Genomic DNA, 66,204 nt, shown 5'->3' on the forward strand with positions numbered 1-66,204 from the left:
GTTGAGCGATCAAGACAGAGAGATAGCAGTCATACCACATCCTTCCCATATATAATTAAGAAGGTCATCATGCATGCATGGTTACGAATAACGGCTTCTACCCAGCTCGAGCATTAACAGTAGTCCATGTGATTTAGTGTTGCACAATCCAAATTCAATTTGTAATATCCATTTTGGAGAGTAATCGAATCTCGAAAGATAGCGACTGGTCAGTCAAAGTAGTTGCTCTTCCGGCTGGTTGAATTTGGAGTCCCTCCCAACACTTGAGAACCTGATCATAAACTATGCAAATAGATATCGAGCTACTTGAAACAGCTCCACGTTGCATCTGGTTACGCTCATGCCAACGTGTATATATGATTTTAAACAACACTAGTTCCTGCTCGATACCATAGGAAAATTGGGAGTGCCCTATTAGTTAAAAAGCTTCAAAATAATAAAATATGACATCGCAACCGGCTTGGCTTAGGTTTATTTGATGAGAACCCCAATAACAATACAAGTCTCCTATATATGACCCCTCTAGAAATAATAAGAATTAATTTGAAACCCATAGCCACCACATCACAGAATGGTCCAGAACGGACCTATCAAACACGTCCTTGATATCTAATGGCTCCCATTTTGTAGCAATTCGGTCACTATTGCTCAATTTCGAAGTAGTAGCTAGAACAAAAAACAAATAGTAATTCACATAACATTTGGTTGGCATGGTAGAGAGGACAGATGGCAATATCGTAGAGAGATCGAATACACAGAAGAGAAAGCACCGGACCGTCTTCCTAACCCGGCCATATAAACCTAACCATATATAAAAGCCCCTCACACTCTTCGGACCCAATCCCCTCACACCGCCTCCGCCGAACTCTTCCATCGAAGCTCACCGAGCGTTTCAAGGTATACAACCGAAGCTTTCATCCATTCGATCGTCAGTTATACATATTATCATCATCTTCTAGGATTATAATCCAAAGCGTGCTCTTCGATCTGTTTTTCTTGAATTCTGTTTTGTTATCAGTAATTACTTTTTGATTTGTATATCTAGGTTCAGACTGTATTGAAGAGTGAACATGATGGCCACCACACCCAAAAACCTCGAGGAACTGAAGCAATCAACAGATCTCAAGCTTAAGAAGGCTTGCCTGAGAAATGTGTTTGAAAGCGTTGTTTGTAGAATGTCCGACCTAGGCATCGACAGTGGATCGTTGGATCCCAAACTCATCGAAATTGTGGACGGGAGAGCCTATCTGCCCGAGGACGTGGTTGAAGCAGGAGGCGCACTGCCACTCTACCTTCCCGCGCTGAAGAACCTTGTGATCGATGTGCACGCCCGAGACCATGAACTGATGAGTCCAAGGGAGCGGTTGCAGTACGATGATTTTAAGCTCTACTTGGGTAGACTCATCACTGTGTATGTGCCACTCAGCTCTCTTCTCTAACTTCTTTTTATTAGATTTATGATGGCCTATGGTTTTTGCTTTTATTATTGTTTTTCTCAGTTCCTTTTTGAGTCTTTTGACAGATGTTTTTTCCTGTTTCGATCTCTTTGTAATGAAGTAGAAATTGTACATGACAGATATATACAGATAAGACCAAGCTTGGACTAAAAGTGGCAACGTATATGTTCATATAAGAATTTATCCTATATAATTTTCGCTATGTTGGTTTTCTTTTGAAGTGTTTCTGCTTTTATCTTGTCTGATGCATGGATTCCTTAAATTAATGTACATGATGGATTCATGTAGATGTAGATTGAGGTTTTTTCCTCAATTTGTAGCAAATCTTTAGAGTTCTTGATGACAAGGGTTAGTAGTTTAAGTAAGAAGGAAGAGGTGATTTGGGATTTGCATATGTTGCTGTAAGATAACCCTTGCTTTCTTGAAGCTTCTTCTACATTGTGTTGACCAGAAATGGCACAAATGATTATTTAACGTGCGGCTTTCTTGAATATGAATATCAGGGCCGGTCCTGAAAATTAAGAGGCCTAGTGCGAAAATTTAAATGATGCCTTATTAATCACGATCTCAATTAGAAGAACTAAGAAAAAATGATTGGTATAAATAGAAGAAGAAAATAGTGGACACCTAAAAACATCAACAAGGAAAAATAGAGAAAAAAAGAGAGTCAAGAAACATAACAGAAGATCGAAGAAGAAAGTTGAGAGGCCTTAGGAATGAAAAGAAAAAAAATATGTATTAAAAGAAGAGAGAAGATCACAAAGTAGGCAAAGAAAAATTAAACAGAGCTAAGCACCCATGGGTTTTGAACCCAAGACCAATCAAGCCTAACAACTTAAGGTAAAGTGGCCAACTGAACTGAACAATAATTCAATAACTCTCAACATTCTTGACCTATATATTTATCTAAAGCCATTACAAAATTGAATTCAGAGGCCTTCGAAAACCGAAGGCCTTGTGCGGCTGCTCCATTTGAACACCCTCAGGGCCGCCCCTGATGAATATGCTATTAGCATATCGGCCCAAATGAGTAATTTACATCTAGGTAAGGTCTTAATATATAAACCCATGCTTGCCAGATTAGTTCAATTCTTGATGAAAACGTATCACAGTGACTTGTAGTGACAGCTCCCAAGTATTGGTATAGTGGGTTTGAGTGTATAAAACTATTATCTCAATTACTTTGATTATATGCAGTTTCTAATGGTAAATAGGTACATTTTTGGTTTTCATTGTCAGGCTGTTTCTCGTGTACTTATCTTGAAACTTGAAAGTGTGTGTTGATTAGTTGTAGAGAACCATGTATAGTAGCAGCACTATGTACGTATTAGTTCTCTGCATTTTCCCATTCTGGAAATATAATCTCTTCCATTTTGTCTTCGTTTTGGTTGCACATTCAGGAGACATCTGGAAATGATATGTGTACATCCACATTTTCATACAGCAGCAGAAGAACTATAGTTTATACCAAGAGCGCGCATGAGGTTATTCGCCATTCCTGAAAATCCGAATCACAAGCCCAAACATCCAAATGAAAATAGGAAGCGCCACTTCCCAAAAGTGATCGACGACCATCAAGTTAATCCATCTCAAGCAGCAACAGATCCAAATTTAATGAAATGGGAGAAAGCTTATGATGTGATGGTGAAGGAGACAAGGCAAGTGAACATTAAGCAATCCATTTCAGGACTTGCCACTGAGTTTCATCAAATTCACAAAGATGGAATGATGCGCAAAACAAAAACAGCTGAAGGATATCAAGATAAGGATGCTGCTGATGAGGTGCATTACTTTTGCAATACAATGAAGCACATTTGGAAAAAGTTTCCCCAGGGTTTAGTAAGTTACTAACTAAAGCTAAATTTTCTAAACATATATGTTGAAAACATTTGATAATTTTGTTTTTGTTTGTTTAAAAAGAAAACTTATGATAAAGCTAAACATAACCTTGAAGCTACACTTGCCGCATTGCATCGCATGTCGCCAACAATTCCGACATAAATGTTTTGATTTTTCTGGCGCTATGATGGATACGCTTCAGGAATCATTTCTCTTAACTTTTTCAAGGACAGCAGGTAGTAATAAAGTCTCTTCCCTTTCCTTGCATTTAATTTGAACTTCATAAATAATGGTGTACATATAGTCTCTACTGTTAAATGAACAGTATAATGATTCTGTTAAGTTTCACAGGATTTCTTTTGAGGAGGGCGACCTTGTGTTTGGGGAGACTAGTGAAGAAGACTAATGGTTATCAGTTTCAATAGAAGCTAAATGTTTGAATCATACGTAACTGTTATGATTCAGTTCATCTGTTATGACTTTCTCCTTCCGTTTATATTCCTGTTCCACTCTAAAAGTGTTGGTATTAATCGGAATGTGTTTCCTTAATCTGTTTGCCTGCCCAGTATATCAGACTACAGGCTTAGAGACAACTAGATTTATGTATCCGTATGGATTTTATATTGCAAGACTTTTATTTGGAGACTTTTATTTTTTATAATTTTGTATGACTAATTGGCATTGGTATTGTTCTATATTTTGTTTGCTAAAAATATCATTAGAGTTACTCAGAAGTTGAACCTAGATTTCTCCAATTTCTAGGAAGTAACAGACATTGAAACTATTTGAAGTTACCCACAATTCCCTGAGAAGTTGAGGCCACCTTCGGTCGAAACAAAGGGCAAGAGATCAACCTCTTGGCCCAGCAATAGAAGCTAATGAGTAGTAAAACAACACCCCATTGAGTCATTTGCAAACGGGAAATTTTGCAATACATTTAGGCTGCCCAACTTCTGCAACAATTGAATCGAGAATAGGATACTAAAAAAAAACTAATAGAAGAATCAAGCAGAATTTAGCCCCAAAAGAAAAACAATCAATCAAGCAAAAAAAATCTGATTGAAATTTACCTAAGCATATCTATTATGTTTAAGTTTAACGTGTTGAGTGTTAAGGAAACGATAGAAATATTAAAGGATTGGTCTGATGAACCGATATTTGAGAGTTTAGATAAAGAAAACAATACCTTGTAACTTATGTAAGCCAATTTGAATCGTAACAATCCGGTTAGTAGAGGATCTGAAACAGAAGGCAGACAGAAGATGCATATATTGGAAGAAAGGGTTTAGATACGATACACGTATTTATATGAACCATTGATCTGATTCAAGAGTAATGAATACCAATCGATTACATATTATACATGTATTTATATGAACCAATCAGGCACGTTACCTCTATTAGATATCTGGTTGCTGTGTCCGTCTCCATATCAATTCTCTTCAGCAGATTGGTTGAAGAAGAAGAGGAAAGAAGAAGAAGAAGAAGCCTCTTAAGTTTTTTGGTTGTGTTGGAGGCTTTAGCTGTTTTATGAAGCAGATAGGTAGATCTATGCGTTTTACAATGAGTCACTGACCAATTAACCCGCAATAGAAGTAGGAAAGTTAATAAATTACATTGATTTTTTCATTAATCAATTTCTATAAGATCTGAGGCATATGAGTCATGTTATGTACGTGGCCCTTATCAAAATCATGCATGATGCATGTGGACCACTGGGAAAACATGTGGTTTTGGAGCAGCTGCCGACTTTGAAAATCAATTTTCTCTGCCTTTCCAAAAACAAAGAAATAGAAGCACCGAATATTGAGAGCATCTTCTTCTTTACTTTTTTTGAAGGCCAATACTAAAGTCCGACTAAGGCTTAGTTTGGAATTGTTGTGCTGTGAGAGGAAGCACTTCCGAACTTGCTGTGAGAAGAAGCAGCTGAGGTGTTTGGTAAACTGTTTTTAAAAGTGCTGTGAGAACGAAAATCAATTTGTAGGTGTTTGGTAAGTTGCAAGACAAAAGTGCTTTGGCTGGGTATAATTACCAAAATAGGCATACATGCTAAGATATGCTACTAAAATACATAATTTTGTTTTTTTGATTATGTAACCATACCAAATAAAAAAATTTCTCATGTATTATTCTTGTACCCTTGGTTGGACCAAATAAAAGATTTACTTTAAACTCTTCAATATGCATATTATGTTTTACTATTACACAAAATAAGGATAGCATCCCTGAACTTCCGAACTTCAGAAACTCTAAGCTTCTTCTGACATAGTCTCTCCTCATTTTTGTTCTGCCGGAAATTCAACTGATATAAGCTGTTGGTCAAAAGATCACCGCACAAAACTTACCCAGTGGATTCTTTCTTTTGAATTACTGGATCTGCAAGTCATGATGGTCACCATGACAACTCGTACAAATATTTGAAAATAAAATCATCCTAGAAGTAAATACTAATCAAACGTTCTGATTGGGAAGCTAATGTGCAATAGCTTCTGAACAAAACCAAAGTCAAAAACAACAAAACTTGATTATTTGTTGTTTAACTTTTCGGCACCAAGTTTTTGTTAAGATCAGCATTCAATATTGAGATAATACTGTGATTCAAAACGTTCTGAATAACAATATTGTAATTGTCAATTACAAATCTACAATCATAAATCTGCTTCCATGAAAAGCCAACAATCTTTAGCAACGGTTGCAACATACTCTCCACATAAAGATTTTCACTTTATTTGGATGCTTTAATGAGTTTAATCCCCACAATGCTTTCCAGACCCCCCTTTGGGAAATCACCAATTTGTTTCCACCTCCACCTAAACAATTTCATATCAGATACAATTTCAATTTCCATCCAAATACCAAGACAGATGCAATTCAATTCCCATCAAAACTGGCAAAACTAATGCCAAATTTCAAAACAGATGCAATATAAATATACAATACAATTCAATTTCAATCAGTAACTAACGTCCAAAACAACTTGATCAATTCCATAACTCAGAAATCGAACCGGAAAGCAACCAAGAATTTCTGCTTTGCTGCTTAAGGAAGAGAGCAACCAAGAGTTCGAGGCTATTCGAACACTTGAGAGATTGATCGAAAACCCAGAAAGTAAAAACCCAGACAGATCGATCAACTATTCGACTGCAGTCCATCACCGAGTTACCGTCGATGAGAGCGAGGGCCGTCGAAGCCTCGACGGTCGAAGAGAGAGACTGAGAGGGAAAAAATGTCAGCGCCCTCTCTCGATTTCTTCCGATGAGTATGAATCATGCTCAAATATTTGACAGCAAAGGGAGGAGGAGGATGAGGAGAGTGCGATGGTTTTGCCTCGCACAAAATACAGATGAAGAAAAATGACTGGGTTCAGTGTAAATTTTAGAAAATGATGAGGACAAAATCGGGAATTTGATAAATTTCATTAAAGAAGCACTGTTCACTCCGTGTTTTCCAGAGAATCAGCTTTCAAAAGCTAGCACTTGGTTGCTTCTCACTTTCAGCTTCTGGGAAAATCTATTTGGACCAAAAGCAGCTTCTAGAGAGTTTACCAAACACCATATCTTAAGTCCAAAAGCAGAAACAGCCCCAAAAGCAGCTCCAAAAGCAATGCCAAACTAAGCCTAACTCATCGAAAGAAAAAAAGTAATAAAGCAGGAAAAATCCATGTAGTACTTGAACCAAACTAGTTTGATGATGAGGGTTCTCTTGTACATAGTTAACTATGAGGATTACATTTCAATTTAGTGGTTATGATATTTAGGGCTTCTGACTTGGATCCTCAAGTTGGGCTCCATTATATTCAGGGATTTTGGATCATATATGTGAGCCCCGGAAAAATTTATCGAGCTTAAGTGAAATAGTTCGATAATTTACCTATCGATTTCGATAAAAGTTAAAGTACTCGAGAATATTTTCAGAAAATTTTGTGAAGTGAAATCCTCAATTTAGAAGTTGGATAATGAAGTACACGTCACGACGAGTTCGTGGAAATTTTCGGAGAATTTTTCGGTGACCCGAACTATTTATAGAGAGTTTTCGAAGTTGTGGAATTTTATAAACTAATTAGAGAATTGAAAAATAAGAAAACAAGTGGAGAGATCCTAGCCCTCCACCGTCTCCACCGCTTAATCTGAGCCCTTGATTTCATTTTAAAGAAAGGAGGAACAGGTAATTTAGTCCAAAACAGTCGAGAGAGAGAGAGAGCTGAGCTCTCTGACCCGAAGCTGCAGCGGGACCCGAGGGAGAAATCCGGCCCGAACGCCATCCTCCGGCCACGACGCAGCGCCGGAACACCGGAAGGAGCTTCGTCTCCACGTCGTCTACCTCCCTACACCCTTAGATCATCCATGCAACAACGGTGAGCGGAGCAGCAACAACAGGAAGCCCCGAGCCTTCTCCGGCCATCTCTGCAACTTCCGGCGACCGATTAAGCCGCATTTGGTATGGAAATACCTCCTCACGCCATTCTCTATATGTTAGACTAATTGATTTCTAGAATTGATGGAGTTTGGTTGATTTCGTTTCTGGGTTCATCTCGGTCCTGCCGTGTTCTTCAGCGCCGGTGAATTCTCTGGTATTTCTGGTTTGGGTTCCGGCTTCGAGTGCAGCTCTAGGCGAGATATTGTGAAGCTTTCTAGGATATTAACACCAAGATCATCAGTTCATCAATAGTCCAGTGCAGCAAGGAATTTCTACAAACCGATTTGATTTTCGAAGGTAGATACCACCCCTGAATCAAGTAATTCTCTTTTGGGAATGATTGGGAGTTAGATACTATGATAGTTGGTTGAGATCATAACCTGATATTGTGATCTTGAATCGGAAATTTGGTTGAATTGTGTAGTTTTGGTGGTCTGACGATATGTTTGAACTAGAAGGACATGTTGGATGAGTTGGGGTGTTTTGATTTGCATGAATTATGATTATCATGTTTGATGCCTTGTTAGTGTTACTAAGGCAGGTTCTTTGAAATGTTTGTGGAATAATTAAACATGATCGAGTTATGAAGCATGGGTATCCTTAGTAAATTTGGGTACACCATGAATGAAAATCTACAAGTATGGGTGTCCACAGTAATTCTATCAGAATTGTTATCCAACGAAATTTGAATTAGAAATAAAATTGAATGTTGAAGTGATAACAATTAGAGAGAAAAGAAATTATATATATACATTGGGTGGCCTTAGTAATCGGGTGCACTCAATATATGTTTGGTCGATAACGTAACTTCAAGTCAATGTTCGATAATTTAGGTAATTATCGAGTCTACCTCGATTGGTCAAACATGGTCAAATGGTCAACCCTTGGTCAACTCCTGGTCAAACCAGGAAAAGTTGGTTTGGACGATATATTAATCGTCGAGATTTCATATAATTGTTCAATAGATAATTAACTATTGAAATGTCGGAATCTAGGACTCCAGTTACCCGAGGAACAGAAGGTTCGTAACTCTCGGAGTACGTGAGAGAAAGCATCTGAATCCAGGTAGGGATTCAGGACTCTCCTCGGTTAGTTGTTTTCTTATATATTGTTATTAAAGCGATGCATGTTAAGTGGTACGGTTTGGTTAAGTTCAAATGCAATGCATACTAACCAATCCGTGAGAAAATGTGTGATGACTTGAGAGCGAAGGGTGGCTCTAACTTCCTTGGGTTCGATCCCCAAAACCTCCGGAGGGTTAGTTACGCTGGTCGTCCGGGTTTTCCTATCGTAATGACGGGCTCGGTACGTGTGCGTAGCTAGGTAGCGGATGCTCTCGCTACGCTTACCTGGTGATGAAGTAAATTGAGGTAAGGTCGTGTAGTGGGTCTATGGGACCGGCCATCTGGTAAGATTCAGTGCGCGTATTCAATTTTGTATCATGCATCGATTTTCGAGTTAAAAAGCATTCTTATAAAGTTTGTCGTTCTTTTAAATATTTGGTTTAAGTATGTTTCATACTGGAGCGCTCCCAATACTGGTCTATTAATTTTCAAACCTAGTCGAGTTAAAGTTCCTGTTGAGCAGCGAGGACGAAAGTTCACCCCTACAACAGTGTGGATGCAGGTACTGTGCACTGGTGACCGGACAGTAGCGGATGGAGCTGGGTGTGCGGAACAAGTTCGGTAAATCTTTGTTTGGTTTCCAATCTGAATTATACTTCGCAATCTTCGTGTTCAAGACTTGTTGAAATCTAGTCTCGTGTTAAAATGAGTTGAATTCTTTTCATAGGGATTTGTACCCCATGCTAGCTTTTATCCAAGTTCTGGACGGATGAGATAGGTTTTAACAAATTCAAGTTTTTCACCTCAAAAGTATTTGTAGCTTCCGCTGTGTTTCTACAAAAAGTTTTTCAAATAAAATGCCTAGCGATCTTTAGAATGTAAATCAAGCGTTCGGTTTATGTTTTAGAGACTCGCGGCACTGTGACGTGCTTAAGCTGGTGAGGTGCAGTTTGGGGCGTTACAATATCGATTCAAATTTGAAGTGAGAATAAAAACGCAAATCACAACGGTATTCTAAATTACACCATGGTATGCAGCCCTTAGATTTGTAACAAGAACCAGGTTCCCCCTTCTTGCTGGCACGAGGAATGTTGGTGTTGGAAGTGTCCCTCTGGAACTTTTGGTTGGCCAAGGGGTCTTTGTTTATGAAATTAATGAATAGAAATGTGGTGAATTTGGTGAGGGTGTCAATTTTGAAACTTGAGAGAGGTCTAGGAGCAGACTTTATTATTTAAGAAGCAGATGTGAGTAATGGAGGTGGATAAATTGAGTGGCGATTTTGATTAAAAAAAATAGAACGTGGATAAATTGCCTAGTACCATTTGGTCTAGGTTAAACTGTGAAACTTAGAAAATATCTAAAAAAAGGTTACACTATGAAACTTAGAAAGTATTTAGTTAAACACAATAACCTAGATAGTCGTTGAGAAGTTTTATTTGAGAGATTGTTCTTAAGGAAAAAGAAGTAACCTAGATTGGATACAGAGGTATACTGACTCCATGTACAAGTAGACTGGTCTACCATTGTACCGAGCTATTTTACCTCTGTATTGAACTAGTCTACTTGATGTATCGATACACTAATGTACCGTCCTTTTTTTTTTTTTAGTGAAGAAATTTTCTTCATGGAAGTTGTAGAGGAAATTAAACGGAGTCTGTGAATATGTGACATTCTAAATCGGAGTTGTAACAAAGAAGTTATAAAAGACTTAAGTAAGTGATATTAACTTGGTAATTTTGGGAACTCGTGCTGAAAAGCAGCTCCAAACCTTAAAAATTTCTTTTCCAAAGCTAGAACTTTGTGGCGTCGCCGTCTTCTTGTCTGGCCACCTCCGACCATGAAATTTGTCCCATTCCCTTCTCTTCGAACCATCTTTCCAACCATATATATCTTGCACCATATTATTCACCATACGTAACGTATCGAAGAAAAGAAGCTTCAACCCTTTTCCAGCATCAATTTCAAATTTCCGCCAACTCTGGCCAAATTGGAAAGGGAGATCGATTGAGCTTTGTTCGTCTTGCAATTCTCTATAAACCTTCCAAGTATCACATGTCAATTCAATCTAAAGACGACGAACTTTAGATCTGGCCACAGGAATTTAGTGGCAGTGCGAGAGGGGGAGAGAGAGTTTATTGCCAGTGCGTAACTTTTGATTTTTCGGAGCCTAAAATGGACATTTTGCTCTTAAATGGAGTGAGTGAGAATTCTAATTTGTTGGTAGGGTAGTGAGTGATTTTTGGGTAAAATGTAGGCATTAGGTCAAGGCCTCTTTGAACAGAACTATTGTTCTTATAGTTCAATATATATATATATATATATATATATATATATATATTTATGTGTAAATAGTGGATAGAGAGAGAGAGAGAACGCGCTTGCACGCGCCTGAGAGAGAATAATTAGAGTTTTCCCCTGTCCGACGGCATGCCCTTACGCCGTCGTCGGACAGGCCATAGTCACCGCCGAGTGAGTTTGATGTGTGGCCGGATCCCTCAATCAACGTTGTCGTTCCGATTGGGGTGATTATGGTGGTTTCCTGTGAGATGAGGGAGAAGAAGGCCACGATTCTTGGCCGGCATGGGTTTGCTTTGCAATGGCCTAATCGACCGATCAAGTCAGCGATCTGGTGGCAGCCAGGTGGTGCGGCGTCTGGCGTGGCGTGGGCGGGGGCTAATCGGAGCTACCCGATCTGGATCGGATCTTCTGATCTCGATCTGGTTGGGCGACGAAGGTGGTTTCTCCATGATGCGACGGAGATGGCGTTGCTGCTAGGCTGTGATCACATGTTCCCTAGGTGCGTCAGAGATACCGGGTCGTCGACGATGTTTTGGCGAAGGCAGAGGGGCGGCGCTGTGCGGGTTCCGGCGACAGTGGCTGTGGTGAAGTTGGGCCCAACCTGGCTAGTAGTTTGTGGGCTCTTTTTTCCGCAGATTGTGGCTTGGGCTTGGGCCCCCTTGGGCCTGGCTTGGGCTTGCTATGTTTTTTCTGATTTTACTTTTATTTACTGCAGTTTTTTATTTTGGTCGCGTCTTTGGCGGGAAATAAGTGTCTACACTTGTTGTGTAGGACTACTAGGGCCTTGTGCCAGTGTATGCACTCAATGTGCCGTAGTTGCTCTAGGTTGGCAGCGAGTTATTGGCGTTGTCAAATGGTCGCTACCGCTTAGTGGCAAGATGAAACTAAGTGTCGTCGGATTTATCATCTGGCGGCAACATAGTAGGAAAGCTGTGCTAAAGCTGGCAATTATGCTACGTTGTAATCGTGTTACATATCGAGTTATCTTTCCGTTATGTCACTGCTATTTCAAAGCAAATGGAGCAGCCAGTAGTGCGCTCTTTGCTAGTTGGTGCTTGTTCGAATACAAGTATTGTGTAGAGATTCCTGATATTATTTCGGGACATACTCTAGTTGCTTATTGTAATCAGGGGTTAGGCTCAATGTCCCCCCCTTGTATTCAACAGTTTCATTAATCAAGGCTTGAGGGCAGCTGCACTAGCCCTTCTTTCAAAAAAAAAAAATAGTTCAATTGTTATAAAGTAGGGAGAAGATAGAGAGAGAATAGTAGGGAGGAAGTAGAAGTATATCATTCAGTCTCATTAGCCTCATTTATATAGAGGTAGGGTTTACATCAAAGTACAACTAATGAGTATTTACGTGGACAGCCATATAGATAATAATATTTACAACACTCCCCCTTGGATGTCCACCAATGAATGATGATATTGGACGCGCTTATTGTTGCCTCGTTAAAAACCTTGTCAGGTAACAAAAACCCAGTGGGACAAAAATAACCCTGGTCGAAGGACAAAAAGAGCACAACGCGCATATGTCCTAGGTAGCATGCTTCTGGATGCTCCCCCTGATGAGAATCTCCCCCTGAATGTTGCAAGCCTTAATTATGTGTGCGATAAGCTACATGTACTATGTATAGTGGTTTGATGTGTCTATCACTGATGTGAGACCACGTGTGCTTTGCATATAGGGGCTCATCACAAATTTTCATACCTGAAAAGGTTAAGCAATACCAACAAAGCTAGATGATTGTCAATAAGCCTTACCTCATATGATAAGGTTAGAAATAATCTCATATGCTCAAATTCATACACAAAGTAATAGCTAAACAATATAAAGAAATTGACACATTTAACTTTGTATAGTTTAAAACATTGAAAAAATCATCATGGCATACCTAGCCATACACATCAATATCTTTGTGTATTGATATGTCTCATATAAGCTTCTTCAAGAGCTTTAAGTTATTCATAACTTTGCGAAAGTTAGAATATGTTGCAACATTATAATCATAATTCGAATTTGATAGTAGTCTCGTCATAGTACTCATTAAGGCAATTTAGATCTCGTTGACTAGAACGAAATGTGTACATATGAGCTAGCTTTAGACTCTTTGATTCCATGAGTGAGCTTCAGGCTCTTTCAACCTTTCATGGACTTGCATTTGAATCATTCATGTATTTGAATCCCTTGAGAATTTGATAAGAAATACACTTATTATGACACTTTGCTTTTAGCAATGTGTCTTCACAATATACGATGACAAAGTGCCATAAATCTCTCGTCAATATAATAGTTATATGTAACACTGTACTTATAGAAAATTGTCATTCATATAAGGGAAGGTATTCATAATCTCATGTCTCTATAAATAGATATTGTGTCATAGTGATTTATCTTCACTTTTGATAAATACCCTTTTGTAACTTGTAGGGTTAGAGGTCCAAGTATGTCATCACATTTCAAATATTGAATTTCATTGGAATTGCCTCTTTCCAATTTTGCCAATAATATACTTTGTCGACATTTATGGTGAAACGTGGTATAGCGTCCATACAGCCCTTAAAGATTTTTGGTAGCTACCAAATGTAAATTATCATCGATGATCAACAATCATAGATCCCACACATTCTTATATGCATGCATTAGCTATAATAAGCTTATTGATATTGGGTACCCATGCCACTTCTGGGGCATACATTGTCGCTTCTAGGACAATCATCTCTCATAGATGAATTATGTAGCGAATGTGGATCTTTCATATAGAGCATTATAGGGCTTGTATAATCTTCCATGTTTTGGGAATTTAAAACTTTAGACCTGGTGGATACAATCCACATAAATTCACGCCGTTATTCAAATGACAGTAGTCTTTCCTCCCCCTAACGGCGGGAAGACTGTCTTATTATGACCATGCTTAAAACATGCATTCAAAAATCAATCACTTTCTTTGGAGTGAAGGTGTTCATTGGCTGGTGGCGAACCCAAACCAAGTTTTAGGTCAAAAATGTTTTGTCCATTAGCATCAACCATATTGATTTATTATTGTATCACTAAGACATCATTTCCGAATGACGTACTTACACCCTCTGTATGTGTAGCCATATTAGGAGCTGTGATATTGTTTAATGACATTCTCTTCAGGAGAACCATGTCAATTGGATACATTTGCATCCTACAAATCAAATGGAGTCTACATTGTTTGTATTAATATGGTTGGTCTCAAGGACTTTAACCTAAGCAGATGCCTTTGCATTTAGCATATAATTTTGTCACTTTCTTTTATCAATTCACTAGTTTTGATATTTCTCAAAGTCAAAATGAGACGGTGGATAAATATCTCACACCAATTCATATCGTTCTTCAGGAACAATATTTCTCCCCCTCATTGCAGGTGGATTGTCTCATTAAAGTGACAACTCGCAAATATGTAAATAAACAATTTGCTTGTGAGTAAGATTAGCAATCATCAAACTTGTAAGTGATTCCATGCAACATGGTAGACAAAAGATGAAGTAACCGGTCATGCCAAAATAGTGTATTTGGTTCAAGGAACTTCAGGTTCATGACATCATATGCCTTAATTTACTACAGAAAATTCGATACAGTATATATCCGATGACATAAAGTCTTCTCCAACCATATAATAAGCAAATAATGCAACAATATTTCAAATTCGGTAACATGATAGTAGCTCATTTGGAGCCATAGATCAAGATCTACAACTCTTGATATGGTTGTTACCTTAGATTCAGTAAACATTAATTGTGAAATACTGATAATTGGAATGGACTAACTTCATTTTGAACTACTGGCCAAAATGATATACTCGAAAATTTCGAGTTAAAGACTACAATCCATAATAAAAGAGTAACTTTATTACGTGGAGAACCTCAAGTTCACTGTCACGTATATATTTGTGTAGTCATAAAGAGGAGGGACTTCATGCCCTCATATAATTGGAGATCCAAGAAACTTCAGGTTTCAATTTTTTTTCAATTTATAACAACCTCTTAAGGAACATTAGATTCCTAGATAATCGGATTAAGAAACATTTTGTTTCAATGGGGACTTAGAGGTTACAATAAATCTGAGAAATAACACAATTGTGCTTTCAACTTTGCTTATTGTAAGCAAAAGACATCAGGCATGTGAGATGAATCTCAATGTTCTTACTAGTCAATGCAATTTAATTTGACCAGTGCCCTTTCGAAAGTGGCTTAATAATCATCCACCATATAGTGTACCATAGGCGACACACACCCAATTTACAATTTCCTCACATATGTGGATGTTAGGACAATATTTACATTGACTCCTGATTTTTCTCTTGCCATGATCCACTTCTGGTGGCATTTCATGGTATAGCCATGTCAATCGGCTTTCTTACTATACAATGAGATCTATGAGACGGGGAGATTATACATCTCTAGTAATATTAGAGGCACATAATGCAAAGGGACAATAATGTGTGCTCTTCTGGAGCCATCAATCAGATATGTAAGATCTGAGATGATTGTTATATTAGTCTCATAAGCATAACCATGCATAAAATTGCATTGCCTGAAAGTCACTCAAAACATAAGTTTGAAGATGACAGAAATCAAATTTGTAAAAATTGAACAGTGGATCTCATAGGATATACACGAAGCTTCTGGTCCGTGTTATACAGGTAAAACATGACGTTTAATTATTGTGTTGTTGTTTGATGTAGATTAACATCAAATGCATTTTGAACTTCTAGCCAAAATAATATACTCGAAATGTCGAGTTCAAACTTCATGACCTTAACTTATGAGTGAAGGAGTTTAGATGGTCATCTAGTTAGTTTGATCATTGAGGAACTTCAAGTCCTCATGTAATTAAGGATCAAGGAACTACAGGTTCTGATCTCTTTTAATTACAAAATCCACGATCACAAATTTGGGGTATACTCATACTCATTCGTCATAAACCAACAGTAAAATATCTGCTTACTTTTAAATTGGTGTCAATATAATTCCCTCAAAACTTCAGGTTTGAGGTTGACCGAGATTAAAACTCTTCGATAAATTGTCCATATATCCACTCGAAACTTAAGGCTCGAGTCTGCACAATTAGAACTTCAGGTTCTAAGGTGGAATGCTTTAAGCAGACATAAAGAAGAATGTATCAATCGACATATGAAAATTTACTCGAAACTTCTAGTTCGAGTTGACATAAAGTCAAATAAACTATGAATGAATTGTATGTGTAATCGAAGCTTCAGGTTCGAATATTTTTTTTTCTATGAACTGCAAGTTCTAAAATTTCGTAATTTGAACTTCGGGTTCAAATAAATTTGGTGCTCGAAACTTCTCGAAACTTCAGGCTCGAGGTGACTAAAGTGAATCTTCAAGTTCACTTTTAACTAATTTATATTTTATACTCAAAGCTTCGGGTTTGAGTTTTTACTGTTAGAACTTCGGGTTCTATCATGGTACTTTGAACTTTTGGTTCAAATAATGTACACTCGAAATTTAGAGGTTCGAGATATCAGACTGCTGGTCCGTATATAAAAAAAATTACTTTAATGAAAGAAAAGAAATTAATAGAATGCGAGCAAATAAATAAAATAATAATGGAAACTTCTGGTTCCATTAATGAAGAGAATACCACAGAACTTCTGGTCTGCTTAACTTCACAAATATGATAATTTTTTTTCTCTCCTCTAATCACACAAGAACATAATTTTATTTTGTGGAGAACGTAGCTTCTAGCTTTACATTCAAAATTGAACTCCAAATTCACATTGTCGTGCGGAGGAGGGAACCCCAATACCCAAACATTTTGAGGAACTTCCGGCCCTCTTATAATTATTGGGGATAAAAAAAATATGTGAGTTCATATACCCAATTATATAACTCGAAGGATCTTCTGGCCCTCGTAATTGTATAAATTTATGAGACTTCATATCGCAATTTTTCCACTTTGAGGAACTTCAGGCCCTCGTGTAATCATATAAAGAAAATATTTTGATCGCATTGAATTTACAATGGTCATTGAAATCCGTCTATGAGCAATAAAATCATATCATACGTCCTTACCTTTTTAGCATACTTATGCACATAATCGTAGGATTGAATAACCTGGATATCAAAAAAATATTGATCCGCCTTTGGGAGTTACTGATCCTGCCATAAATTGAACCAACATAGATAGTGGTCATCACTCTCATCACGTCAAGATTGCTTCTCATATTAATCAATTCATAAATACATGTGCAGATGACAACATAAGGCATATACTAATACTTGTAATCATGAAATATATGACGAATCAGGATTGATGCCTAACGACAATTGAGGGAAACACACAAAAAAATCTTATGAGTGTATACTGAAAAAAAAAACCCCCAGAAAATGCTATTAAATAGACAAGTAAAAACTAATGCCTCTATTGCACCTTATGGGATAATACGTTGGGTTTTGGTTGCAAAACCAAAAATAAAGGAGAGAGGCATGATTATTGACAACAAAAAAATTGAGATTGTTAGAAAGGAGAAGGGGTATGATTCTATTTGCGTGATCAACCAAAACTTTCAGCAATTATACTCATATATGAAAAAAAGAACATATGTATATCAGTATATAAAGCAGGAATTGATGGCACCGTAATGATTATATATAAGATTAAAGCATAGATCATAGATCATGAAATAAACTCATGAAATAAAGCAGGAATCGATGACACCTTAAGAAATAAACTGATATGCATAAATGACATAGATCATGAATAAACTCATAGATCATAAGTTATAGTTAATAGCAACAACGTTGCACCATAAACTCGTAGATCATCATAGAGTTTTCAAAAAATAATAACAGAGCGTGCTGATAACGTGTTATAAAGTAGGGAGAAAATAGAGAGAGAATAGTAGGGAGGAAGTAGAAGTATATCATTCAGTTTCATTAGCCTTATTTATATAGAGGTAGGGTTTACATCAAAGTACAACTAATGAGTATTTACGTGGACAGCCATATAGATAATAATATTTACAACATCAATATATTTTTGTTTTAGTCAAAATATAGGGAATAATTGGAGGTGTTCTTATTTCCCTTTAAAAAAATAAGGAATATTAAAAGATCTGGTTGAGTCGCACACTATTAATATTAATTACTACCTTTGGTTTCAACTTTCATCGTGGTTGATTAACGTTCAAATGTATTCCTAAATTATGTTAAGACTCCTAGACAAGACTCAACGGGCATTGAAAACGTTACTATGAATAGAAAACTCTAAATCTATTTGTTTGGTTTAGCGACCAAGACAGAGATACTACATCCTTCCCATATATAAGAAGGTCATCATGCATGCATGGTTACTTTAGCTGAGGCTGATCCTAGGAGAACAGAGATGGTCATATAAAAGAGTCTCTACTGTGAACTTGTCTACCTCCAAAAGTCGAGTTAAAAGTTGAGGAAACTGAATGCAGGGGCAAGGGAAACTAAAGCTAGTGGTAAAACTGACTAGGCTATCACTGACACTCCGATCAACAAAATGACCAACATAATTTCATGATACGATATAATTTCATTGTTATACAATGTGGCCCTAACATTTTATTTGTTATAGACTGTAGGTTCACAAGAAGATAACCTGATTCTCTTTCATGTGAGAAAACAAGGCGAGGACAATTTACAAGCTTACTTCTAGTTGTTGGTTTTTTTTTTTTTTCACAAGAATTCAGTTACAATACCAAGGGGTTCTATCAACTATATGTTTCGTGTGTGTGTGTATAATATTCAGCCTTTTACTTTTTGGCCTGAAGTGGTTTGGTAATCATCCTGTTTCCACTTCCTGATTTGTGGCTGCAGAGTTGATGAATTCTCGAGGTGCGTAGACTGACAACCTTAATTTTTTCTTCTTTTTGAGAACATGAACGTAGCATGTTAGATGCATCTGTTTGGTAAGCACATCCTCCAGAGTTTCAGGCACTGTGACTAAGAAAATTGTACCCTGACAAGTATGTACGTTATGCCCTGATAAGTGGTAGCTATATCAATTTTGATGGGAATAGTGATTATAATGATTTTAGTCTTGTAAAATTAAGCCAACACCAATAATAAAATTTAATCATAACCTATATATAAGGTAATAAGGACCGAGATTATAAGAAAGAGCTCTGGTTGCATGATTATTACCTTATTTAGTCTGACTCACTCTGACTTGGATTGTTTAATTTGCATTGCAGCCCCTATAGCGCAACAGTTCCCCTGCAAATCCCCAACAAGGAAAGCCGACTAGCTGCTAAGGCTAATCTTATATTTAAAGAATACAGTAAAGTCCCTGCCCTGATATTTCTAGTTTCCATCACTTTACAAGTTACAATTTGTTAAGATGAAGGTTAATGATGAGAGCAAAGGTGAAAGCAAGGGTCAAGGGATTGCTGCTTTACGCGCGACCTTTTTTCCAGATCTGCAATTCCTTCGCAGCTACTGTACAACCACCATCACCAAGCTGAATCAACCATCGATTAAGCAGTTTGATCCTTCTCTGGCAACGGCGACCTCTCCAGTTTTCACCTTCTCCGCCCTCCCACCGGGAAGCGGCGGAGTGGACTCCATGCCTGCAAATCAAAACAAGCGATGCCGACCCAACGATACCCTCTGCGACAAAGCCACGGCGGCACAGATCACTGAGGCTGAACCTGCATCTCCTATACTTTCCTCTCCCCTTGATTCGAACAGCTATGCGGCTCGTCTCCTCAACCCACTCAATCAATATGGCAAAGTTACAATTGAAGATGTTGATATGACTGAAGAGGATTATACTATCACTCAAGGTACTATCGCTCCAAATATATGTTTTTCCCAGCGAATCAATGATAAATTAGATATTGAATGGCAGTGTGCTGTTATTGTGAAATTAATGGGAAAACCCAATGTCAAAAATGCCTATACATTTATGCACAGTGGTCTCAAACGGAAATGGAATCCTCAAGGTCCATGGCAGCTCATTGACTTGCCCTACGACTTCTACATAGTCAAATTTACACTGGAATCTGATCTGAATGTTGCTTTATGTGGAGGTCCTTGGATTCTGGCTGGACAGACCTTGGTTGTGCAAAAATGGCGTCCTGAATTTGATCCCACCAATGAAAAAATAAACAATATGGCTGTATGGGTGAGAATTCTGGGCTTACCTGTTAGATATTTCAAAGATTATACACTCAGAGTGGTGGGGAAAGTCCTGGGAACTGTCATCAAAATTGATAAGTTAACTTTAGCTCAGGCTCGAGGAAAGTTTGCCAGAATTTGTGTTGAAATTGATCTACAGACACCCTTGAAACCTTTTGTGGAGATCGAAGGAGTTGCCTATGGAATTGTTTATGAGGGAATATCGCTAATTTGCTTTAATTGTGGTTGTTATGGACATGCCAAAGCTAATTGCCCTCATTCTGATCCTTCTAAGCCTGTTCCTGATGCTGAAACTCAGACGAATCCTAAACCTCACACATCCTCAGACTCTACTGCAGTTCACTCTCCTCAGCATCCTACAGAAACTGCTGTGCATATCACAACCAACCATCAGTGTAATGACATGGAAATTGCTGATCAGAATGTGCAAGCAACTCAATTTGGCCACGGACCATGGATGCTCATGTCGTATAAAAACAAGAAGGCCAACCCCAACAAGATTCCTGCTAACAGTGCCCAGGTGCAGTCTGGTTCAAGATTCACGTTACTTGAGACATTTGTTGAGGGTGAGGAGAATGCTCTCAATGAGGTACAACCAACTCCTATTGTTTCTCTCGATGCTAAAGACAATCCTGAACCTGCAGTGGTGCGTGTATGGAAACAAGTTCAAAAGAAAGCAAATATGATCACTGCGAACATTGGCAAGCCTTCCGGATCTCAAAAAAAGCCTCTCAAAGACATAACTAATGGAAAGTCTAGTTTGAGACCATCTGTTCCCAAATTCAACCTGGGAAAAAAATCTACTCAACCTTCTGGAAAACACATTGTGACAACTTTAGCACAGAAGTCTAAAGCCACCTCTCAGCCTATATCCATTGATAAAAACCAGTCTTCAGTTTCTTCCAGCTCAGTTCAAGATTCACATCCTCCATCCAATTTCTCTGCCAAATTTGGGAATTGCCTTCCTGAGAGCTGTACAAATTTGGAGCCAACTTGCACTGAAATATATCCGACTAATGATGGTTCTACTAGCAATGGCCAGGTGTGTTCTGTCCTTGCTTCAGATAACTTGAACAACATGATATCTATTGTCTCTGGTGAGAATACTAACCTATCCTCTAATGTGGAGGATATGGTTGATAATTGATTTTGGGTCTCAACCCTCTTATTACCTGCTTTCCAATGATTAAAGTTCTCTTTTGGAATTCTAGAGGTGCAGGAAGTGAGAAATTTAGATCTGACATTGCAGATCTTGTTAAATTACATTCAATTGATATTTTGGCTGTTTGTGAACCCCGTGTCCAATTTTCTAAAGCTAAAGATTCTCTCTTATCTCTTGGATTCTCTGATTATATCATTGTTGAAGCCAATGGATTTTCTGGTGGTATTTGGCTCTTTTGGAAATCTAATCTCTTGAAGGTCCATTTTGTGGATAAAAATTGTCAATCAATAACAGTTAGAGTGACTCTCCCTGGGGGTATCACTTGGATGCTTACTGTGCTTTATGCTAGTCCTACTAACTCTGTTAGAAGCAGCCTATGGAATTATTTTGATCACCTGGTATCAACACATCAGTTGCCTTGGATTTTTATTGGTGATTATAATGAGCTTTATTCCTCTGCTGACAAAAACTTTGGCTCTACCCGTGGAAGAATTAGAGGGCTTAAGCAATGGGTTGATCATAATGCTTTAATTGATATGGGATTTATTGGGTCCAACTTTACTTGGTCTAATAACAGAATTAAAGAAAGACTTGACAGAGCTTTTTACTGTTCCGCTGGCTTGAACAAAAGGTAGTTCCTACTCCGGAATGAGAAGTTAAGCGGCCATTTTTTACCTGCGAAGAGTTTTCAACTTTGAGTCCAACTTTCATGTCCATTAGCTTACTAGAACTATCAACTGGTGCACTTGGGCTTACCCCATCAACTTTGACTTGCTTTTGCTCAACCATATCTACTATAATTAAGCTGTCCTCAATAGACAAACAAATTTCAAGTGGCAAAGTGTCTTTTTCATCAGAGCAACAGATAGGATTCAGTTTCGAATCATCAGAGATTGACTGTTTTTCCCTTCCCTTACTTTGATCAGTAGAACTTGAGAACACAATGTCTACACTATTAATCAAATTGCCTGCATTGTTCTGAGAGTACATTATGCACTACTACAAAAATTGAATCAGACGACGCATCATAGTTTTCCGTCATCTGATTGATTTTTATTTTTTTGGACGTCATTTTTATAAAATCCGTTGTCTGATATGAAATTATGAACTAATTCAGAGGACGTTTAAAGACAAAACCGTCGTATGACCCTAAAAAAATTAAGCGGCAAGTTTCCCACAAATTTAAACAAATCCACTGGGCGTATAAGCCACCATATCTGTGTGAGTCCTTGTCCAAATTGACAGGTCAGACTTGAAATTCCAGCACTTGAGCGAAAAAATAACAAAAATAACAAGACAGACCCAAAACCAAAACCAAAACCAACGGCGCTTCACTTTCCCTCGACACAGACCCAAAACCGGAACCCTCACTCTCGACAGCTCCTCACTCTGTCGACAAAACCTAAAGCTAAAACCTCACTCTCCCAAACCCTCACTCTTCGCTCGCGCCTCACTCGCCTATTACTCTTTGCTGAATTCGAAATCCCCAATTTTCTAGGGTTTCAGTTTTCAATCGCAAGAGGAAATTGTTGAAGTGGAAGGCATCATGGAAGAGAATGTTCTCCCTCGCCATCTTCGATACCAGCCCCTCAAGGCCATCACCATAATCCAAGCGGTCATCATCTTCTCCGTCGATCTGAGGGCATGCCCGACAACCTCTACTACAGCGACAACGAGTACATCGACCAAATAGAGAATCTCTCTCTCTTACGTGTCTCAGTGGGGCAACTCAAGGAGCCGGAGTAGTCCACCGCCAAAGCCACCACTTGGTTGAGGTGCACGGCCTAGAACCTTGATCTCGATCTCCTATTCCGATTCGATTTCCTCTGATTCCTTCAGTTTCTTTAGTTTTCACCAGTGTATCTGGCTATGGAGGTTGAGATCTTAGATCAGGATTCGACTACTTCCTTTACTTTTTTTTTTTTTTTTTCTGGTTTCAACTAATTAGTATGAACCAGTAGAAATATCATGAGCCAAAATTGCGATCGATCATTTCTAAAATGTGGTTCTTGTTTAGTTATGAAATTCTGAGTCTGTTGGTGGATGAGGATTTGAGATATGGTTTTCACAACCCAGTTTTGATTTAGCATTGTTTGTTGTTTGGTGGTTTTGATTTTTATATTGTATGTACAGATAAGGCTGAGAGATTGTTGGCTGAAGCAGCGGGTATGGATCTTAGCGGGTTATGTTTCCGGAAGCGTTTCTGGGGAGGGTATCCACGTGGCTCCAATTTCAGGGTTGCGATTGGGAACAAAACTGCCAAGGGGAAAAAGAGTTCCGAATTGAGAGGTGGGGAAGGTTGAGAGGAAGTGGATTCAGGGCATGGAAGTGATGGCAGGGGCATCGTGGGTTCGGATGGGAAACGGGTCTTGATCGGCGCGGGGACTCGTGCGCTATTTTACCCGACTCTGCTTTACAATGTCATCAGGAATAAGCTTCAAGCTAAGTGGTGAGGTACAATATGCTCTTTCTCATAGTTTTTTGTGTATCGTTGATTTGAATTTTGATCGAATGTGAATTTATTTCTCTAATGCTTTTTCTGCAATTGTGAATTGCTTTGTAAATATGGGAGCTTTATACATGGGTTAGCTGATGTTATTGTGAAAATATTTTGCTTATTAGTCAATTGGACATGTAATGGAGATGTGCTACTTGTGAATAAACCGAATTTTTTGGGTATGAAATGTATGTGGCTTTTGCATGCTGAGTGTGTTATGTGACTGATGAGGTGTTCTGTTGATTAAACTGCTGTTCTTTTGTATTAGACCTGCAACATCTTATTTAGTTTAATTTTATGTCGGTCTTTATGTGTGTGAAATGTTGGACTATCTAGATTTTGTTTAAATTCTAACAATTCTGTTTTCTTTTTGTATTGTTAGGTGCCTCACTTAAAGGAGGTCGGAGTTCGTGGAGTCATCACACTTAATGAGCCATATGAGACTGATTCCAACATCTCTTTATCAGGTTAGTTTCACATACACTCCATACGGTATGCTTGCTGGCGTTTTATTTGGCACCTCCTTATTTTCAACTTTTTGCTTAAATTTTGCAGTCCAATGGCATTAGCCATCTGGTGATCCCTACCAGAGACTACTGCTTTGCACCAGAGTTGTGATACTTCTGTTTTTATTTGCTTTGTTATTTTAGTCTATATGCAGACTTTCCTGAACAATGATTTAACTATATATTTCTGATTTTTTGTTGTCAATATATATATATATATATATGTATATGAGTCAATCTAGAGATGACAGATCAACCCTATTGTAGTAGGATTTATATTAGGATTACATAACCACTCCATCAGGCAATTAGCTAGGCCACATGGTTCAAATTATGATCTATAAAACACCTATTAATCCACAAAACAGCTTTAGGACAAATTGACCATGGACTTGAAAACCAAGACATAGATATAACAATATAGCTAATAGTACATAGTGTGTGTGTGTGTGTGTGTGTGTATTTCTAGAAATTTGAAGCTGCTCAATCAGCTGAGAGTGAAGGTTTAAATGAGATATGTATATTGTATAGGGATTGAATAATTCAAACTGGTATGTACTCTGTTTCCATAGTAGAAAATGAATGCTTATCTTAAACATTGAATCTAAAACGGTTTTAAATATAGCCATGGGCTGGTCATGAAATATTATATGTATCTATGTATTCCTCTAACTAATAACTTTCTACAAGTCTCCTACATACCTATATGCTTAGCTTGGTGTACCTTTCTAAATTCAATTATCTCACCTGCTTTATATTGACACAAAACTCATTTAAACATTTCCATTGTCTATATCTAATTAATCTAGGTTTGGATTTGTTGATTTTGCACTGAAGCTGCTAACCACAAAACTGAAATGCCAGAAGCATAAAATAACATAGCTTTCGTTTGGTTTGTTCTACCAAGCATGAAACTTAGAAAGCCTGTTTGTCTTTTGGTAAGTTCATTGTGAAAATTACTAGCTAGCTAATACAGACACTAATAAAGTAAAAACTAGACCGTGCATGCTTTGGACATTTACACAATCTCAGTTTTCCTCTATTCTCAATTTGGCTTTATTGTAATTCAAACGAAAAGCTATCTTATAACTTAGTGAGAATTACCTCATGAACTGCATGCAGTTTCTTACTTTGAATTGATTTACAGATTATAGTCCTGAAAGATAATTATCTAAATTTTTAGGTAAATTACATTGTTGAATACAGTAATGACATGGAAAATTGTATCAGGAGAAACAAAGAAAATGTTGGGACAGTGTGATCACAATCAGCATTCTGCTTCAGCAACAACTCATAAGTCAAGAAGATCGAAAAGATGGAGAACAGGTGGACATATCTGATATATTTGGAGATGTTAATTAGTATAAATACTTTTAGCAGAAACTGTTATCTGTTTATAGGTATAAATTAACTGACATTATTTAAATTTTGATTATAGTGTGTCAACAACAAACAGCTGAAGCTTCGCATATTTTCTGTGGAAATGACGAACAAAATTCTGCTGTAATTGCGAACGAGGATCTATTAGTTGGTACGGCATCACATATTGATAATCCAATTATGGGAGGTACATTTTATAGATTTAATTTTCTGTAATTTTCTGAACATTTGCAAAATAATTGCTTTTCATATGCTACAATTTAAAGGTTTATTTATTTATTTATTTTCAATATAACAAATTGTTGAACCGGGTTTTAACTATATCTTTAATTGACTATTGTTTGCATTACATGTGCGAGGTCCACTGTTGGACATTTTTAGTTTTATGTGGAGTTGTTTGATTATTAAGTTATTGATTGATGTTAGCTGTTGATGTTCACTAATTTGTGGAGAATGTTACCGTATAAGAATGTGTTAGCAACTTTGAGTTTAAAAGGTTGGATGAACTAAAGTTAAATTTACTATAAGAATGTGTTAGCAACTTTGATGTTAGCTGTTGTGGCATGTACATCTTTAGTTATAAATACACGGTTGCTGCTTTAATGTCATTGAATTGACAATCATATCAACCTCATATGTCGTTAACTTGTGGATTATGAACTAGAGTACGTATGCAGCTTCGTCAATATATTTTTGTACAACATTAGATGCTAAATGAATTTGGTTGTATCATGTTGATTTTGTTGTTGACTGCTTGCAGTTGTACATAGCACCTATATATTCATGTTGCAGGTTTCATAGCTATGTATGCTACACTTGCCAGTCGCGATGTGGACTATTGTTTGATTCCAGATTCCCCCTTTCTTTCTTTCTTAAAAGGACGAGGTGGACTTTTTGAGTTCATTGAAAAACGACTCAGAAAATGAACATATGGTTATTGTGATTGCTGAGGGAGCAGGACATGATCTTTTAGAGAGCTTGTAATCCATGAACCAGGAAGATGCTTTAAGAAACAAGCAACTTAAAGACATTGGGTTATGGATATCTCAGAGGATCAGGGTATTACTTGCAATCCTACAGAGTTGGTGCTTGGAAACTTCCAAAGCTAGACTCAAATGAGGCCATGAGAGCAGCAAAGCTAGACACAAGTAAATTTCTGGATGTATTTTGCTAGGAGAGTACTATTAGATGTACTCCTTTTGGGGATAAAAGATTAACTTTGCACAATCCATTTTGGTGCATGATGTGAATTATAACAATTTCTTCTATATATATATATATTGATCAGTTAATTTGGTCTTTTTTGATTCCACATCCAACAAATATTATGCATTGAATCATTCTATTAGAACAACAATAACCGCAAAGAAACTATCGTATGTGCACAATAGTCACAATGACCCAAAAATAAAAACTGTCGTCTGAATGTAAAATAGATAATGGATACTTTGAAAAACTGTCGTCTGAATGAAAGTCACACAACGGGCATAAAATAAAGCGATCTATGAATTGCCTTCACACAACAGTTTCTAAAGTCGCCTGTCCTCTGAATTGCCTTCACACAACAGTTTCTAAAGTCGCCTGTCCTCTGAATTGCCTTCACACAACAGTTTCTAAAGTCGCCCGTCGTCTGAAGAATAGTCACGCAACAGCTAATGCCGTCGACAGGCTGCCGACATGCTGCGCGCCATGCTGCCGAGCCCTTCACACGACGGTTCCCTACAATCGATCTTCATCAGACGGCGCCTCGATAGACGACGCTTTGCCTCCGTATCAGACGACGGTTTTTAGCCGTCGTCTGATTCAATTTTTGTAGTAGTGATGTTAAGAGTATAGGTCAAAGTCAATATAGTTGGTCAATATAGATGGTCAAAGATCAAAGTGATAGTAATCAAGTCAGTATAAATAGGGAGATTTATCCTTTACTGTTAGTTGTTTAGCCAATTGTAAAACTACCTAGAGAAAAATCAATAAAAGTACATCGTCTTCTTCCTTGGTTTTCTGGTTCTCTTTCTCTTAGATTTTCTGATTTCTTCTACTTTTCACCATGAATTTCAACACATTATTCCCTGAGTATCCACCATTTCCATTCTGAGGAAAGCCTCGAGAAGTAGAGCCACTGTTGTTGTTAGCCAAGAAACCAACATATCCAGTACCAAAACTAGTACCATTGGAGTATGTAGGATGGTAGCTTGTATGTGTAGGTGTTGAAGAAACCAGTGCTTGTGGTCATATTTGAAGGACGCACAAATCCAAATCAAGTAGTTGCAGCAGCAGAAGTGGCATTGAAGTGATTTATAGTTGTCACGTTAGGCAATACAATAGATGAATGAGACATACCATTCATACTAGGCAACAAACTAGATGGCACAGGACAACCATTCACATAAGGGTACAAACTCTGATATGAGCAACAGTATTCATTCCAATCTGAAAATTCTGTGGTGATTGATTAACCAAACCATTAGGAGCAATCACAGTAGTAAGAGGGGATAATGACAAAGCTTTATGCTTGAATTCAATCTCACACTCAGCAAATAATAACAAAGACCTGACTTCCTCAATTCCAAGATCAATTTTTGCTCTGATAATCTGTCTAGTATGACTATACTCACTAGGAAGTCTAGCAAGAATGAGTATTTTGACATCTTGATCATTCATTGCAACACCAGCTGCAGCCAATTTATCTCTAACAGATTTGAATCGTAACAAGTATTTATCTATCGAATCTGAGCCTTTTCTAATACTTTGCATTGTAGACTTTAATAGCATAACATTAAATTCAGAATTTGCTACATAATGTTGTTTGAGAGTGGTCCATACCTCCATTGAAGTTTCACAGCCAATTATCAATATAAGAGCCTCAGCTAAGAGAGTGTTGGTAATCATAGAGATAACAAAACTATCTTATTGCAGCCATTTTTCATAAGCTTCAGATGAATTGGTGGTGAGTGAGGCATCTTCAGCAATAAGAAATTGAGGTGGACATGGAAAGGAACCATCCATAAACTTCAACAGGCCATGACCACAAAGGTAATGCTGCATTAGGAACAGCCATGTAGGATAGTTTGTTTCATCGAGACGAACCGAAACTGTGTTTCTATAGGTTGAAGACGTCATTGATTGTGAGCAAAAACAAGGATTTTCTTGATATCAATTGGTAACAAAAGAGTAGCTATGACGAATAATTGATGTAAGCTTGTGATTGTAGAGCGAACTGAAAAATTGATTCTTGATTTTGATGAAGGCAATCTCAATCTTGGTAATTGAACAACAACAATGAAAAAAACACGAAGTAATTTTGGTATTTTGACTGGTAATTGTACATAAATGATGAAGAAGATGCAATTTCTAGGGTTCTCGATCTGGAAATTCGGGAATTTCTGTTGCTAATCAAACAAAAAGGAAAATTGCAACGGAAAGAATCGAGATGAGCACTGGTCAAGTAGCCATGAGCTCTGATACCATGCTAAAACTCATAGTCATAGTGAAAAAGATTGAAATTGAAGCAACAATGGTGAACGAAACCCTAAGCTAGAGGGAGAAGATGAAGAAAAAACATAGAGGCAATTGGTATTAAACTTTTGGTAAAAATTGTACAGATTGTTGTAACTAAATGAAAAATAGCTAGGCATGACTATTTATACTACTTGTTTCTATTACTGGTGTAACAAATTGCAACAGATCACGACACATGCTCATCATGATGCAGTCTATTTTCAACTTGACTTTCTCCTATACTCTTAACACTTTCAAGTAAATTGAATTTTAAGTTGTTAACATAGGACATAGTGATATGGGTTATATGGGTTGGCTTCACCTAGGATATAAATGTAACAAGCTAATTGAAACAATGTAAATATGGGATTTGACAAAGATCTAATTAGAGAGTTTCTATTGGGACCTCTTAATCTACTCACTAGACCTCCCTCAATTTTTAATTATTCAATGACATATGTATCCTTATACAAAAAGACTGTTAAAGACAGCAAACTAATAAGGAAAATATTTTTTTTCTCCGCAAAGATTTATAATAATGGAAACACATTTATAGTACTTTAATTATTCATTTCCATTTTAGTTCTCATTTCATATTTCTCATTTTCTTTGTTTATAAAAGCTTTTAAAAAAGAAAAAATCAAGAGAAAATGCATTTAAAATTACTTGGCGAATTATATAAAAATAAAACTATGATACAAATGTTTTTCTCTTGGGCTTGAGGATCATGAAACGGGGGATAGAGAGCCCTCATGTAAACTAACCAAATAAGTTTGTGAAGCGGCATATAAGACAAAAATAAATAATAAAAGAATAGAGCGTGAACAAATTTAATATTGCAACCTATCTAAATTCCAGCATGCAACCATAAACCATAAAACCTAAGCTTTGAAAATCCATAATTAAGCATGAAATAGTAGGCTTGAAAAAGCCCTAATAAATTTATGTTAATTAGTTACACTATCTTTTTTCAATAATTATCACTTTTTTGTTTTTTTTGAACAATGTCAAGTTTATTTTGTGGTAAATCTTATATAATTAAGCCAATTCTTAGGGAGAATGGTTAAATTTTTGAACTACCTATTTTACCCATGGTTCATGAAAAACTCTATAATTTATAATCTAATACATAAAAGATATATTGGTAATTTAAAATATTGGAAACAAAAAAAAAACAAAAAACAAAAAAGAAGCAAAACCTAACGTGGGAGGTGAGAGTGAGGGAGTGGGATAGCATTGTCCAAAGAGTGGGATTTATAACTGCAATAGTAAAAAAAAAAAAAAGTAGAAATAAAATATTACTAACAAAAAAATATAAAAATTAATTTATGCATGCCAATTAATTAGGATAAAATAGGAAACAACATCTCTAATATAAACTGAGAAATATCCCCAAATATAAGATTGGATGTTCGTACACATGATTTACAATAAGCAAATTGACATGTGCGGAGCACATGTTAAGAGGCTAGTAAATAATTATGGGAGCACGTACTAACTCATCTTTAATGCTCCCAAAAATTTTCTTTTATGATTAAGGTTAAGTTAGGGATTTGAAAGAGGTTTACTTAGCAAATTTTACTTTTTAAAAAGTAAATAGGAGGTGTAAAGAGATTAGAGGTCAAATGAGCAAATATGGAGGTCCCAATAGAAAAACTCATCTAATTAAGGGAAGGTTGAGGTCGAGAGTAGGGTTAGGGTTTCAAACTTATCAAAATCTCTGTGTGATTGTGTTGAAGAACTCTAACTTGAGGCCGAGTTATTTCAAAAGGCAAACACCGACTATAAGCGTTGCGATGGTACGTAGTAGCAAGATTCTTGCTCAATTGAAGGGATGTCAATGAGATTGAGATAGAGGAGATGAAGGGCGTGGTCGCAGTTATCTCTCTAGTCTCTTCTAGTCTGAAATCGATGATGAAGAAGGCACAGAGAGAGATAGATAGAGAGAGAGAGAGAGAGAGAGAGAGAGAGAGAGAGAGAGAGAGAGAGAGAGAGAGAGAGAGAGAGGAAGCGGAGTGTGGAATGAGATTAAGGCCATCTGGCCATGACTTAACCACGTCATTAAAAAATAGAAGAGAGAACAAAAACATAAGGTCCATAAAATTTGCCAAAGATCTAACCTTTTGTTGCAATATATGGAATTGTTGGCATATATGGAAGGCAAGAATGATGTCAATTTTTTTTGTTTTTGAGAATGTGGAATTACCTTAGTGGTGGTCAATTTCATGAGGAACATGATCAACCCAGCCTTAGTGGTGACAACAGTTGTTGCAACCTTGGACAATGTCAATAATCTGGCCCCGTAGTCCACTAGAGGAAATTTTAACCCGTTCTAATAGAAGTGAACGGTAAATATCATTTCAATGGTCAGTGTGACTGTGAGTCATTTGAGGTATTTGAACCAATATAGGATGATCAATTGGTTGCCCTTGAATGTGCCTCCTCGGTAGTATCCTTATGGCTTCACTCATGCAATTGTAGGCACCAAAATCTTACTCTGAAGTAGAAATCAGACCGGAGTGTACATGTTTGACGTGACCCACCCGAAAAAAGGATGGTCATAATTAGTCCCTTGTTTGGGGAGCTATATTCTCTCTATTGATCATTATATCAAGTATTTGTCAAGATGAAATTTAATCATGGTCATGGTGAGGGGTTTCCTAATGTTCTCCATTAATTTTGAACATCCTGATAAAGTACTAGCCTTCCACATGTCGCACACATGTGATTCCTTGAAACCTAGGGAACCTTTGTAGCTGCCAACAGAAAGGCCTCCAAAATTTAACACTCCACGAGCCACGATGTCTGTTTTTCCATATAAAGGGTCAAAAAGTTAGCCTTGTTTTCTCTTGTGATAGCTTATTAGATTATTTTATGTTGATTATGATGATTATATATTCCCTAGGCTTCTGATTACGACGACAACGAAGATAATGATAAAGACAACAAAGATGATGGCCACAATAATGATTATAGAGGTGGCTTTTATAATGATGATGATCATCTCATCATCATCTTCCGCCATCATCTTTTTATGATGATGAAAATGATGATGATGATGATGATGATGATGGCAGAAGATGATGATGAAAAATATGGGTTTTCTAATTTTGTTCAATGTCTGATAATGATGATGATGATGATGATCACCATCATCATAAAAAGATGATGGCGGAAGATGATGATGATGATGATTTAGTTCAATGTTCAATGTCTGATGATGATGAAGATGAAGATGATGATAATGATGATGATGATGATGATTAATATACTGTTTTTGTCTCTATTTTCTGTCTGAGACTCTACATAATTTTTTTCTTAACCTTCTGTAACCATAATTTTTTTTTTTTTTTGAGAAATTGTGCAACCATTTTCACACAGATTTGCAGTAACTACTCGGCAGCTAAACCTACTTTAATTAGTTATCTCAAATAACCGTGGAACTATTATGGAATTGTAGATTTAATTGATTTGGAATCGGGTTCAGGAAAAGTATTACATACGTATTGGCTGGAAAAGCGGTACACTTTTTGCCCATCTCTTTTTCCTTGAGATTCATTTACTACAGAAAATTGATTTCCTTGGAATCGTGGTGTGAAATTGATTTCCAAGGGGTCTATGTTCATGAAATTAAGAACAAAAATGTGGAGAACTTGGTGAGGGTTTAGGGAGGGGGCCGGGCCGGGTGTCAATTTTAAAAATTGAGAGAGCTCTATGAGCAAACTTTATTATTGAAGAAATAGATGTGCGTCATGTAAGTGAATTTGGAAGTCTCAAAATAAAAATTTTAAATAAAACTAAATACAATCCATTGTCTTTGTCCAAAAAAGAATAGTAACAATCCTTGTCTTGGCACTTTGTTTCTATCTCTAAACTCAACCTCAATTGGAAAGATATCCTAATGGAGAATAGAAAACAAAAGAAAACAGTAACGATGCAAGCAAATTAGGGTTTAATCAGAACGTAAAATCTGCACGCCATTATCGCCGACCAAGCCTTCCTTCCTAGACGCCCTGTGAAAAGTCATTTGTTAGACACAACGACTTCATATAACAAAACATAATTATGGTCTAGTTTAACATAAATCTTTAGAGGCAGACAAATGGAGTCCATTAAAAGAACATGAATAACCTAATTGATGCATGCATGCATTCGTACGTGTTTAGGGTCTTATCTTATGCAATGTTTTCTCTATTACATGACTACATGTTGATAAGTAAGTTATAGAAAAAGAAAAAAGATAATGGAATACTGTATTTACCTTATGACAAAGTTTAAGTTAAATACTTCACTCGGAAAGTCTTCACTCGGAGATTCTTGATATATCCAAAAGAAGTTAAACATTTTAGTGGGCACCTCTTGAAACACTTGACACAAAACTGGGTAGAAATCTTCACCTTTAGGTATCTGTTTGCAAACAAGATGTGTTAGAAAAAAGTTCAAATATTTTTTGGAACAATTAATTAAATTATAACCATTTTCTTACCTCCATGTGCTTTCTTATATGTGTACACACTTTTGAGAAAAATATTATTTCATCTATGGGATCATGATCGTTATACGGGTTGCCTTTTACTTTTCTGTTCTAATACGTACAGAGACATAAATGCATCTTTGTAATCACCAACATCAAGTCTCTGAATAGATTTCAAGATGTCAACTTCCCTTGAACAAAACTATTCCCTATATATCTCTTCCCATGTGCTCCTTTTCGTTTCACTTGAGTGCATAGTTGTTGACTGAATAGGATATGGCAAGAGCACACCATCTAAATACTGCAATGTTTGGAGGGCAAATGGAACGAAATTCATAGTAGCTTCACGATTTGTTTCGAAATATGGGTGCAAGGAGAAGAATAACATTTGTTCCCTGCAAGAAATATAATCACTATGCCAAAAAGGCCTTCAGACGACAGAACTGTTCTGTCGTCTGAACGAACTAAAATATGTCGTCTAGTACGGTGTCGTCTCTTGGGGGCATCAGACGACAGAAGTGTTATGTCGTCTGAAAAATCAAACGACATAAAAAAATAAAAATCTTGTGTTGTCTGATGAGTTTTGCATTTTGGGAACATTGTAATCTGTATCTTTAAAAGCATTCACACAACAGTATTGTATTGTCTAATAAACAAAACAACCACAGTCTTTTTTAAATACTATTGTGTGAAGCATATTTGCAAGACATATTTCTGTTGTCTGAATTGATTCCCAACAACAAATTTTTCCTGATTTCTGTGGTTGTTAAGTTGATCCAACAACATATTTGGCTTTGATTTTGTGGTTGCCTCGTATTTCAGATGAGACATATTTGTATTCTTGTTGTGTGACAAACATGTGATTACACGCATTTTTATGCATGTAATTGTATCTAAAACACTAGAAATAAGTTAATCCTCGAGTCAATTATTATGTAATTAATCTATTTTTATTTATTTTGTAGGAAATAAGCGGAGTCACGGAAATCAACAAATTAATGAAGCAAAATGATGAAAATCGAATTTTCGACAAAAGGACGAGTTGGTAGATATCTTAATTAACTAATTAAGCTTAATTGGTTAATTAACTAATTAAGCTTAATTGATTAATTAACTAATTAAGCTTAATTGGTTATCAACTTGCCAATGTGCAGCACACAGAAAGTATGGGTTAATTACCCATTAATCAATGGATCACTTGACACGTGGCATTGTGACAATTCTTCATTTCATTACCAGCCAAACATCACCACGTGACTAGTAAAAACCTATCTTCTTCTCTTATACATAAATCACGCCATCCTTTTCAGAGAGAGAAGAGACACACCGAACAGACGCAGCGCCGCACCAGCACAAATAGGGCAGCCCTTTGGGCTGCTCTCTTCTCCTCCTTCCTCCTCTATTTTTCCTCTTTTCTTTATAATTTCTTTTGAGATTTAAAGAACTACTCACACAAAACTTCAAGGATCTATCAAGGAGCTCAATCTCTACAAGATTCAAGATTTGGGTATTTTGTGGGGTTGTAATTCAAGGCTAGTCATGCTAGCTTCCTAGCTATTTGTGACTATTCTTGTTTTCTCCTACACTTCTCTACTCTTTGCTATTTGAATTTTGTAATTTTGATGTTCATGAATATGGTTTGTGAGTAGTTACTTTTGGGAGTTAGGGTTTCTAACTCTAGCTCAATTTTGATGTAATGAACATATTTTTTAAGTGATAAATAATGTATTTTCATATGAGTGCACTCTAATTACTATGTTAATTGATTCTTGATGCATGAATTTAGGGAATTAACCACTCTCTTTGTTATGTGTTGAGATTTGTGATGTGTGATACAATTGGTGGTTCTTTTGTTCACTAGCTTCATGTAATTAGTGTGGTGTGTCAAGTAGTTGCTTAATCGAGAATGAATGATTGCCTAAGTTTCTAATTTCTTGTGCCCTTCGCCTTTAATCCTAGACGTTGTGGCCCCAACAAGGCATAATGATTAGGGTTAGAGAGTTCATTCTTGCCTTAACCGAAAGAATGGATACCAAATAAAAGAAATTGACTTAGTGGCCTTAACCGGCATTAGGTAGAGAACTAAGCAATCGTTAAATTTTAGGTTGTAACTATTGCATGCTTAAATCCCTAATTTCTAGAGCTCTATGCCTTTAGTTCATGTTTTGGTAGCCGTACTAAGGTACTAACTCATGAATTAGAGAGTTCATATTTGTCCTAACCGAAAATGTGAATACCCTTAAGGAAATTCGGCTTAGTGGCCTTGACCGGCATTAAGTATGGGATTTGGTTCTCATGAAAATATGTTTCTTGAAATGTGTTCGTTGCATTGAAATTGCTAGATAGTGATCCCTAGTACCCAAACCTATCTCTCTTTTATTTTTATTTTCTTTGTTTTTAATTGTTGTTGTTAATTTAGTTTTTGACTTAGTCTTTTTAGAAAATTAAATCACAATGTTTAATGACAATTTCTACCTCATTGTAAATAGTCATCACTAGGCTTTTAGTTTTGATTAGGCTTTGGTGAAAACCAAAGCCGAGCATTGCTAAGGCTTGGTGTCTTAGATTAGCCCTTTTATTCACTTTACTTTTATTTTGTTTGCTTAGTGACTTTAGTTCCGACCACCCAAGGATTGTGGGTTAGCCACTAATCCCCGTGGTACGATAAACTTTGGGCTCAATACTTCCCTATCTTGACAACGATACGTACGCTTGCGTAAATGTGTATCCAAGTCAACATGTAATCTAAAAACTGCAAAATACCATATATTCATCAAATCTGGAATCCAAGTACAAAAACACCAATATTCAATCTGTCATTACAGCCAAAGTACATGCATCCAGAACTATACTAATCCTAAGGCAAAAACCTACTATCTAGAGCAATTATACTAATTTAGGATATGGATGATGCATGTCCAAAAGCACATATCTATGCACTAATTATTAGGTGCTGTTCGTCACGGAATTCTGTGGGTTCTATGGGTTATCAACAAACAAAAATGCAACCATCCGGTTCTTAGCCAAGGCATTCCTAAGACAACGTTTCAACCTCTCCTGCACAGATGAAATTTTTAACAGTGAAATAAAGAAACATTGAAGTTGAATAATATAGGCAGCAACAATAGCTTGTTGGTCAGTCAAAAGAAAAAGAAAATGAATGTTACCTTCTCGTGTAAATGACCATCTGCAATTATCAAAACAAGCTGTACGTAATCAATTCAGTAACACTCTAGGCAGCATCATCTAACCTGTTATAGGGTCCAAAGGTTTTGGCATGAATATTCGTGGAGGGCATTGGGAGGACCTAGCATCCCAAATTCGACAAGTCTCATCATCTGATGACCTACAAATGGGATTGAGGACAAAGTAACAGCAAAGGGATTTCAAGTACTGTTTCGCTAAATGCCAAGTGATAAAATAACAACCACAACCAACATGTTTCAAATAATTGTTTCTGAAAACTTGATAATAGTTGCAAACTGCATAATATTAGGGATTTACTTTACACGAAAATGTTTCCAAATCATGCTATTCAGTGGAATCATTTCACACATAGAGAACAACCAAGTATAGGGAAGCAACATCAGAGAGCAATAAATCTTAGAATGGGGTTTATGATAAAAGTTGGTAAATTGCACTAAGCGTTGAACTAAATGCAATAGCAGTCATAGTTCCAGTATGGCCCTGCAGAACCGAAATGGGATATCCATCTGGCAAACGCCACTGCAAGTAAAGATAACTATCCAATTCAGATGAAGCAGATGTGACCAAAGTATTGTTTGAACTCACAGCCAAGTCAGTAATGTCACACTTTGATTCATATAACCAGAAAGGTAAGTAAATTAATAAAGGAAACAAATAATTCAATGCTAGAGAGAGAAAGAGAGAGAGGGAGGGAGGAAGGCGGGGATGGGGATGGGGATGGAGAGAGCATGTCACCCATATTACATAATTCACTTTGTGTCCATGACAAGTGCAGTTCCCAATGACCAAATCTTGACAAGACGATCATCCGATCGATCCAGTGATAACATATCTCCCAGACCGATCAAGATCACATATACAGTGCAATATGTATATGTTTTGCAAAACACATAAAGATACTAGAAGATCCAAGGGAAAATAAACCAAGTACCAAGAGAGAGCATGTTGTAAGGCAACCAGAAACAGTTAATTGGCGAAATACCTTTATCCCAGACAATGTTAACTACCATTTAAACTGATATTTATAACTTAACAATATCTCATCATGGGTGCCTAGAAAGTAAGCTGATTATCAAAGTGAACCACACCACAATAGACAGCATTATGGTGCCCCCTTAGCTTCTTTTTGTTGTTCATCTTTTGCACCATAGTTGATGGTTTAGCAATGGCATAGCATGCAGAGTGAATGGATGGTGCACGATGATACTTAGAGCCTTAGATAATTGTTATTTTACTTTCATATATAGTATTGTCAAAATAACAATTATCTTGTGGTCATTTATAGTTGTGTATAAACTTATTTAAGACTGGATTCACTCGATTATTTCTATAAATAAATGGTCAGCAAAACCGAAAATTGCATCAGTCATGGCATCAACTATTTCTGAGTAATAGTTTTATCTCATATAGTTATATGTAAAGCAAATTATTATATACCAGACTAAAGAACAATCTCTACCACTATAGGTTTTCAAAAACTCCATACTTGGCTCTGATGAGTTTCCTATTAGCTTGCAAAATTGGTTCGTAAAACAAGTGAATCAACAAAGCCTATTGGTGCCAAATGCAATACCTTTTGACTTCCTTAGCTGAAGAACCCAAGAGTTTCCTATTGGTGCCAAATGCAATACCCTTTCAGCTTCATTTTGCTCAATCCCATATCCATCTATACTCCCAACTCCATTGATTCCCTTAGCATAATCCAAGCCCATATCAAAATTGCATAATCTAAACTCATCTGCAATTCAAATGCAACCAATAAACTAATAAGTATTAACATTATGAACAAACGATAGAATTCAGAATGCAACATAAATCTAGCCTAATACATGGAATTAAATGGGGGAATCTCGAAATATTGTTACAATACCTCAAATATGTATACACGAGTAATTTCAATCGGCATCACTAGAACAATTCAACCTACAACCAAGCAAAAAAGAAAAGAAAAAAAATTCAAAACAGATGTTATAGCAGTGTAACATACAACTCAAAATATTGAAGCTTTATAAAGCTTGAGAGGTCGAGACAGATGGCAATGCCTAAATAAAAAGCCCAATATTGAAACCCAAATGCAATCATATGAACCCTAGGCAAACTGAATTGAAAACAAACCAAATTTATATCCAGAAATCAAAGGAAAACAAACCAGATCTATCAACTAATGAACCTGAATATAAAGTGGAATTCAGACCCAAACTAATTAAGCCATAGAGAGATACATATGCGTCCGAGCGGGTTACCTAGCCTAAAGCAGAGGCCGAGTCAACATGGGCGATGAACAGGGACAGAGGCAGAGCTAGAGAAGTGCATAGAATGAACAAGGAGTCGAAAGCAAATGAGAATGGATTCTTGGTGGTGAAGAGAAGCTTGTTGAGACATGGAGGGTAGTAGGCTCTGTGGAGACCAACAAATTTGACGGGTTGTAGTCAAGATTCGGTGAAACCATTTGGGTTTTTCTTGGATTGAAGAAGAAACCCAAGATTCGGTGAAAGCTTCCATCTTTAGGAGACAAAGCTCACCGTCTGCAGGAGGAACCGCATACGCCCAGAGAAGGAGAACTGGCGTGGAATCGCATACGCCCGGAGAAGGAGATATGGGTTCGTATCTCCCCTGTTGGGACATAATGATTTAGGGTTTATCTATTTAACAGTCTGCAGGAGGGAACCAATATCAATCTGCAAGAAGAAAAATCATGAGCAAAATGTGAGAAATCAAACAAACCCCAAAGGTAGAAGAACACTAAACGCCCAAATTGAAACCATTGTCTTTGGAAGAGAAGCCTTCCGGTTCCGGGGACTGGATCTGAACATGATTTTCGAAGAGAATTTAATTGAGAGAGATTCTAGGGATTTTGGGTTTCGGGGAAGCAAACGAGAGGTGGAGAGAGAAAATGGGGATTTTGTGTGGCTGAAAGAGTGAGCCGAGATGGGAAGGAGTAAATGTAATGCCAAAAAAGACTTGGGAAAAAAAAAGTGAAACTCACCTTCTTCACACAACACAATTGTGTTGTCTGAGTATCACCCCCATTGACTAGTCAGCTAGGGTCTCGGCATTTTGAGAGGGAAAGGACTAGAACTTTTTGGAGGGAATTCCAAATATTCTCTTAGGGTTAGATTTGAAATATCTCTATATTTTACAACAACATATAAGTATTTTCTGTATCTATTCATATTTTCAAAATGAAACGATCTTTGAGATAGGAAATCATCATCTTTTACAACTACACAAATGTGTCATCTGAATGCTCACCATTTTTTCCAATTGAACGAGTATGGTTTTAGTCTATATTCAGACAACACAAAAAAAAATTATGTCGTCTGAAAAACTCAGACGACATAAAACAAAACTTATGTCGTCTGAAGCACATTTTGGCATAGTGAATTAAAACTAGAACGCGGATGTAATTGAAGGGGAAAAAAAAGGAAGTTAAACTGTGAAAGTTAAAAGGTAGTACTCAGTGATCATATGAGTATTCACATATTCTTTGATGTCTAAATATTGCCAGTCGTGGAGTGGTTCATTACAGCCTCCAAATAATTTTGCAAAGAAATCTTTGAATCCTTCAATATAATCTTTGTGCACCGAAGGGTTGTAAATCTCTTGTGGCAGTCTAGCTTGACGATCGATTATATGAATCTGATGTAAAGCCAAGGAACCGTCATGGATGTCATTTTTCTTTCTCCAATAGATGCTTTGCATTACGCTTATTGCATTCGTGGAGATTCTTTTAGATTCTCTAGAGTGAGTCTAGAAAGATTGATGGTATAATGAGAACAGTTAGGTTTAGAAGAATTGAGTGTGGGATTTGAATTGAGACCTTGAGAACAACGAACTGCCAGCAAAGACATATTTTTACTATCAAACTGATTAATGAAGTAGAAATTTTTACATGTATTGTTTTCTCTCCAAAAAGGGTTATTTATACTGACACAACATCAATGCAATAGGAAATTAAATCTCTAATAAATCTAGGAAATATAGATACAAATCTAATAAATCTAGGAAACATAGATACAAAATATTCTACATAATCAAGAAACATCATATAATCGTGATTAAAGATAGGATGATTGCAACTCACACTTAATTCCTAATATCAAGAAAAAGAATGTGCTTAATTCCGTCGTAGTGTCATTGCAGATTCCTCGACAATTCCAGCTAAGAATGTTCATGTGCATGGCAGACCAGAGCTTGCTTCCTAACCCTAGAAAGTAACCCTAACAGAGAACAGCTAGGTCAGAATACTCGTATATTGTCTTCTCGTTAATGTTCAACAATAATCTTAGCTATTGGTATAATCCTAAATTGTTAGAGGATCATTATTTTTTATTTTTGCCTACCACACACACATCCCCAAAAAAAAAAGATCAAAATTGAAGCCTGGAGTCAAAAACTTTGTAGATACCTCTACTAGCAAGGCTAGTTTGCTATCTCACCAAGCATAATTAACACCCTCTTTAGGACACCCACAAGCCATGGGGAGGCCCAACCGCTACTTGCATCTTGTAGCCCTATGTCCAAGCTACGCTACGGTATCTGGAAGTCGCAAATCCGTCGCCGGGAAGCCACCTTTCCGGCCTCGTCAACATGCCTCCACAATAGGCTTTCTAGACTAGAAATGGTGGTTGCTTGTCCCACATCGAAAATTATGTAAAGGAGATGGCTTCCTTCACCTATAAAAGGAATGCCTCCTCCCACTTAAACACCACTCCATTACAACACACTTTGTAATCTTGTTAGGCCGCAAGGCTTGACACACACTAGTTAAGCTTTCAAGTGGACGTAGTCTCCCGCCTTAGCGGGAGGTGAACCACTATACTTCGCTTGTGTCACACACTCTCTCTCTCTCATTGAATTTTTCTACCATTTGTCGTTTACCGACCGCGACAAATCAAATTCTTTTCGCGTTCCATTAATACGAACGGTAACCAATACAACAACCATTCTACATATGCGCGTTTTTTGTCTCATTGTGCAGGATTAAACGAGTCCCTTCTTGCTTACGGAGTTCGGGGACTTGTAGGGGCTCCGTACCGCCCGGTTACTTATGCTTGGTGACATCGTGTGTATAACTCTCCAACCAAGAAGCTCCTCTTACTTGGGGACTTCGAGGACTTGTAGATACCTCTACTAGCAAGGCTAGTTTGCTATCTCACCAAGCATAATTAACACCCTCTTTGGGACACCCACAAGCCATGGGGAGGCCCAACCGCTACTTGCATCTTGTATCCCTATGTCTAAGCTATGCTACGGTATCCGAAAGTCGTAAATCCGTCGCCGGGAAGCCACCTTTCCGGCCTCGTCAACATGCCTCCATAATAGGCTTTCTAGACTAGAGATGGTGGTTGCTTGTCCCACATCGAAAATCATGTAAATGAGATGGCTTCCTTCACCTATAAAAGAAGACTCCTTCCCACTTACTCAACACTCCATTACAACACACTTTGTAATCTTGTTAGGGCAAGGCTTGACACACACTAGTTAAGCTTTCAAGTGGACGTAGTCTCCCGCTAAGGCGGAAGGTGAACCATTATACTTCGCTTGTGTCACACTCTCTCTCTCTCTCTCTCTCTCTCTCTAAAGCTAACTAGAGACCCCCCCGGTCACTAACGTTAACAAACTTCAACCATCATCTTCCGCCATCATCTTTTTATGATGATAATGATAATGAACATTGAACATTGAACAAAATTAGAAAACTCATTGTTATCATCATCATCGTGATGATGATGATTAAAATTATGAGGATGATGATGATGATGACGACGACGATGATGATGATGAAAATTATGATGATGATCATAAAAAGATGATGGCGGAAGATGATGATAATGATGATGAGTTAGATGATCATCACCATCATCTTCATCATCATTAGACATTGAACATTGAACAAAATTAGAAAACTCATTGTCATCATCATTATCATCATCATCATCATCATCATCATTTTCATCTTCATCAGACATTGAACATTAAACAAAATTAGAAAACTCATTGTCATTATCATCATCAGACATTGAACATTAAACATTAAACAAAATTAGAAAGCTCCTTGTCATCATCATCATCAGACATTGAACATTGAACAAAATTCGCCATTCCTGAAAATCCGAATTACAAGCCGAAACATCCAAATGAAAATAGGAAGCACCACTTCCCAAAAGTGATCGATGGTCATCAAGTTAATCCATCTCAAGCAGCAACAGATCCAAATTTAATGAAATGGGAGAAAGCTTATGATGTGATGGTGAAGGAGACAAGGCAAGTGAACATTAAGCAATCCATTTCAGGACTTGCCGCTGAGTTTCATCAAATTCACAAAGATGGAATGATGCGCAAAACAAAAACAGCTGGAGGATATCAAGATAAGGATGCTGCTGATGAGGTGCATTACTTTTGCAATACAATGAAGCACATTTGGAAAAAGTTTCCCCGGGGTTTAGTAAGTTACTAACACTACTAGAATAAGGTTAATAGACATCATGTCTTTTAAATCAGTTAAGATTTCAACCGATGTCTATTGTTTTTGTAACATCAGTTCTTAAAAATCTGATGTCTATTCATACGATTAACATCGTTTCTGATATTCGACCGATGTCTATACTTTTCATCCAAAATTTAAAAAAAAGGCGGAAAGTACTGGGTCTAAAATTTTGTAAGCGGGGAGCCAAATTTTCACTCCCTCCAACACTTGGTCAGATTTCACCCTAGACTCATATTCACTAACAACCGCAATTTTCATTCCCAAACCAAACCACCGCGACAAAAACCAACCACCGACCTCCTCTTCCCCTCCTTCTCCGCCTCCGACCGCTCTCCTCCTCCTTCTCTGCCTCCTTCTCTCCCTCCCAGCCGAAGTCGGAGCTGCTTTCGCCGTTCTCCTTTCTCTCTCCGTAGGCCTCCCCCTCTCAACCCCTCTCTTCGATCGTCGACTCGTCAAGGCGTCTACGGCCTCTCTCTCCTCGACTGTAAGTCGGTAAGAAGTTGTACTGGGTTTTGACTTTGAGCATCTCCATAATTTGAACATCTTCAATCGATCTATCTCTGATGAACAACTCCTTGAATTTCTGGGTTTTCAAACGAACAGCCTTAAACTTGATCTTGGTGCTCTCTTCCTCGCAGCAAAGCTGAAAACTTTCTGGGTTTTCATACGAACAGCCTCAAACTCGATGTCTTGGGTCTGTTCTCAATCTCTTTTTACTTGATTTATGTTTTAGGCTCCTACTTTTGATAATAGAATGATAGATTTTGCTTCGTATAGGTTGGGTACTGTTCTTTTGTGGATTTGTGTTTCGTTGTGTTTGTGTATTTTATTTCAGGAGGGAGAGAAGCCTGATTGTATCATTACTCCGAAACTGAATGTTGGGGATAAGCTTCGGGCTAATATAGCTCTAAATCAGAAGCTTCTCAAATTCTAGGACTTCATATCCCATTTCTAAAATTTCAATCATTTAAAGTTCCTCGGTACTTCCAAAGTTTTCATTCCAATGACCATTAAAATTCTGAAATCTGTTTCAAGTAGGAGATTTTGTGATTCATGAAATTACTTGGTGCTTATCGATGCCAAGGATTTTCCTGAGGCAGAGAGTTGAGGTTGTCAAACATGCTGTTTTGAACATAAGATAATATTTTAATTTCTCAGTTGTAAATTCTCTTTCCGTCCTCACTTGTGCATGTATTATTCATTGAGAGTTGCACTGCAAGTCTGTGTTTTAACTTGTGTGGGATTTTAGGCTGGCTCAGGTGAATGTAGCTGTGGTGGAAAAGTTGTAAAGGGTATGTCTGTCAAGCCAACTAAAGGAGATGCTGTACTTTTCTGGAGCATGGTTAGTTTCCCTTTCAAGTGATGCATTAATAGTTGCATTTTTCGAAAAACCAAAATGATGATTTGCCTTCTATGGTGATGACTTGATTCGTTTTTGATATTTTTTTGCTTTTTAGTAGAGTAAAGGTTGGTGTGACCACAAACGTATGTGATATTTTTTTTCCAAGGTCTGGATGGCCAATCAGATCCAAATAGCATACATGCAGGGTGCGAGGTGCTAGTTGGGGAAAAGTGGTCAGCCACAAAATGGATGAGGCAAATATCTACCTCTTAAATTATATGAATTTTGGGGCTTTTACCTGGTTCATGAGATAGATAGATACGTACAGTCAGATATCTCTAAGCCATAATGGACATCAAGTTTGGCATTCCAAATATGATGAGCATCAAGAGTAGTGTCATACCGCCTCAGTTTAGGTACTAGTGGGATTAAACAGAACAACATACTCAATAATCATGTTAGAAAGTGAAGAGTGCATACGATCGCGGAGAATAGAATGGGATAAGGTGCATCTTGTAATGAAATTCCATTGCCGAGAAAGGCAAAATGCAAATGCTTTCTTGATGGCAAAATTTAGGCTTCTTATGAAACCTTTTCTTGGTGGAACACTTGCCGTTGTTGATTTTCCTTCCAAAGACAACGTTGCAAGCTTAAAGCCATATTAACAGATTCTTTACGTTGTGTTTTACTCGAATTTCAATTAATTAACATGTGTGTGTGTATTATTATACGCCACAGAACCACAATTATTACTGAAGTACCAGTAATGCACATGGGGAAAACCTAAGTACAGTGCCCTCCAGCTTATTAATTCTTGCATTGCCGCTGGTCAATTAAGCTCAAAGAGATCCTTCTGAAAAAGAAGTTGGAACTGGAGGAGGTATGCAGACAGTCTCCTCCAGGTTTAAGTTCTTCTATTCAGTACAAGCTGACAAAACGCCAAGCACAGGAGGAGGTGAATGTTTTTTATTTTTTTTTATTCTTTTCTGTACAGAAAACTATTTTAGTGTTAGTTCGTAATGGATGGTTCTCTTGCTTGAGATTGATTGTGCATGATACATGCAGATCCAAAGGTGCACTGGTGCTGTGGTGATAACAAGGTTTGTTGGTTTACAGTGGCACATTCATAGTTGGCTTTTTCCTCATGTATCATGCATGTAATGCATATATGATTGAATTTTCAGGGGCAAGTAACATCCACCAAATGCGTCAACTGATGGTGAAAAGCCATTATATCTTCATATTTCTGCAGGGGCTAATGTAAGTACCTTGGTAAAGGGGCTTTGACTAATAAATTCTTCTGCTTAACAGCTATATGACTGCTCTATTTTGTTGTGTAGATAGGCATGTTGAAGAGCTCGTGTAAATTGGCAATCAAACAACTGAAGTCATGGATGAAGCCAGAGAAGGTACATTTGATCACAAACTATGTTTTGAATGGCAGTAGTAATTGTATTGGCTTGACGGGCATTTGTTTGAGTTTCAATATTTGCATTCAACCTTTCAGAGTAAGTAATATTTTGCCTTTTTAAATGCAGGCTAAAACTTCAATAACCACTTTCCCTTCCTCAGCTGAAATAGTGTCTGAGCCTCTTGGTGTTGTTCTAATAATTTCAGCATGGAATTATCCTTTCTGTACGTTAATTTCACCTAGTGATTTAAGCATTGAGATTAAATCTTATTTTCCAGTTCTGTTTCCTGTTTACAGAAAATAGTAACAGTGTGATACCTGTTTTCCAGTGTTGTCCCTTGATCCAGTTGTTGGAGCCATTGCAGCTAGTAATGCTGTAGTTCTAAAACCATCAGAACTTGCTCCTGCCACATCGTCATTGCTTGCAAAACTATTAGGAGAGTATATGGATAGCTCTTCTATGAGAGTTGTTGAGGGGGCTATTGCTGAAACATCTGCACTACTGGAGCAGAAGTGGGACAAAATATGTTACACAGGTACTTATTTTCCTCACTTTGTAGTCTATTAATTACTTAAAGATATTGATCCACTGGTTGATCAATATTCTATTACTAATGTTCTGTGGTAGATCTCTTTCTGTATGATGTAGATATATAATGATCATAAAGATGAAATAAAAAGAAAGGAGAATGAATTTACCTTAATCCATCCTCAGTTCATGGTAGAACGTAGCATTAATTACAGGCCTGCTGCTACATTTAATTTTCACCTTTAATCCAATGAGTTAATTCCTCATAATTTGTTGTTTAGTATTTGTAACCCTCGCTTGGTCCTTATCCACTTCTGATTTTCTCCATCTGATGTGAGAGATCGAGGTTTGCGTACATATTCTTCTATTTAATTGATCAGTGTTTGAAACCAGCCTCAACTCATTGATTTCAATTGTGGTCAGTCACTCCACTTGAGCTATTTAAAATAAAAAAGGTCGTATATTGCTTGGTAGACCTATTATCATGGTTTGACATGGACTTATTCTGTTGTACATTCACCTTTTGACAATATAAAGAAGAGACCTTGGCTATATCTAGATGATTGATACGTTTTTTTAGATAAAGATGATTGATACGTTTGCCATAGTGTGAAAGTTAAAGTTGGATTTAATTATCTGGTTGAAGAATTATGCAGTATTCCACAAGCTTCTTTGCAGAAACTTTAGCACTCTGATTGTGACTAAAAAAATACATAATCCACAAGCTTCTTTGCAGTATTTCATATATAGTTTAGTAATTACAATTAAACATGGCCGACAAAGGAAAATATTTACAGGGTAATTCTAACCGTGATCTTGGTCGAGTATAGTTTATGTTTCTTTACAGGAAAATATTCTCATTCCAGCTGGAGTAAAATATTTACAGTATTTTGGTCGAGTATAGTTCATGTTTCTTTATTTTGTGATTCTCTATAATGTTGTTCTTGTTATAATATCACTTCAGCAACTGGGATTGAGTTGATAGTCTCATTGTAAAGTAGGTTTGCCTCTTAAGTCTTCACTCTTGACAAGCTTTTTGTCTAGTTTTGTTTCTTGCCGCAAGTGTCAAATTTCCTTTTATGATCAGATTAGTTAAAGTCTAATTTTCATTTTCCAGTTCCTATATTTTGATTCCTATTTTCTTTTGCTTTTCTTCAGATTTCCTCTACTAGGTGAGTTTACATGCCAGAATGCTATTATGGCTGAGCGCTTTATTGAAGCAGGTAGCGCGTACATTATTCTAATTGAAAATATTCAATTAAGAACATTATTCACTCATTTATACTTTTAGTGCTTATATATTAGATTTATCTTGTGGTTTTAATACAATTAACGTATGGTTAATGTTTTTTTTTTCCTTTCTTCTACTTTTCTCTTTTGCAGGTTATAGCTGCTATCACTTACCAAATAGTTCCCACTGACACACAGTACGCTGAGATACCTATTGCTGCTATCAGTTCAATGTACCAACACAAGGTGTTTCCTCTATGCGTTTGCCATCTCTTATTTGGTTGCTTGTGATTATACTCTTGTTTCATGTAGGGCTGCTTTATCTCTGATAATGTGCTTGCATTTGTAAAAATGGCAACACAGTTACACCCAATGACCACTTCTAGTTTTGAAAATGAAAATTTTCCTTAACAGTTCATGCAATCTGTGATCAAACTGAACTTCGAAATCAGCAAGAAATTTCCTTCTCCATTTTATTTGCATTATGCTGAACTTTTTGAGTTCGGTGTTGTAGGTTTTGCGTATTACCTTTGGGACTTGTGTTCTCCCCAGGCCCCTATTTTTTTAATTACTCTTCCTTGGAATGCTATCAATTCTTATTTAGAAATCTCATTTAGTTTTTTACTGGTTGACTCATGTACAGAAGTAATTTCAGGGATTTGGTAGCTCCTTGCTCCTGGAATTGAAAAAGAGACTTCAAAGTGTTGGTATATGCACAATATTCTGTTGGGGAGACAAGGAATCTTAAGGGTTTTGGCTCAAACAGGTAATTAACGTTTTTTGTTCTTAGGATCAGAGTCGGATGTTGTAGTTGTATTTTCTTGTTGATTTTGTCGAGTGTTATTTGATATATCTTCTCTCGAACAATTTGGGCATTGATTTTACTTTTTTGCTCTTTTAGATGAAGATGCAAATTTTACTTTTTTCTTCATAACTACCATAAGAAAAAATATTAGTGTACGGCCTTTTTGGTTGGGAGTTGATGCAATAGACATGATCATATGAATATAGTGTGGAACACCTGTAAAAAGGCAAATGGAGCACTGGAAATTGTTAGTTTCTGGTACCGTGATAATCAACTCAAGTAAACTAGGATAATTTTTGTGCTTAAAATGATTATTTTCATGTTTCAACTTTCAAGGTAAAGAAAGTTGGTTGTTCTGTTTTATTCCAAATGAAGTAAACTATGCAGTTGAATTTGATAATATAAGATGAAAATCCAAATGTTCTGTTCAGGCTAATTCTTGACGATGATCAGGTCTAAACTATCATTTGGAATGTGCTAACATATAAGATGAAGTGCGTGTTTATGCAAGCAGCATTTCTCTTTGTGCTGACAGCCATGATTTTATATGTTACCCAGATCAGAATGACAAGGATTTGGATCGGATGAGTGAGAGGCAGGATCTTGAAGGAAAGGAGCTAAAGCAAGAAACTACTTTGCATGACCTGGAGCTGGTTTCTTTAGTTCACAGTCATGTCAATGCTGCAGAGCAATATGATTTTGAGTAAGGCTAGATTTTGATGACCATTTTGTAGATGTAGTGATATCAGGATGAATTGTGCACAAATTATACTGCATGTAGTTATTGCAGTAGTGGTATCTTCTAGACTAGCCTTAAAGTAGGTTAGGGTTTATTGTGCAAAACTTTTGAAGCTTCCTCAAGCTCTAATTTTGGATAGAAATTAATGCAATTCCCTAATATTTGTGGATAAGCTTTCTAGTACCAAATACAGCACGAAAGGGATATAACAGTAGTTTGAATTCACAGACTGATGTCAAGAAAAGAAAAAACATCAGTTACTGATGAAGAACTGATGTCAAAAAACAGAAATTACATCAATTTAAAAATAAAAACCGATGTCAGAAAAGAGAAAATACATCAATTTGGAAACAAAAAACGATGTCAAGAAAGAGAAAATACATCAGTTACTAAATAAAAACCGATGTCAAAAAAGAGAATGTACATCAGTTCTTAAACAAAAACCGATGTCTAGCATTACAATGGACATCAATATATAAACAAAAACCGATGTCTAGCATTACTATGGACATCGATATATAAAAAAAAACCGATGTCTAGCCTAAATATAGACATCGATATAGACCAAGGAACCGATGTCTAACATAGCATTGGACATCGTTCTTCTTCAGGAACCGATGTGTAAAATATTATCAGACATCGTTTCTAAATCAATAACGATGTTAAAATGGATAATTGTGTTGTTAGACCTATATTTCATTAAGCATCTAATGCCAAAATATGAAGGTTTGACAATAGCTAAACACACCAAAATGGTGATCACAATAACGTTTTTACATCGGTTCTGAACCTTAAACCGATGTCTCGTTGCAAAATAGACATCAGTTGTGAACCGATGTCTTAGTTTTGGCGATCTTTAACATCGCCCACTAAGACATCGGATTTTTTTTTTTTTAACATCAGTTGTGAACTGATGTCTATGAACTTTATCCTAGTAGTGTAACTAAAGCTAAATTTTCTAAACATATATGTTGAAAACATTTGATAATTTTATTTTTGTTTGTTTAAACAGAAAACTTATGATAAAGCTAAACATAACCTTGAAGCTACACTTGCCGCATTGCATCGCATGTTGCCAACAATTCCGATAGAAATGTTTTGATTTTTCTGGCACTATGATGGATACGCTTCAAGAATCATTTCTCTTAACTTTTTCAAGGACAGCAGGTAGTAATAAAGTCTCTTCCCTTTCCTTGCATTTAATTTGAACTTCATAAATAATGGTGTACATATAGTCTCTACTGTTAAATGAACAGTATAATGATTCTGTTAAGTTTCACAGGATTTCTTTTGAGGAGGGCGACCTTGTGTTTGGGGAGACTAGTGAAGACCTTGGGGAGACTAGTGAAGAAGACTAATGGTTATCAGTTTCAATAGAAGCTAAATGTTTGAATCATACGTAACTGTTATGATTCAGTTCATCTGTTATGACTTTCTCCTTCCGTTTATATTCCTATTCCACTCTAAAAGTGTTGGTATTAATCGGAATGTGTTTCCTTAATCTGTTTGCCTGCCCAGTATATCAGACTACAGGCTTAGAGACAGCTAGATTTATGTATTCGTATAGATTTTATATTGCAAGACTTTTATTTGGAGACTTGAACAAAATTATCATCATCATAATTTTCATTATAATCAGACATTAAACAAAATTAGAAAATCATTGAACAAATTTAGAAAACCCATATTTTTCATCATCATCATCATCTTCCGCCGTCATCATCATCATCTTTTTTAAGATGATGGCGGAAAATGATCGTTATCATAATTTTCATCATCATCTTCATCATAATCATCATCATTGTCGTCGTCGTGAACAAAATTAGAATATCATTGAACAAATTTAGAAAACCCATAATTTTCATCATCATCATCTTTTTTAAGATGATGGCGGAAGATGATCATCATCATCATCATATAATTTTCATTATAATCAGACATTAAACAAAATTAGAAAACTATTGAACAAATTTAGAAAACCCATATTTTTCATCATCATCATCATCATCTTTTTTAAGATGATGGCGGAAAATGATCGTCATCGTCGTCTTCATCATAATCATCATCATTGTCGTCGTCGTGATCATTACCATCATCGTCATGATCTTCATAATAATACTCATAATGGTCACGGAAGAAAACAATTCCAACTTTTTTATGATGATGATGATATGTTAGCAGGGTAAGAATTCTTGTCATAATATTTGAATACGAAATTGCGGAGGAATCCATGGATAACAAGTACAAATTGCTCACTAGTCGCTTGCCTGAAATACTCTCTCACAACCCTGAAGAAGTTAGGAACACCACATCAATTCTCATGGGGGCCTATGTGATCTAACTATTGTTATTAGAGTTATATTACAGTACATGAATGCATGCTGCTTAGGTTCGATCTATAACTTGTACTAGTCCAAATCTTATGAGGCATCAACATCTACTAGCTACATCATTCATGAGATAATCTGAAGTCCTTATTCCAAGTCATTTCTTTCCTTATTCCAAGCCTTTTATTTTCTGATTTCTTTCATTCCCAGTTCAATCTCATTAATAGGAAATCTCTTTTAACAGGATATCAAGCAACTCAGTCATAGTGTTGATCAGTTAAGCTTTTATATAGAGGCAAATATGGTTGCGGATAAAATAGCTATGTATGGTTATCGACTTATCATTTATCTCAGATTATCATTTGCTGTGTAATTCTCCGATCTGTATGTGTATTTCTCATGCTGTGTTGTTACAACATCTATCAAGGTCATCACAACTTTTAACAAGGTCCCAGATTTGGCCCTGAATGTGGTCTTCCAACAGAAAAATGGGTTTCATGTGAGCTTACCCTGTTTAGCCTATATATGAATGATAAGAATAGTGATAAGAATACAGGGCCTTGGGCGTCAAGAATGGCATTAGAGTATTTTTCATGGTTGAACTGTGGTGTTAAAAACTTAAAATTGAAGAAAAGTTGCTTTACTATAGGTCACAGAATTTTGAAGAAATTTGGCAGTTCAAGATTCACTGCACGCCACAACACCAAGGAGTTAAAAAGAGTATTTGATTGCTGAAGTTGTCAAAAAAATTACCAGAATTAGAAAAAATAACTAAGTGTAAGAACCGGCGCGATGCTGCCGGGCATATTTTCTTCTTTAAGCTCTTTATGTTATTAAAGAGGGGGATATCAACCTGACTCTTTATGGAAGAAAAAATTATAATGAAATGAAAGAGGGCAAACGCAACTGAGAAAAATACTCTGGAAGCAAGCACATGAACCTGGAAATAAAGCAGTAGTTATAAGCAGCTTAAATAACTATACGAAAAGAGGGCAAATGTATACATGATCTGAAAGTAGATTAAGGTTGCAAAGATATGTAACAAAGATGACCTAAACAGACATGAGTAGAAATTGAGTAAGTTGCATTTTATGCAGCCTTTGTAGAAAAGATGATGGATTTGATTTCATTACAAAACATCATCATACAGGAAGCTAAAAAGATCCATGGTTTGATCGGTCTTCAATTCATAATGTTCAAAAGTATGTAAACCATTGTCTTATCAAAGTATGATCTGGATGAATTTTTGCAAGACATCAATTTCATTTGATTAGTTTCACGTGTTTCATTTAGAAAATAATTAATTAAATTGGAAGTTTATAAAGTAGGGAAAATTAATGAGCAGTATTCTATCTCTGACTTGTTGATAAGGAGTTCGTATTTTTACCATATGTTATGTATGCGCACTTCACATTTGATTCAATTCTATCGACAATTTTGGTTTCCTCCACTGGCTGGATTGTTTTGATATGTCCCAAAACATCTTACATAAGAAAAATGCAGCGTTAGAAGAGTGTATAAGTGATGAGAGTTTGAAGGTTGTGCTGGTGGTTTTATGTGCTTTTAAAGCATAAGTAGATCCGTTAATAACTGTGAGTATTTTATTGTTGTCAATGTGAATGAGCAGCTGGTTGTAGTGTATTAAGTAGAAATGATGTTCTGGAATAGGTGTGAGCACATTCGGTACTGGGGTGAAAACTGTCCTTTGATTGAAATAAAGCTGTGTGAAGTGAGGTACAATTTTGTACAATGACTGGCTCTGCTTGGTATATAACTGAGTGAATGACTGGCTCTACTTAGTAGAGAACCAAGTGATTTCGTAGATGTTGCCCAGTTAAATATGCGAGGATACAGCCTCTTAATCAGCTTCTTTGACAATAGCATGGATAGCATCATTCTACATGAAAAAAAAAATCGAGGTAAGAAATTCATGTAAATTGGAAAACCTGCTTTCAACTACAGCCTCGTGTCGAGTTGTTCTACGATAATGAGCAGCAGTATTTACCAATGAAAAGTCAATTTTTAAAACTGTTATTGTAGTGAATATTGATCAACTAAGTGTTGTATATTGATATAGTATTGGGATGACTATGAATAACAAAAACTGAAGTGACAAATAGAACAACATTTCGGACAAATACCATAAACACTCGAGTTATAAGAGGAACCAAGGACAAAAGTTGCAAAATTTGCTATAGAAAAAAGCTAGAGAAAAAGTATCAGAAGGCTTAAATGGAGAAGGAAAAAGGTGATAGACAGTGCATTAATAGAAGAATGTTCTGCAAAAACCATTTGGTTCAGTAATTCAAAAATTCAAGAAATTTGTAGCTTTGGTTCTTGTTGAGAGAAAATCTGCACACAGTGAGCGTAAATGTCACCCAACATAATTTCACTCGTATTCATTTAGTGAATAGAGTTTTTATTATTTTGGGTTCGACCTATTCAAGACAGAATGTGTCTCTTAATTTCAATCCCTTGTTATAGGGAAACACCCTTTGATTCCATTTATGAAGAAACCAATTGATGGGATGTGTGTTTATTTGTAGGGCTGGGCACGGGCCGGGTCCAATAAGATTTTTACTGGGCCCGGACCCGGCCCGTTTCATTTCGGGCCGGGCTTTCGGGCCCAAAATACATGTTTTTATGTCCATTTCCATATTTGCAGCCCATTCTACAAAATTTCTGAAAATGGTAAAAAAAAAAAGAAGAAGAAAAATCAGAACAATGAGATGCTTTACATGGCTCCATCCTCTATAATGAGATTTTTCTCTTTGATACCAACAGCTAAGAAACTGAACAAATCCTCACTGAACTTAATTAGAGAAATGTCTCTTTCTAGGTTAGGACCCCTCATTTATTTTTCCATATAAAAAACAATACAAATAATACATCTTCATATCAGTATACAATGATTCCAGATCTAGGCATGTTAACTAAAATCTAGAAATTCCAAGCCGTCTTCTACTCAGAAGCTAGGTAATCCTTATAGCTCAAAACCCCGCCGTTGGCCCTTTATTAATTCAAGATTCCAAGCCGCGTCTCACCTTAGTCGATCTCCCCTCTCTTTCCTCGATTGCGACAAAATCATGACCCCATCTCAGAGCATCATGAGAAAACTTCAGAAGAAGAAGAAAGAGAAAACTCTTGTGCGGCAGAGTGAGGAGTGAAGAGAGAAGAAGAAAGAGAAAACTCTTGTGCGGCAGAGTGAGGAGTGAGGAGTGAAGAGAGAAGAGAGGAAAGAGAGAGAACTTTAGAAGAAGAACAAAGAGAGTTCTCTCTTTGAGCTTTGTGCGGCAGAGTGAAGGGAAAAATAGATTAGGGTTAGGAATTATATAGTAGAAGAGAGTAATATGGTGTGGGGAGGTACACCTAAGTTTTTTTTTTTTTAAGTGAACGGTTCAATCACATAGAGACACATGTCTCTTATTAACTAATCCGGGCCTTACGGGCCTTTTTCTTTTCAAATCTCTAAGCCCGGGCCCGAACCGTTTTTTGAAAACCTAGGCCCGAACCCGGACCGTTTCACTAAAAAAAAAAAAGGGCCCGGACCGTACGGGCCAATTCTTGACGGGCCGGTTCGGATTTTCGGGCTTACGGGCTAAAATGCCCAGCCCTATTTATTTGTTTTTGCGGCTGCACCCGGATATTTGAATGGGTTGCCTACGTACCCTTGGAGAGGGATCAAGCCACTCGTAGTTCAAGAGTTCCAATGAGTGGATGACTCATTGGAGGCTTTTGATTTTGGAATGAGAGTAGTGTTTGGGATGAATTTGGTGTAAGTGAACCAGGGATTCGATTTTGTGTTTAGGACGCGGTTGCATCTAGATAAATTTGGTTCTAGATTGCCTACATACCCTTTGCAGGATCAAACCACATGTAGTTCCGACTTTTGAGATTTAAATGAGTAGATGACCCATTTATTTTGGATTTGTGTTTGAGAGATTTGAAAGGTTTAGAGCCTTTGAATGATTCGATTTTGGTGCTGGGAGAATTTGACTGGAGTCAGTGATTCATTTGGGACTGGCTGAATTTGACTGGTGGAGTCAGGGATTCTATTTGGAGTTACGGTTGCATCTAGTGGGTCGCTAGACTGCCTACATACCCTGTGAAGGGATCAAACCACTGTAGTTCATCCGGAATTGGTATTTCGGTTTTGTACCGACTTTTTATCTGACGGATGTGTGTATATTTTTTTGAACCCGTCAAATGTATTTCTTTGGGACACCCAATTTGGTGGAGTGTCTGTTGATTTGACCCAGACCCGATGTACTGGGATTTGCAATGGGCCTTGTGATTTGGAATGGGCTTTAGACTGCAAATTAATCTGGCTCGAGCTTTAAAGTGATCTGGCCACCCATATTTATCCTCAAGCTTTAGTTTCATCAACGCTAGGTGGAAAAGTGATCTGGGCACCCGAACAGGCCGAGCTTCATAATGGGCCGTGGATTTTGCAACGAGCTTTGTGTCACCTTCGAAAAATTTGATTAGGCCTGAACTTCTGCGAAGTTGTGCAACGGGCTTTAAAATTGGGCTTCATACTGCTCCGAAATTAATTTGAGCCCAACAGCTTGCAACCCATGGATGGACACCCATAAGTTTATATCTACACCCAGCTTGAAGCCATCTGCGAGTCCTGCCAGTTCGACTTAGAGAGAGAATTTATTTGAGGCTCTGAACATATTTTTGTCCCCACAACAGCACCATGGTTTGACAATTATGCTTAATTGCATAATGAGATTTTTGTCTTGATGTGTACCGAATGGTTTCCACTGCTAATCCCTTTTAAAAGAAGGCATGATCATGGCCCTTATTTGGTTTCTTTAATCATTGTTCCACCACCTTATGATGATATGATCACCGTAGAGAGAGAAGTGACAAAGCTTAATTAAAGTTATGTTTCTTCAAAGCCTGTTGCTCTTTATGGTCTGACCCATATTCAAAGAAAGTTTATAACTTAAAGCTTTTGACTTTAGGTGTAGGTGGGTCTTGCATGTTCCTCCACCTCTTAGCTTAAAATAACTTCTTGAGCAATGATTTTTGGCATTAATTAAATGTGATTGTTGCATACAGCTGCTTCCATTATGTATCTTTTATTTTTAGCTTGTTCTCAAAGAGACTTGCAGCATGGCTTCCTCAATTATGCATGCTCTGTGGCTTCTGCTCTGCTGCAATTTGACGGAGAAACATATGCTTTTGGGTGGCTTGTTTTGCAAGTGATGCAAGGCCATTTGTTTTATTGCGGTGAAAAGGAAGGCAGGAGGTGGATGGCTTCATGACATTCCACCGATTGGTCATACACTCGTGGATACACATGTATCATATACGAGATTGCGACCGTTCGGGGATCTCCATAGCTCCATGGTGGTGACAGATGACATGACATTCCACCGATTGGTCATACACTCGTGGATACACATGTATCATATACGAGATTGCGACCGTTCGGGGATCTCCATAGCTCCATGGTGACACCGCGGCTGTGAATGAGGACTTGATGTCGACTTTGTGTCTTGCCCAAAAGCCGCTGATCGTTGGCAGAGATTTATGAAGACGAAAGTGGCAAACGACTTCATTGCTAGAGAGAGTAGAGCATAGAAGGAACACGTCTTTTCTTTTGTCTGCATCATGAAAGAAAAGATCAGTAATTTCAAGTGATAGCCAGGATCATATACCTGTGATTTGTTTGAAGCTTTTGCTCTTGCAATGTTGGTTTTCCGTGAACAGCTTCTCTTAGAAAGCTTGTAAGGAAGGACTGCAGCGCTTTGGCTCCGGTTGGATTGCTCTGTTTCTTTCGCCTTCCTTCTTCTTCTTTTTTTCTACTCTTCACTCTCTATATATATTTTTTTAGCCTTTCGGTGCCTTCCTTCTCTCTCTTTTAGCTTCTCCTCCTGTCTCTACCTTTTCTGCTTTTGCCCCCAGTCTTTCTCTCCTCTCTTTGGGTGTGCCCCTTTGTTGCTTCCGCTCCGTGCCTTTTTATAGGCAATAATGGATTAGAGGATCAACTGAAGATAACGATGGCTTTCAATTCAAGTTTGAAATTTGAATAACCATAACAGCAATTAACTCCTATCTTTCCATGTTGAAAGCTTGCAGTTTCTTTGTTCATTGGATAAAATTTTCAAATCTAAACCAACTTGACTTGGCCTCCAACCAATGAGAGATGAAGCTTATCCAAGACTTTAATTTTAAAACTTGAAAGCTTAGTAGAAAGGAGCACAACTCTACATCCACCCGTGAATATCTTGGAGCTCTTCCCTTTTTTATTTTTATATTTTATCTGTTGGACTAAGGGACCTGCATGTTTGATTTTTTTTTTCCTTTGTTTCTGCATGGTGTTGCAATGAAGCAAGGAGTCTTCTTTTTCATATTGTAGTAAACAAACCCATCAGTAGATAACTTAGATATTACCACATTCTTCTAGGCTTGCAACGTTATTTTTCTTCTCAAAATCTTGTGCTTTTACTTGTCAAAGCACTCAGCATAATTATAGGAATAAAGACCCCATTTGAATGTGAACCTGTAAATTTTAGTCTTAACAGTTCTTATAATCAAATTTTAATACCAAGTTGAAAAACATGCTCTCCATAGCAGCTTCTTTCCACATAGTTGCAGAGTGGGAAGTATGTTCAGCTAGCAGGTCTATACCAAATTTTTTGAACATGATATTCATTCAGTGATAGATACAACAGGTTTCAATTTCTTCTCCCTCCACGATCTGCACACACACACCTTTTATCCTGATACTTGAAGGGATTGACGTCACAGAGATTGATCTGGTCATTTTTGTGCTGTTGAACATTCATCAATTTCATCTGAAAAAAGAAAAGAAAAGAAGAGTTTACAGTATTTATAAAAGGGAAAAATTCACCAACGGTGTCTGTACACTTAGGGGACTTTCGGAATGATACCTGAACTTACAAAGTTATCAATGTGATACCTGGACTCATTTTTTCGTATCAACATCGTACCTATGACCAATTTCCGTAATGGCTCCGTGACAGAAATTGGTCGTAGGTATCACATTGATACGAAAAAATGAGTCCATGTATCACATTGATAACTTTGTAAGTTCAGGTATCATTCTGAAAGTCCCCTAAGTGTCCAGACACCGTTGGTGAATTTTTCCCAATTTTGCATGTGAGTCACTTAATGAAGACAAAATGACCGATTTACCCTCAAATTCTTTCTTTTCTTTTCTTTTCTTTTTTCTTTATTCTTCTTTCTTTCTTTCTTTCTTTCGTTCTTCTTCTTTCTTTCTTTCTTTCTTCTTCTTTCTTTCTTTCTTTCTTTCTTCTTCTTCTTCTTCTCTAGTCTCTTCTTCCCCTGATTTGAATCATCAAGATTCAAATCATCTTGCTCGTCCGATTCCCACAGCCGATCGCCGATCAAACACCGCCGCTGCGTCTCAATCCACCTTCATGCACCACAGATGTTTCTGGTTCCCCCAACTTCAAATCCTATAGCAAATTGTAATTGTGGATTGAGGCTTCACCGTTCACTCCGAGTTCATCCCCGCCGCCGCCGCCAATGACTTGACCACCACCACTCTCGTTCTCTCCTCCGACCCCCTTTTATACACCATTGATCAAAAACTCAGACCCCGCCAGCCCTGCACTCTCAAATCACAGCTCCAATCACACCCCTCCATCCTCTCCTTCTTCCCAACATGCAACACCACTTCCACACCACCCTCACCTGCAACTTCATCGGTTTAGCCGACAACTTCGGCCTCTAGCCCAACTTCGATCAGAGGCAATTTTAGGCAGACAAAGATTAACAACTTCGGCCTCAACACCATCCCCACCTGCAGAAAATTCGAGTTGTTCTTATTCACCAGCTTCGCCACTCAAATGCTACCCACCATTGTGCCTCGCCGATTAGTAAACAAAGGACTCGGAGCCTCCACCATCGAGAAATTGAGGCTCACGTTCTGCGTGTCTTGCGCGGCCAATCGATGACCTTGCTAGGCTGGTCGTGTCCAAGCCGGTCCTGCATGTCGTAGAATTGAATGGCGGTGTGGGCGACGAGCCTGATGCTGCGATCCCTGGGGCCTTTGGTGGTGCAAACCTTGTTGTGGCTGTCCTTCCGGCCGGTGGCCCTTAGAATGTGGCCTTGAGCCTCCACGATTTCGCTAGCGGTGGAGGAAGAAGCAGTCCTTATCCCCAAACCCAATCGAGAAGTAGCGGAGGATGACGTTGTTGTGCGGTGGTGGAGGTTGTTGTGGTCAAGTCATTGGCGACGGCGGCGGGGATGAACTCGGAGTGTGCGGTGAAGCCTCAATGCACAATTTCAATTTGCTATAGGATTTGAAGTTGGGGGAACCAGAAACATCTGTGGTGCATGAAGGTGGATTGAGACGCAGCGGCGGTGGGAATCGGACGAGCAAGATGATTTGAATCTTGATGATTCAAATCAGGGGAAGAAGAAACCAGAAAAGAAGAAGAAGAAAGAAAGAAAGAAAGAAAGAAAGAAGAGAAAAGAAAGAAAGAATTTGAGGGTAAATCAGTCATTTTGTCTTCATTAAGTGACTCACGTGCAAAATTGGGAAAAATTCACCAACGGTGTCTGGACACTTAGGGACTTTCAGAATGATACCTGAACTTACAAAGTTATCAATGTGATACCTGGACTTATTTTTTCGTATCAATGTGATACCTACGGCCAATTTCCGTCACGGAGCCGTTACGGAAATTGGTCGTAGCTAGGTACGACATTGATACGAAAAAATGAGTCCAGGTATCACATTGATAACTTTGTAAGTTCAGGTATCATTCTGAAAGTCCCTTAAGTGTCCAGACACCGTTGGTGAATTTTTCCCTTTATAAAATGATGTGATCTGAAAGTTATTTTGAGCTCTAGATGATGACAAAGTTCGGCATCTAATACATGCTCAATCCTTTTAGTTATCACCCCCTGTTCCTTCATCACATAATATCTGATCAACTATTCTATTAGCAGATAAAGAAATTAACAAACTGCATGGGAATATATACTATTTGAATCCTCCTAAAAAAAAACAATATATACACACACACACACATACTATCTGAATCTTTTGTAGAAGAAGGTTTAATGCTGTAAATGAAATCAATCTCATTGCGTAATGCGAGAGACTGGATGAGATAACTGATTATTTTTTCACAAAAATCTTACATTCAAACACTATGTATAGAGGTGTTTTCAATTTTGGTGCACTTGTGTTCACCTTTTTAGACAGAAGGGCATCAACTGAACAAATGCTTTTAGCTCTCAATGTAAGATGGGCACAACTCCTTACATCTTAGTAGCATATTAAAAATCTAATCCTAACAGGCTAAACACACACAAAAATTAAATATCTAATCCTAGTCTTAAGTGATTTAACTATTTACGAAGGTTATAGAAATTAAAATTGCATGTCCTAGGACAGAGGGAGTAGAACACATTCTTCAATGTTTCTGGAACTACACCACTCAAACTCATTCAATAACTGATTATTTTTTCAAACCGCATGTATTCAAGCAGTATTTGCTTAAGTAAGCAAAAAACAAAGGTTACATAAAAGCTAAAAATAAAAAAATAAAAATAAAAATAAATAAAAAAGATTGCAACTCTTACCGCCAACAATGTATGCATGAAAAGATGGCCTATGGTCCTTAAGAGCTACTTTATGTGGGATTTCTTTCCATCCCTTGGTGAGACAGACTAAGCTTATTACTGCCAAGAAGATAGCCAACAATTGAAGTGCCTAAGAGGCATTAATATCAAGTTATCAACATCAATCAGCCATACATCTATCTAGCAAAGGATCATAAGCTTCCCATCTGTGACAAGTTGTTTCTATTATCTCTACTAATTAAGTTATGTAATACCTAGGTGCGAATGAGCTTCCCATCTTTGTGAGCCACAAGACCATTCTCAGAAATACATATTCATGGTCATTAACAACAGCAATTGAAGTGCCTAAGATGCAATTAAACATGAGTTAGAATCAAAACATATTTTTTGCCATATGATGCTTAAGAAAATCAAATTCCAATTGTTGATCTCTATCTTATAGAAATATCACCTAAACAGCGTGCGCCGTGAATGTGACAAGTTGTTTCTATTATCCCCTACTAAGTTATGTAATACCTGGGTGCCAATGAGCTTCCCATCTTTGTGAGCCACAAGACCGTTCTGAGAAAATACATATTCATGGTCATTAATAACTGCAAATTAAGACAAAGGTACAATTTATAGATATAGTGAACTGGAATTTGAAAACAGTAAAAAGACAGCTGTTTATCTAGCCACAATATGCCTTAAATGGGTCAAATGTAATATCAATAAGATGTTTAGCAAATGTGTTTGAAAACAATAAAAAGACAGCTTTGGGTGTGTGTGTTTGGTGGGGTGGTAAGGCTTTGGTCTCATATATAAGAGGTCAGGAGTTCGAGCCCCATCAAGGGTGGGAATGGGGTGGGGTTTTAAAAAAAAAAAATAAATAATAATAATAATAATAAAAATAAAAAGACAGCTAATTATCTATCCAACATAAATAATTCCAATGTGTTTAGCAAAAAGAGTACTGTATAGAATGTTTACAAACTCCAGTTGGTTATAAATCAAGCCCATCACACAAACTAAGTACTCCTCTATTTGTCTGAGACTAGCTAGGTATTCTTCAGGTCCCAGCAATAAAAGCCACGTTGGACTTCACAAAGTTCGCATCAGGGTTCTGGTTGTAGACAACATGAGTGCTAGGATCAACTGTAGTTTTCACCGCATCAAGGATTGTTGTAGTTGTTACAGATTTACAGCATTGATAGTTTAGTATGAGTATTATATTTTGGACGAAATTTAAGTGATATTAGAGATTCTACATAGCACAAGTGAAAATACATTGCAGGGATTGTTTACTAGATGGTACCTAATACCATTCCGCTGCAACGTACTGACAGTGTGTTCAAGTGAAACTTTTGAGTTTTTTTTTTTTTTTTTTTGATATGACCAGTGGGTAATTAATAAAACGATAATGAATACTTCATGAAGCTTTAACATACCAGCTGTAAGATCATTGCCACCGAGGCCTTGCCATGTGATCGTTCAGCCTCCACATTGAAAGCCCAAGTTGTCTGCATGAATTCCTGCTATTAGTATCTTCCCTGCTTTCTAGGATAGGGGAAGCAGTGGTTTGTATATATGCAGATTTTCCATTCTTTAGTAAAACAAGTGATTTTCTTACAGCTTTCCTTGTCAATTCCCTATGTTCCTGTGGCGTTTGATTAAGAAGGCCAGGATTTGAATAAGCAAGACGAATATGATCAAATTATTCTATAATGGAAAATTTGAAACAAACAGACCTTGTTTCCTAGCTGGCCGCGGCTAGGCTGAGATCAGCCAAGGGATTTTCAAAAAGGCCCACGACAAACTTAACCCTCAAAATTCTCTTCACAGCATCGTCAATCCTGCTCATGGGGATGATATTATTGTTGACTTGATATGTCAGGTCATCAATGAACTCGGTAAAGTTGTACGGGACCATGATCTGTAACAATTCTAGATGTGTTAGCAATTGAATATAAGAACCTTAAATGTCTCGGCCAGTTAACAATAGCTTAAATAACACAACCAGAATTTACAGTTCAAGACAACATAGATGTTGCAAAAATTCAGACTAACCATGTCTATTCTAGCACTAACCGTGTCCATACGGACCATACCAGTAAGCTTTCCATTGAGTTCAGGAACCTTAACCCCCAATCTATTCTACAAAATCAAATGTAATTCATCCTACCAAAAACAAAAAAAAATTAGGCCGCTTGTTCTAAACACATAAATCGACTAGGCCAAAATCTCCCTAATGCTCCAATTAACTCACAGTAAATTGAAAATGCCAATTATAGAATTGAAATTATCGCAATAGCTGCACAGTACCCTGCCCAGAATCTCGCTCATATCTTTGTGCATAGTAAAAAACAGATGCTTCTGAGATTCGCGAATGATTCGGGGGTTTGTTGCCCTTTTTGACGTCCAACAATGTTGATGCCTGTGACTGTGAAAAGTTGAAGGCTTTGCAGAAGAAAAACGCAGAAAACAAGTAAAGCAGAGGAAGACTTAGTACTGCTGCTACTCCTAAACCGCAAGGCTCCTAGACGACCTCGCCCTCCGATTTGGAGTCACATTCGCCGGAGTTGGAGATCCTCAGTGTCCTGAAGAGCTTCGGCGGAGGCGACGTCGGACTTCGTCTTCCGCATCTCTACAATTGACCCTAATTTTCTGCAATTTAGAACATAACATATGGTTTTTGAGGGCGAGGAGGAGGAGATGTAGGAATTTGGGTCGGTTTATCGGGGAAGAAGCGATGGAATCGAAGGGAGAGACTGCAACTCTCAATAAGGGTGTGAGGGATTGTGGGTGAGAGCGAGGGAAGCCACGAGGGAGCGAAAGATCTAATTTTTTTTTTTTCAGCCAAAGGGCGGGAACCTAAACTTGATTATTATTATTATTATCAACTCCAGCAAATTTCATTTTTATATATGATTTGTACGTGTAATAGTTTTTTATTTAAGAAAATAAAATAAAACAGTTATTGCAGATAGAAAATAGTGGGAGAGAAAAGTAGGGATTGTGGGATAATTTCTTTTCAATTTTTTAAATAAAAATCTACTTTATAATTATCATATTTACTCTTGTGATTTAATTTATTCTCAATTATTTTTTAATATTTTAGGGTTAAATCTGTTAAAAATTTTAGTTTTGATTAACAAAACCTCTTCTCTTAATAATAGTATAGATGTCATCTGATTAACCCAGACAACATCAAAAACTTATGTGTTATCTAATAAATGTCGGTGTGATTAACTTATTCTAGTAATGTCGGCTTCCAGAGTTGAAGAATGTCGCTAGGGTTCCCTACAATATCTTTGCTATTTTATCCTTCTTAGGTGTATTGATGGATGTGCTTCAGTTTGTTAGCTTAAAAATGTTAATTTTCTTAGCTAATGACTCTATCTTACATGCTTATGAGCGGATATGTATAATTTCGCTGAACTTCAATATTAGTTGACTATTCCTCTAAATAAAAAGAAAAGAAAAAACCGTACATAAGGTCCAAATACTCATTTACAATAGAAAAACACTGCTTCACCAAAAAAACAAAAAAAAGGAAGAGAGAAAAAAACCAACAATTTGTGTAGACGACTTTTTGGTTGGCCAATGGTATGAAATTAATGAATAGAAATGTGGTGACTGGCCAAGGGATCAAATTTGAAACTAGAGAGGGATCTCAATTTTGAACTCAATATAATCATACCAGGTCATGTTTCCTAGATGTAAAAATAAGATTGCATGGTTGAATTCAGAGTAAATGCACAAAGGTAACAAAAGAGGACAAATTTAGCTTTTCAAGAATAGTAATCAGGTTCGTAGTTTAAAGATATATGCAGTATGATGTATGACCTCATAGCTAGTGAAGAGGAAAGACTTTTTTTCTTTCTTTTTGATGACAAAGGAAAGACTTGAATATTCGTGCATATGCGCTAACTAGTTTCATCAACTCAGTTGTGTTTATTAACCCCGCAGCCACCTTTTTAACCATCTTAAATTTAAACACACAAAGGCAAAGCTGCTTAAATTTACTTCATAAGTAACTTGAGTATTCTGACCAATCTAAATGTTCTCCTATAAGGCACAATGTAACATTTAATGACGATAATATGTGACACGTGCAATGAGAACTTCTGTCAACATAATTGACAAGTTAATTGGATGCTAACCTATCCAACAAATCAAAGAGAAAGGAGTAGTATATATTCTAATAGCTGATGTTTGTTATACAAGCTTCCACACTATTGAGTATTAAGCCAAGTAAATGACAAGAAGACAACAAAAGACCACAAACATAATTAAATATCAAGAAACAAAAGTTCAGTTCTGTTTTCCCCTTTTCTTCTATCTTTTCATAGGAAATTAAAAATATAACTAAAAAGTGAAAAGCAAACGAGACTTCTCTATACGATTGTTCAATCAGGAAAAAGATGGGATAGCTTCATAGACTTTTAAAGTTTTATTATGCGAAAAATTTTACGGATAAAATAGAGACTTGTGTGGTATTTGGTAAAAAGAAGATATCATAAATAATTACTTATAGGAACACAGGAGTGACAGGACCTCACAGTGGAAGCTCTCTTTTAAGACGTGTGGTATGACTTCACAGAGAGACCACCATTGTACTCTTCTACTCCATTATTCAGGAAATAATGATAATTAACATAGCAAAACCAATTGTTCACATAACCGGTTTTGGGGGGGGGGGTCTTTTATAGAACGCGCTTCACGCGCCTAGGAAAAAAAAAGGGAAAAACCGGAGGGTGGGAGCGTCTCTCCCGGCCGAACACGGCAGGCCTTCTGGC

At 37.1% G+C, this 66,204-nt stretch overlaps 1 protein-coding gene, 4 long non-coding RNA genes and 1 other non-coding gene across 8 annotated transcripts; 5 read left to right on the forward strand and 1 right to left on the reverse strand.

The window, feature by feature from the left end:
* Positions 1-607: 607 nt before the first annotated feature.
* Positions 608-4,658, forward strand: LOC121051629. Of its 3 annotated transcripts, none has more exons than XR_005806276.1 (4): positions 608-897; positions 1,046-1,411; positions 2,858-3,543; positions 3,648-4,658. It is a non-coding gene; the product is annotated as an uncharacterized LOC121051629 (transcript). The 3 variants fall into 3 exon arrangements; XR_005806275.1 differs by having other exon boundaries at positions 2,858-3,532; XR_005806277.1 differs by lacking the exon at positions 3,648-4,658 and having other exon boundaries at positions 2,858-3,296; positions 3,412-3,540.
* LOC121051630 lies at positions 2,175-4,806 on the reverse strand. The gene is made up of 2 exons (XR_005806279.1): positions 4,692-4,806; positions 2,175-4,535 (listed from the first exon to the last, which is right to left on the reverse strand). It is a non-coding gene; the product is annotated as an uncharacterized LOC121051630 (long non-coding RNA).
* Positions 4,807-7,486: 2,680 nt separating this feature from the next.
* LOC112190058 lies at positions 7,487-8,409 on the forward strand. Its single transcript, XR_002932218.2, has 2 exons — positions 7,487-7,733; positions 7,850-8,409. It is a non-coding gene; the product is annotated as an uncharacterized LOC112190058 (long non-coding RNA).
* A 15,238-nt stretch (positions 8,410-23,647) lies between these two features.
* On the forward strand, positions 23,648-24,600 carry LOC112185277. Its single transcript, XR_005807443.1, has 3 exons — positions 23,648-23,848; positions 24,274-24,358; positions 24,447-24,600. It is a non-coding gene; the product is annotated as an uncharacterized LOC112185277 (long non-coding RNA).
* A 21,484-nt stretch (positions 24,601-46,084) lies between these two features.
* On the forward strand, positions 46,085-46,890 carry LOC112183375 (aldehyde dehydrogenase family 3 member H1-like). The gene is made up of 3 exons (XM_024321733.2): positions 46,085-46,197; positions 46,327-46,423; positions 46,529-46,890. Exons 1-3 carry the CDS (start codon positions 46,135-46,137, stop codon positions 46,765-46,767), a joined length of 399 nt encoding a protein of 132 aa, XP_024177501.1. The 5' UTR covers positions 46,085-46,134; the 3' UTR covers positions 46,768-46,890.
* Positions 46,891-48,642: 1,752 nt separating this feature from the next.
* LOC112186237 lies at positions 48,643-49,653 on the forward strand. The gene is made up of 2 exons (XR_002930711.2): positions 48,643-48,724; positions 49,322-49,653. It is a non-coding gene; the product is annotated as an uncharacterized LOC112186237 (long non-coding RNA).
* The last annotated feature ends 16,551 nt before the right edge of the window (positions 49,654-66,204 follow it).

Source organism: Rosa chinensis, chromosome 2, assembly GCF_002994745.2.
Source record: "Rosa chinensis cultivar Old Blush chromosome 2, RchiOBHm-V2, whole genome shotgun sequence".
NCBI lineage: Eukaryota > Viridiplantae > Streptophyta > Magnoliopsida > Rosales > Rosaceae > Rosa > Rosa chinensis.

Excerpts from the sequence above, each read along its gene's own strand:
- LOC112183375 (XM_024321733.2), top strand. The coding sequence starts at position 46,135 with ATGTTGAAGAGCTCGTGTAAATTGGCAATCAAACAACTGAAGTCATGG. Across the intron at positions 46,198-46,326 it reads CATGGATGAAGCCAGAGAAG|GCTAAAACTTCAATAACCAC; the intron begins GTACATTTGATC and ends TTTTAAATGCAG. Across the intron at positions 46,424-46,528 it reads AGCATGGAATTATCCTTTCT|TGTTGTCCCTTGATCCAGTT; the intron begins GTACGTTAATTT and ends CCTGTTTTCCAG.